Below are 72089 nucleotides of genomic sequence, written 5' to 3' on the forward strand. Positions count from 1 at the left end.
CTGGCCATGGCCATCTTCCTGGACACTTGAAGAGTCTGACCAGAGAAGAAAGCAGCCATATGGAGACGAGTAAACATGAAACATGGACAAATAGAAAACTGTTTTGCCGGGTTCCAGTCCCTGTTCTTGATTCTGAAATTTTAGTTCTGCAGCTCTTCTTTTGATTTTTAAAAAGATTTTTTTTTAATTTATCTGACAGAGATCACAAGTAGGCAGAGAGGCAAGCTGAGAGAGAGGAGGAAGCAGGCTCCCTGCAGAGCAGAGAGCCCGATGTGGGGGTCGATCCCAGGACCCTGGGATCATGACCTGAGCCGAAGGCAGAGGCTTAACCCACTGAGCCACCCAGGTGCCCCATCTTCTTTTGGATTTTTATGAACTTCTGTGGTATCCATCCCTACAGGAACCTGGACATTCCTTTGTTTTTTGATTGTTTGCTTGCTTTTCCCTTTTTGTTCCTCCAGTTTTCTTTGGATTGCTGCCACTTGCAAGCAAAGGGTCTTGTAAAAATACCACACCAAGGAAATTCACACGTCCTTAGGAGCTATTGAGTAAGTTCCTATAGGGGAAGGACACAGTGAGATGCACATTTTAGAGTGATCATCTTAGAATAAGTTTAGAGGATGAATTGGTGTGAGGAGGGGAGGGAAAGGGGCATATTCCTGAAGATGAGATGACAGGTTGGAAGGCCGTTATGGTCATTGTGGCAAAGTATTGTGAGTGCCTGAAACAGAAGAGAAAAGGGGGCCGAGGAAAGATTAAACTTACACAAGGTGAGAAGACTAATGAGACTTTATGAAATCTGAGTTTGTGAAATCGGATATTGCTAGGCTTTTAGCACACTTACTTTGGGATCTAATCTTCAAAAATATTTAAATATCTCTGGTGGTGACAACACCATCGTCTTTCCAGTGATTAAGAACTCTGAAATCTTAATCTGGCCTGGGCTGTAGAATGTCAGCTGCGGCTTAATCACAACGAAAAGCCGTTGAAGGGTTTTACACTGGTGGGTGGAGGGTGGTCATGGGATTCCTTTTGCATTTTTAAAATGTCATTTTTGGCTGCTGTGTAAAGAATGGATAGAGAAAAGGCAAAAATAGTAACAAATCATTCTCCAATATTTACGGAACATCTACTATGTGTCAGGTACTGTTCTAAACCCTAAAGACAGAATAGTTAACAAGAGACAAAATAAATTTGATGTCCTCTTGGAGTTTTCATTTTAGTTGTTGAGTGAGAAATGAAGCAAATAAATATACATACATATCAGGGCCGTTTGTTCTGGCGGGCCTTGCCTCAGCACTCTGGAAAGTCCCAGGTCCACTCTATTCCTCATTTGTCTTTTCTTTTGACAGACCGGGTGATCACAGACAATAGACATCCTGGTATGTGTTGCCATCTGGCTATGGGGACAATCAAGCCTTCAGCAAGGGGAGAGGGGGTGCTGTGGGGACATCAGGTTATTTAAACAAGCCTTTAGCAAGGGGGGAGGGGTCTTTCATTCCCCCCTTTTTCTTTATCATGGATAGAATCCTATATCCATTCAATTTGTTTATGAAGTAAGTCAGTTTGAGAGCCGGTTTGTTTAATTAGTTGATATTGCTGTGTCAGTACCATTGTCTGGATTACTGACAAGCGATCTTTTACTGTACGAGTTTATTTAAGATACAAGGGCCGATTGAAAATTGGGCTATTGATAAGGTAACTTCTTTGTTGTAATCTCAAGGACATTTGCAAACCAAGGGAGGCTCCTATCTTGCAGGATTGTGATCTTAGCAAGTCAACTATTTATCATTTTATGGCAGTCAGGGGTGCCTGAGGAATGCTACACATATGGAGGGGAGCGGGTGAAGGGGGGATGCAAGGCGCCAGCTTTTAAAGACCCTTAAATTTTTAAGGTGGTTGAAGGTGGAAGGTCTCATCTTCTATAACTTCTTCGTGCTGAATAGGGGCGTAGAGCTGTCCCTACCTACTGGGGTTAATATTGATCAGGGTAGGAATGTATAAGGGAGTTTCGAAAGGTGGAGGCAGCTGAATCCAGCGCTGACAGTGAAGAGGTGTCCTTGCACGCGACAAGGATCGTCTGTCGTGGTGTAGTCATTGTAGCAATGGAGTCTCGACACCAAGTAGAGAAACATGGAACAAAGCAACATATTAAGGTTAATAAGGTGATAAGAATGAGAAGCCCGAAAAGGAGATTCGGTCATAGTCCTCCTTCAAACCAGGAACTTAACCATTCACTGAGAGAGAGAGCAGGATCTTGTAGGCCTTAATTTGGGTATTCATATCTTTTATTAGTCCTGTGACATTTTTGTGATAGTCTGGGATATACACACAACATTCTGTCTTGATAATTGCACATGTGCTACCTTGGGCTACTGTCAGGACATCTAAGGCCATCCTATTTTGTAGGACTGCCTTGCGTATCTGTGACACTTCGGTATTAAGCTGGGAGATGCTATTTAGTGAATCATTGAGTGCCTTTGTAGTATATTTATTAAAGGCTTCTTCATGCCACATGATATCCCCTAGTCCCGCAGATGGAACAAAAATGGATGCTAAGTGATCATACCATTTAAAAACAGATCGCGTCCATCTTTGTCTCAAGTAGGGGAGATTAGCTGGAGTTGTAATGGTTTTAGTAATGCGCCCATGATTCCAGGAAAATACCCTTTTCTTCCAAATAGCTCCATGGGCATGTGGTACCAGGAAGGCATATTTGGAGTCAGTATACATGTTAATTCTTAGGCTTTGGCAATTGCAAAGTGCTAGTGAGCACTATGGCACACCTAACTTTTCTTCTTCTTTCTATGAAAACTATTTTCATCAAAAAACCAACTTTCATTTGTAATTTTAACAGGGGCATCTTAAACCTGGCCATATAGAATAAGCTAGATTAATAATCTCTGAACATTTTTGCTCTATAGAGAAAGAAGTACAGTGGTCAGGTTCAGGCATACAGGTAACTAGGTTTAAAGTTTGACAAATTTTAAGTTTTATTTCTGGCATCTCTGTTAATGTAGCCCAGTATTTAATAAGTTGGCCTCCATCATCCATTGGTGGCCTTTGGCTACTAAGACAAATCTGGACCTGATGTGACATTATTACAGTTAGGGACTGTCCCATAGTGAGCTTTGAGGCTCTTTTATGAGGGCTGTTTTAGGTTTTGCTAAAGCATCTGTTTGCAATTGCACCTCAATGGAGGTGGCCTCTAGATAAATATGACTAAGGGATGAAACCAATAAGAAGACCTTTGAGTGGTCCAGCCTTAACAATATCCTAATGACAGAGGATCATTGTCAAGTGGGAGAAGAGTACGGTATGCTGGCTTTTAGGCAATTTCATTATTCCAGTCGTTTAATCATGTGCCGTGGGGTCTGCTAATATCCCCACAAAATAATAAGATTGAATAAAGAAGCTATTTTACAAGTTCTCTGAAGTTTACCTCAAATTGTTTAGCTTAGGTAAACAAACATTGAAAGACAATCAAATCTAGAATTTAACATCCATAAAGGTGTTTTACTAAAATAGAATTTTTTTCTCTAAAATAACCCTCATTTACAGAGATAGCCAAATCAGGACTAATTCACTTGTGAAACAAGTTTAGTTTTGACAAACTTGGCCTATTATTTACATAAGCTCAGCAAGAACAATAAGTTTGATCAATAGATCTTTTAGCATCTGCTTTGCTGGAACTTTTAATAAGGAATCTCTAGGTTGAACTTTTAGTAGCCTCTCTGGGCCAGAAGCCAAGCCCTGTACTGGCCATCAGGCATGCCTGCAATACCTGTCGATTTGGGCGAATCTCTCATTGGGGAATTCCTCTTCTGAGACCGCACCTACCAAGGAGTGACATTCTTTACTCACCTGGTGAGGCTGCTGGGAACTCTGTAAGCAAGGTATCAGGCCAACAGTCCCAAGGGGCTTTATGGCTCTAGGTTTTATAAAGTCAACCTTAGTTCCTTTAAACTGTCTGGTTATATCCGAGTCTTTTTAAATATGACATTCCAGCCAACGCCTTGATAAAATAAACCGTGTTTCCAATTCTTTCCTGTTACAAGGAGAACAGATTCTTATTGGACTTATGCAAATGACTGATTGTCATGGAAGAATGTTTACTTACTGAGACCTTTTGGTTTCAGAGGGTTCAGATAGAGAGAAAAGCTTGAATGCTTTGAGCTCTTTTATAAATGAGCACTTTTACATCTCTATAAGTTACAGATAACTAGGAGGAAGTATCCCTAGTCTGGAAAAGTAAGTAAGTTTAAAGTAAGACAAAACATTAAGAGATATAACATTATAATTTTTTAGTTCATTTAGTCCCGTGTTACCAAATCTAGTGAATGCGGCTTTAGTCAGTTTTGGAAATTTTTACCCATTTCAGTTTTAGGATTTTCAAGTATATCAAATATCTGTATTTGTCCTGAAAGTCCTTTATAGGAATCTCCTTGAAAATAAAACTCATTTTATAAGAGAATTAAAACAATTATAAATGACAAAAACTCAGAATGGATATGGTTAAAGCTAAGGAGACACGGGAGTTTACAATTTAGCTGCAAGGAAATCAGGTTATTTTTGTGATACATAACATTTCCATAATTACAGTATCAAGCGATGATCTCTCAAAACATTAAAACTTTAGGAAGTGCGTAGAATCTCTAGAATAGTTATAGTATTTTCCCAAATGTAATCCAAGGTTTATCATCGGTTCAGTAGTATTTCATGAGCAACTTCATATATTAAGGAAAAGCCTGAGTTAAAGAGATTTTACAATTTAAATCTTGTCAACATTTGCTAAGATCTCAGAAAGTTTTGAAGCACATGCCTAAATATAATTAGGGATGTTAAACACCTGATAAAACAAAACATAGAAACTGGTTTTTCTGGGCAGGCAAAGAGAAAATCACTTACATTCTCGTAACAGGAGATCAATTAATCTAAGAAAACTTTGTCCTTTGAACAGAAAATTTTAGTCTTGTACTAATGTAATATACTTTTAAAACCCATTTATTTAGTCTATTTTAGTCCGTCCTGACCATAGCTAAAATTCCTTTTCTGAAGATTTCCCTTTATAAATCTTTTATAACTTTCCTTTGCACTCAGGTCTTGTCCTAAGCCATTTCTTACTAAGCAACCATCTCATTTAGGATAAAATTACCTTCCCTTACCTTCAACAAAATGTATTCCCATTCCTTAAATTTTTTTACTTATCATCTACTTTCCTACAGAGTTTCCCTTATTTCCATCAGTCTTAGTTACACTAAGCAGAATTTGATACTCTTAGAAACCCCTTAATCTCTAGTGAAGACTAAGTATTAACCAATTGTGAACTGTTACAACAGAATTCTTCAGGTGGCAAATTTATGAATCAGTTAAGTGGCAAACAAGTTTACCAACAGATTTAAATACTCTTAGTTTCTTTGCAGTAAGAAGTCAAAAGCACAAACCTATATCCAGTAATTAATGACCTAGCATTTTATCCTGCTTGGTTAAGACCTAGATGTTTATAATTCAATTTTATTTGTCATCCAAGCAAAACTTTAAAGCTTTCAGATTATCAAAGACTTTGAAAACGACTTCAGCAATTACCCATTAGAACTTTGAGACAGACAATTAACCACCAGTTTAGTTATTTCTTTGCTAACAAATTTTAATAAATAACATGAGCTTATTTGACCTTCAGTAAACTTCGAAGTTTTACATTTACTGCTGATAACTTAAAAGACAGGTCTTATTTTAATTAAACCAACAAACTTAACTTAGTTCCAACACTGATTTACGTTCCATCTGGACCTGAGACATGGTTGGGAAGATCTGGAGTGAGGGGGTGTTAGGTCCAGGGGGTGCTCTTCTTGCTCCTTGACAGTGAAGAGAGAAGGAGCTGTGGTGCATGATCTAGAGGCGAGTCATGAGGGCTGCACACACGTTGGTATAGAAATAGGAGAAGAGGGAAACAGAAGAAAGAAAGTGCTGCCAGGAGGCAGAGAAAGGATTCCCAGTTTTGGAGCTCCTAAGCCCCAACAGAGGAGCAGATGCCATGCTTTTTCATTAACCAGGGGGGAGGGGTTAGGCAGTCCAAGTCAGGCCAGAGAACACAGGGAAATCTCCCCGAAACAAAGAGTTTCGGCAGCTGCTTGGGAATATTCCCTATAGTCTCTGTCCCGAGTCAGACCAACCCCATTTGGCTTCAGTTATAGCCATCAACATAGGAAGTGAGTGAGGGAGAAGCTCCCACATCTATTAGGAGAAACAGAGAGAAATAAAGCCAGAGTCCCCTTTGCTAGGGATGGCCCAGCAACCTGGGTTTACTAGAAGAAGGCTTATTTACATAATTATTATCCAATATGTCAGGAGGAAATTTACTAGCTGACTCATTGAATCTGGTTTTAGTTCTTAATACCTATCTTTTATATTTCCTTCCGATATGTATGATGTTGCAGACAAGGGGAGGGGGACCTTTCAGGTGCTGTCCTGCTCACGTCCCTCGTGGGAACTTAGGAGCATCTTAGCTAAGGTCTATCCACATAAACACCGGACCAGGCTACTCCATGGAGTAGATGACCGTTATGCCGTATGACGCTCCGCGAGACTCAGGGTGCAGCCCACTCAGACTCCATAGCTAAAGGCAGTGGAGCCACATAAACATTCATACAGTCAGGCATTCCTCAGATTCAAACGGATCAGACATTTTTTCCTAAACAGAATGTTACCTTCATAACTGAAACAAAGAACATATAGACACTTAGGACGTCGACAGGACAGCCTGGACACAAGAGACAAAAATAGAAATTGCTGTGCGGGTTCGGTCCAGAAATCGAGACTACGGGTTATGGTCAGGAGGAACGCAAGATCCTCTCTGACCGACAGGTGGCCCAAGATAATGGCCCTCTTCGGAAACCCCAAGGCATACCCTGGAGTAAACTGAAACCCCCGAGGCGTCCCTCGGTTGCAGCAGGGGAGAAGTCTGAGTTCGTCAACTCCTTCTCAGCCTGCCCAAAAATACGGAGCAACAACGTTGTTGTACGGAACAGAAAAACAGACAAACAGAGAGACAGAGACACGAATGACAGAGACACGGATACTGGCCAGCTTACCTCCTGGTGGGGACCGGCTAGAGTCTTGCGTGGGACTTCAAGAGATCTCGGTGGGACCTCCAAATGAAAGACCCTGGAGCCGCACCCAAGAATCAAACAGCACACCTCCACTGGATGCAAACTGCAAGAGGTTTATTGGTTACACAGGCGCCTGCGGACACATCAGACTTTGTGGGCTGAGCGCGCCGGGCTAAGTTGGGGAGCAGATTATATAGGGCAGGGTTGGGGTGGCGGGAAGAAAGCTTACAGAAGCAGATGCATGGTTACAGGGATCTGATTGGTTAATTAGTCAGGCGTTGGGTTTAAGGCAAGGACACAGTCATTTGTTCTGGCGGGCCTTGCCTCAGCACTCTGGAAAGTCCCAGGTACACTCTATTCCTCATTTCTCTTTTCTTTTGACAGACCGGGTGATCACAGACAATAGACATCCTGGTATGTGTTGCCATCCGGCTATGGGGACAATCAAGCCTTCAGCAAGGGGAGAGGGGGTGCTGTGGGGACATCAGGTGACTTAAACAAGCCTTTAGCAGGGGAGAGGGGTCTTTCAGTAGGAGGTAGGTAAGGAAGGTAGTGGGGTCAGATCACATAAAGTATTCAAGGCCATTGTAAAGATTTGCCTTTAACTTTGTGACAGATGAGAAGAGCTTGGATGGTTTTGAAGAGGCTTGACTTGATTTAGATTAGAAAAGGATCGGGGTGCCTGGGTGGCTCAGTGGGTTAAGCCTCTGCCTTCAGCTCAGGTCATGGTCTCGGGGTCCTGGCATCGAGCCCCACATTGGGCTCTCTGCTCATCAGGGAGCCTTATTCTCCCTTTCCCACTGCCTGCCTCTCTGCCTACATGGATCTCTCTCTCGCTCTGTCAAATAAATAAATAAAATCTTAAAGAGAAAAGAAAAGAATCACTCAGGCTGCTGTGTGCAGAACGGACTTGCGGGGTTGTGGGGTGGGGATGCTACTTGCATTAATGTAGACTGAGATTTCTATACTGTTGACATTTGGGGCCACATTAATTTTTGTTATGGGGAGCTGTCCTGTGCACTGACCACTAGATCGCAGGAGTGCCCTTTCCCACTCTCAACTTGTGACAACGAAAAGTGTGTCCAGACCCTGTCAAAATCCCCTGTGGGGGAGCAGGTACACAAAACTCTCCTGGTTGAGGACCACTTATTTGGGTGAGAAGGGGTATTGGCCCAGACCAGAGCAGTAGATGCAGGGGTGGGGAGAAGGGGGGAGATTTTGGGTGTATATTGAAGACAAAACATGCAGGATTTGTAAATATATTAAGTGTGGAGTGTTCGGAAAAGACAAGAGTTGGGATGATTTTACAATTTTGGGGGCCCGAGGCCCTGGAACAGTGACGTTACCACTTGCTAAGATGGGAAAGATGACGGGAGAAGCAAGTTTGATGGGCAACAGGTGTTTGTTTCTGGAGATGGTGGCTGAATCCACATGGGGATGCCCAACCAGCAGCTGAACACAGGAGTCTGGCATTCATGGGTGAGGTCCAGGCTGGAGGCACAAATATGAGCACCGTTAGGACATAGGGTTCAAGCTCTGAGAAGAAGTGGGCTTACCTACGCAGTGAGTATGGACAGAGGTGTGTTTGGCAACATGATAAGGCAGCTTCATGATATCTGTCCCCTGGTATTTGTCCTGTGAGTATGGATGGGAGTGTGTATGGGACTTAGGACTTGCTTTTAACCAGTAGAATTTGGCAAGGTAAGAAGATGTCACTATTATGATCTCATTATATTAAATCAGACTGTTTTACTGATAGGAGTTAGAGGCTGTCCTGGACTTGAAGAAGCAAAGAGCCAAGTTCAGAATCACCTGTGGAGAGAGTTATATGGCAGGAAACCGCAAGCAGCCTCTGGGGGCTGAGGATGGTTTCCAGTTAACAGCCTGGAGAATCTCCCTGGCCCACCCCAGCATGGGCTGCCCCCCAAATCACAAAGCTACAAGGAAATGAGTTCTTCCAACAACCCGAGTGAGTTTGGAAGCAGAGCCATCCCTAGTGGAACCTTCAGGTGAGAACACAGCTTGGTGGGTGCCTTCTCTCCTCCTTTGAGTGAGACCCAGAGCCAAGGACCCTGGTTAAGCTGTTTCTGGCCTCCTGACAGCTAGAGATGGTAGGATAGTAAACTGAGCTGTTTAAAGTTACTAAACTTGTTATTATTTGTTATGAAGTAACTATTAAAAACAAAACAAGAGGCCCAAAATGGAGTTGCTTATGCTAAGCCCCATGTCCCCCAAACCAGACTTAATTATGATTTCAGCTGTCCCAGAAATGGAATCTGAGCCCAGGCAAGCAGACACCACCTGATCCCCACTCCCTCAGACCCCTGCCATCCCCAGAAGCCAAGTCACCTGGCCATAACCAACCTGCCTTGTTTGCCTGACGTGACTTCCTTGCTCCTCCTCTCTTCTGCCTATAAACGTCTTTCATTTTGTACTGCTCCTCCGAGCTCCTTTCAGTCTGCAAGCAGGATGCTGCCCATTTCGTGAATCATTGAATAAAGCCAATAGGTTCTTTAAAATGTACTCAGCTGAATTTTTTTTTTAACACAACAGAAAACTCAAGCAGAAGGTCCGAGTCCCAGAGCACAGGACTGATGTCTAAAGTTCAGGAAGCTCAACAAAACCCAGCCAGGAAAGGAGCCATCATCACTGACCAGTGTGGAAGAGGAAGGGAGAGCCAACATCACGATGAAAAAGGTAGAATATTTCCAGAGAAGTGGAGGGAGTTCCTTGTCTATAGGACTGACAGGTTGAGTCATTTGGATCTGAAAGTTAATCATTGGATTTGGCAACTTGGCAGTGATTAGCTATCTTGTAAAATATCTGTGTAGGTGTAGTCGTGGGACCAATGACTGTTAGCAGTGTCTGAAGTGCAAAAAAAAATTCAGGGTTTGGATTGAAATGGGAGCAGTGGATATAAAGAGCAGTGAGCAAGTCTGACTTCTGTTTTGGAGGTCAAATCAGTTGGTTTTGCTGATGGATTAGATACGAGAAAAGGGAAAGGGGGAATTTATCCCACGGGCTGAGGCTTTAGCCAGTAGGAGGTGGGGATGCTGTTTACTAAAATGGGGAGACTGGGACAGGAGCAGGTTGAGGAGGGAGCAGGATAGAAATCATGGTGAAAATAAGACTCCTGTTACATATTCATGGAGAAATATGCTGCAGGCAGTTGGCCATGTGAATCTCAGCTCCAAGGGCGGGTTAGGATTAAAGACATTAACTTCAGAGCCTTCAGCTTCTACAAAGAACTGAAATCAATGATGCTGAATGGAATCGGCCAAAGCAGTGGTTTTAAAACTGGGGCTGGGAGGCAAGGAGTTTTGCTCCCAGGGCCGATTGAACAATATCTGGCGACATTTTTGGTGGTCACCACTTGGGGGGGTGGGTGCTGCTGGCATCTAGTGGCTAGAGACCAGAGATGCTGCTAACTGTCCTGCAGGGCACAGGACAGCCCCACAGCAGAGAATCACCCACTAGGTATCAATAGTGCTAGGTTGCGAAAGCCTGATGGAGGGAGAGAGAGAGAGAGAGCGAACGCATAGCTACAGAAGACCCAGAATCAAGCTCTTCAAAGGGGCAGAGATGAAATAGAGAAGCAAATTGAGAATACAGGTCCAGGATGGTAGGAAGAGAAACCATGTGATTAAGAGGGCACTAAGGAAGCTGGAACCTAGAGACACCGAGTACATCCACGTTTGCTAGTGATAGGCGTGTATGGTGCATGGACCGCCTAAGAGAATTCACACACCTTGCACATTTTTAAGTGGACATCTGAAACTTTTTAATCATAAACTTTTCATCACAATATATGTATATTTTATTAACTAGGTGTTGAAAATATTAAACATTTAAAAAATGAGGTAGAGGGCACCTGGGTGGCTCAGTCACTAAGCAGCTGCCTTTGGCTCAGGTAATGATCCCAGGGGCCTGGGATGAAGGCCCACATTCCTGATCAGCAGGAAGCCTGCTTCTCCCTCCCCGGCTCTCCCTACTTGTGTTCTCTCTCTCTCTCTCTCTCTGTGTGTGTGTGTGTGTGTGTGTGTGTCTCTACCAAATAAATAAATAAATCTTTAAAAAGAAAATGAGATAGGAAAAAATTGACGTCATTGGAATAACATTTGCCTGCTACAAGTTGATTTTTTTTTAAAGCAGAACAGTCTCATTTTCTGTTATTTTATTCCCCAAACCACACTGGAATGGAATGAAACCATTAAAATCCTTACTTGTGCTTTTTCCTATTATGTCCCTAAAAATATGTAGTTTAATTTAAATATTAAGGATTGAGTGTCACTAACCAAAACTGATTGTTATTCTGATGTCAGAGCACTTCCAACATCTGCCCTAATCCCCTTTCCGATGTTAACCTTTACCCTTAATAAGGAGAGGAAGCTCTAAAGGCGGAGCCTCAGGACTGCCCACAGAAGGGCATTATTTGAAACAAAATTGGTATTTCAACTTTGGTATCAGCCCAAGTCCTACACTCTAATAAGATCTGAGAGGAGTGTCTTGATCTTCTAGGAAGGAGAGGAGTATCCTGATATCAGACCCAATAATGGGTATATCACCTATCCTACAAAGCACACATGGAGTTTGGATCTGGAAATGGACTCCCTTAAAATGATCTGCACATAAGGATTCTTTATAGAGATTTTTCAACTACCCTTGGGGACATGGTACCCTACACCCACAGGTGTAGACAAATATTTTACAAGCTATGCTGGGAATGAGGTGGGGAGAGAAATATGGAGGTTGTTATAGGAAGGTAGAAGGTTAAAGGAAGTCTTTGTTTTGGGTTTTTTCCTTTTGTTTTTAAGAAAAAGGTCATTTGTCTTCTGACTGGAAGGATCCATTGGAACAAGAACTTGATATTGACTCTGGGAGTGGAGTCCTGGAGAGGGCTGGAGGGAACAAATCCCAGGCACAAGGAAGAACAAACCCCAGCTGGGGATGTCTGCTCTTTTCAATAAACCTGCTCTGTCTTCAACTCTTTCTGTGTTTCTTGTACATTTCTCCAATTACCATGTAAATTCCATGATGCCAGGGACTTTTCTGTGTCGTTCGCCACAGATTTACAAACACTCAGGGCAGTGTGTAGCACACAGTAGGTACTGACTAAATATTTGTTGAGTAAATGTCTAAAAACAAATTAAAAATGGATACAAATGTAGGTATAGATTTGATTGGGTGGTGGTAAGATAAGGAAATTCCTGCACAAGGGGCTTTTATTTTCTTGAAGTGTGACACTAGTGATGAAGTTTTGGAACACAGGTGAGGTTTGGTGGGGTGAGGTTCAGAGCCGATGACCAAGAAAGGATTCTTGAGACGTCTTAGGTGCAAATGGTGGTTTTATTAGAACACAGGGACAGGACCCAGGGGAAGAAAGAGCTGCTCAGACAGAGGCATGGTTGACTGGGAGCTGAGGAAGGTGAGGACAAATGGGGTGTCCAGATGGACTGTCATATGCTAAAGAAGAATTTCAGGATAAGGGAGACCTGGTTATTGTCAAGTCAAGGCTGTTTTTGCCTCTAATGAGGGAAAGCATGAAGACAGCTGGGAGTTTCCTGGAGATATGTTACATTCCTCCTATCACACATCCTTGTCAGTGGGCTTTGGGCTTAGAAAAAATTCAGTTTTATTACACTTCCCTCCCCCTTAGCCTCCCTCAATTTTATGGAGGGGAGAATGATGTTAGGACTTCCGGAAACTGAGGTATGGGTGTCTGGAAGTCAGGCTATTGATGAGAAAGCTTCTTCCTTCCTTGTAAGTCGCTAGGACATTCGTAGATGGAGGGAGACTCCTGTCCTGCAGGACTGGGATCTCTATCAGTTAAGCATCGTTTTTCCTTTAGGGCAGCCGGGAGTGCATGAGGAATGTTACACATATGGCATGGGGAGAGGGTGTAGGGCGCCAGCTTCTGCTTTGTCCTCAGCTTGCCTTCTGCTCCCTCATCCCTAGGACAGGAGCTGGGAGTGAGGTGACATAGTTCAGTAGAGGTGGGGGTAGGGATTGTTGAGGCAATTCTTGAAGGTGTGAAACGGTCATCCATTAGAGGGAAAGCAAACTCACCGGAGAGACAAGGGAGTTTGAAGCCAGAGTTGAGTATCCACTGGAGAATTGTGGTCAAGTGTTTTAAAGTACATCAGGTTGGCTCAGCTGTATGATTCCTTCCTGGTTTCTGGTGCATGCCAATGGCATTGGTAGAATCATTTCTAAAGAAACAAAACAAAAGAGGATAAGCCGTTCTTTCAGAAACGATGATGAATCAAGTTTTGAACATGCTGGGTTTTGAGGCACAGGTGGGACATCAGTGAAATAGCATGAGTAGGTAGTCAGTTACACGGGCCTGGTGGGTAGGAAAGAAACAGATGGTCATGTATCAGTGGGAGAGATGTTGGCTAGGGAATAGGAGCTGAAACCAAGGGCACAGTTGATATCACTACAAGAGAGGGTAGCTTGGAAGAGAAAGGTTAACTGAACCCCCGGGGAAACCCTGATGGGAAAGTCACATGCATTTCTCAGGCATGCCAATGTTGACACATATTATTGTAACTTCTGGAGGCCAGAAGCCATGGCTTTGAGACTCATTCATTCTCTGCCTCTGGCATAGCATGGGCCACATTGAAGGTAATTCTAAAATTCATTCTGATTTGATTTCATTGCACTTTTCATTTACAAGAATCTTGTCATGGTTTGCTAGTGTATCATTTTCTCAAAAAGATTAAATAAGGACCATTTTACAAATATGAGATGAATGCCTGAAGGGATTTTGTTTAATTCATTCATTAGCTCGGGAACCACTAAGATGTTACCACCATTTCAAGCAAAAATCTCCAGGCAGACACATATACAATCAGTAATACTTAAACGAATTTGCTTTGATAGATGCAAATAGATATGCAAATAGAATGCAAATGGATGCAAAACTGCCTTCTACCAAAGGAAAGGGGGTCAACTGTACTTCCAGTGGACAAAATTCATTTAAATATAGCTAGACAAGATCATCTGCATCCAAATCAATTATGTACAATCTATAGAGTTGAAAATAGCTCAAAGACAAGAAAGGCACAGAATGTCCCATAGAATTGGTCAGCCCAGAAGGGTACATGAGACAACACCTGTTTTCCCTTGGAAGACAGTATAATCTTTTAGGTTCATTTCAATGTCTTTCGTGATTTTGCCTATGCTTTAAAAAAAAAAAGTTACCCTTATTCTTATTAGTTTGAAAAAAAAACTAATAAAATACTAGTCTGTTATAAAATACACATGGAAGAATGTTCTGGCACTATCATACCCAATTTGGGGTACTAACTGATTAGGAAGATGAGGCAGAATTTGGGAGCCCCTAGAATGAGTCTGTTTCCGGTTGGAATGGGAAATATTTAAGAATCAAATTAAATGATCTCAAATCCACTCTGGAATGAAACAGGTTATAAGGAAAATACAGAAGATGTTGAAATGGACCTGTTGGCTCATTGTGAGCTTTCCTGGTCGAATGGAGACCTCTACCATGATGCTTGTACTCCATGTCCCACCCATCCCATACCTGCTATCCTGGCACCAAAGGGCCACCAGACTTTAGGCTCAGTCTGCAGTTCCAAATGGAAACCCTCTGGTCCCACAGTAGTGGACAGGATGACTCTGGTTGCTGGTGGAAGCGTCAGCTGCTTTAGTCCAACAGTTCAAGAGAGGATCAGAAGAGCATAAGGACGATATTGGAAAAAAAATGCTCGGGCGAATTTCCAGAACACAATATTTCTCTTTGCAATTTTTGAGTGTTCTGTAGCCAACCTGCCAAAAAAAATGTGAAAACTATAAATAGAGAGGAGTGGGAAGGAGAAATGAGGACCTGTCACAGTGCCAGCAAAAATAGGGAACTGAGAATCTTCCAGAGATTCAGAGTCAAAGGGGGTTAATATTTACTTAGAAAAGAAGTCGTGGGCACAAGTTCTAGGATGAAATGAAGGCAAGAGAGGGAAGTTAGGGAATCGAGAGAGAGAGACTTGAAGATAAAAAAAAAAGTCAACTTAAAGTCTCATTCCTCATTAAGGAAAGTACATATCAGAGAAGAGGGGAGAGACTGGGATATAGTTGATCACTGATTGTGTCTGGCTCTGATTAGAAGCTTTGTATCCACTTTTTAATTTAATCTTCCAGCCTGTTTCCTGGATTCCAGCTTCTATTTCCTATGAAATAGGTACCATCACCAAAGACGAGAGTCAAACATGTAACAGTAGTCAAATCTTTAACAGCGCGGACAACTAACTAACCAAAAGCTGGCCCGGGGACCCCTGCAGAGTCAAGTGTTACATGCCCAGTGCCTGGACCGTGAGGCCATGGTAGGGATCTTGGGAAGGGTTCAGGGTAGGGAGACACACCGCAGGTTCTGGCCAGAGGCTAGTCACCAAACTTTGTGTGGCTGAAGGGGTGTGTACCAGCTGAATGTCAGCTCCCAGATGAAACTGAGGGAAATGTCCTTTGGGAAGGTTTCCGCTGACTCTGCCTTTCCTTCGTCCTCCCCAGGGTGTTCCATTAGCATTTGGGGTCTGGGGTCTTGCCTGTTGCTCCTGGCTTTGGTGGGCCACGCCACTGCCACAGCCAGGGCTCCAAGTGGCAGTGAACTGTATGGGCTCTTGACTGTTCCCTCCTTACTCTTGGAAGGAGAACAGGCAGCAGGGATTTTCATTCTTTGTTGGCACCTACTCTCTTCAGCAACCCCAAGATCAGAACCCCAGGCTGCACAAGCTCAGGTTCATGTCTTTACCAAAGGCCGGCAATAATTTCAGAAAGGAATGACAATGAAGGCAAAAAACAGTTCAACTACTCGCTCATCTGGACTTCTAGGGCAGGTGGGGTTCCCAGACAACTTTGTTTCGTCGGTCTGGCACTCTTGGCCCCCCCCCTCGGTGCCTTGGTGATGAGTGTGGGCCTTGCTGTTTGCGCTGCCTGAATTTGCCCTTGTCGCTTATTAGCACTGTGGTCCTAAAAGTCTGAGAGGCTAAAAGTCATGCCTCTCAGAGCCAATCGGAATAGCTTATTAGACCTATTGATTCTGGCATAGTGGGCCTGTGCGGAAATCTCTCTTCTTCATCCCTCCTCCTTCTCAGTCTTCCCCTCCTCCACCTCTTCCTCCTCCTTCTTTGATGTGTAAACCAAGGTATTTGGGGAGCAGGGAATGATGTGATGTTTGGGATTTACTTTAAAATATATTCCAAACCTCCCCCCTCCCCAAAAGCAAAAATACAGCCACTTTGGGGGAAGTAGAAGGAGGAGGGCCTTTGAAACAGTTGGGGAAGCAGAGTGATAAGTACTCAGAAGGGCCGGGATCCTTCTGCTCTACACATTTTGGTGTGTGCTTGAGAATTTTCATAATAAGAGTAAACAAACAAAGACCAAATAATGAGGCTTTCATTCCCTATATACAAATGACCACAACAGGGCATAGAATGCACTTTCATAGTTGTTCCCCTGGCAATTTATTCTGATTCTCCAAATAAGATTCCAGCTCTCATCCTACCAGTCATAGTCTCTGGATATTGACTGGGAACGTTTTCCTCAACAAGGCCTTGCCAGGCCCACGCTAGGGAATGTATTGTTTTAGATTCTGTACTCAGGTTTTAAAGATTATTTATTTATTTATTTATCAGAGGAGGGGGAGAGCGAGCACAGGCAGACAGAATGGCAGGCAGAGGCAGAGGGAGAAGCAGGCTCCCTGCAGAGCAAGGAGCCCTTGTGGGACTCTATCCGAGGACGCTGGGATCATGACCTGAGCCGAAGGCAGCTGCTTAACAGGCTTCCCTGTACTCACGTTTTAAAAAAAGTGACCAGTTTCCCGTTTGGAGTGACTCGAATGCAAGACTCACTGTAAGCCATTGTCTTGCTGTGTCCCATCCCTTTCTAAGGACTGCTTGTGCTATCTCTGGGAGATCACAGCATTGGGAGGGGCAGCCCAGGCCTGGGCTACTACAGCAAAGCTGCAGCCTGAAGGGCTCACATGAGATCTGTGGTTTGAGCTGTCAGAGCCTCACGGAGAAAAAAAAAAGAGAAATGAATCATCATTTGACCATGACATTCCCACTAAAGGTGAGGACAGTGGGAGAAAGAGCAAGGGAAGAGAAAAGAAAAATCTCAAAATAAATGTGGGGTGGATGGCAGGAGGAGGAGGGGGTCTCGGAAATTGGGGGCAGGTGTGGCGATCGAACCAACGCTAGCCACAAACACAGGATTCCGCCCATTCTAGAGCGGACTGGACATAAACATGCTCCCACATCTACTTGTCGGCTGCGTTTTGTCAGCCGGTAGCAAGGTGACTCTTTAAGAGCTCTGAGAACCCAAACTTGTGGCCTCCCCGCAGCTGAGCCAAAGTGGAGCTGGGAGCTGCCCTGACGACCCGAGGCTGCCAGCTGACCACCTTCCTCCCTACTGATCGCTGGAGCCAAGCTCGGCGGGGGAGAAGCCACGCTCGCAGGTGGGTGCCGGGGCTAAGGGCAGAAGCCGGGTTCCCACAGAGGCCTCCTCGCCCAGGCGGCTGCAGGGGCGGCGCACGGGGACCGGAGGCCTGACACCGGGACGCGCCCCCCACTCTGGACAATCGGCCGCAGAAGTAAAGGGCCAGCATCTGGCCACGGCTGTGCTTCCCGCGGGACAATCTCGGGAGAAGGTCCTGGAAGAGGCTCGCAGGCCGATTTTCCGAGGGAAAGGGCGAGGTGGGGAGGGAGCGCCCCTGACCCTCCCCGCCCCCCCTCTCCCGCTCACCCAGCATCACCAGCGTCCCGGCTGCTCCGCAGAAACTTACGCGAGGTTGTAGTGTCGCCCTCTGCCGCATGGGGGCAGCATCACCTGCTGGCTCAGCGGCAGCGGTCTGCACCCCTCTCTTGGCGGAGGCAGGCGCAGGCGGGCCTGCGGCATCCTCTTTCATTGGCCGAGGCGCGGACGCTGCCATGTTGGAGGAAGCAGTGCCTTCTGTGCGGTGGAAACGCCGTGGCTTCACCGGTAGCGTCGGGGAGCGCAGCCTCCTACCTTTTCTCCTCGCTCGAGTGTCGGTGCTGAGAGGCGGCGGCCGGCGGGATGGAGAGAAGTAGGATGAACCTGCCCAAGGGGCTGGACACGCTCTGCTTCGACAAGGACGAGTTCATGAAGGTGCGCACCTGGGCTCTGCTCCCCGGAGCCGGGCCGTGGGTGGCCTGCCCTCCTTGGCCCTCCGGGGCCTCTCCTCGGGCTTCTCCTGCGGGCTTCCTGGGCCGTCCCTGCCCCGGACGGGTCCTCGGCGGGGACCTCACTGCACTTCACAGTGAGTCTCTTGGCCTCGGGTGGGCTAGGTGCAGCCTGGAGAAAGCACTCCTGTGAAATCGTGCACATTGAATGAAAAGGCCTGAAAGTTCAAGGCAAGTGGTTTTGAGCTAAACGTAAAAGCCCCGGACGCGTAGGACCCGCCTCTGGTACCGTGCGGCACAGTCAGACCGCCGCTCCCCCGGCCTGACAGAAGCCTCCCAGTGCCTTGTGCCTAGAAGCTGAGCGACTGTGCGTTGAACACATCTCTGAATACACGTACTTACCAGGAATCGGGTCAAAAAGGCACTTAACCTAACGTTTATGCCTGACTTTCGTCTTAAGCTCCCGGAATGAGAAATCTGAAAGACTGTACTGTCGTTACTGGTTCTGGTCCAGTACTACAAAGCATACCAAGCTCCTTTTCTAAAGTTGCCCTACTTCTCTTGGTGAGGTCAGCCTGAAGCTGGCAGCAGATAACTGTAGGACATAAACTTACAGAATAGAAATTTAAACTGAAAAGACTTTACTGACAGGAAAGGTTCATCAGACATAGCCTTGAAAATGTCCCAAGGTTTGAATCAGAGCCAGGAGGAGCTTTATCTGTTTTCTGTATCCCTCTGGGTCTGTACTTAAACTATCAAAACGTATATGTTTAATTTCTAAGGATTGGGATTTAGTAGCTGGTTTCAGTGTTAAAAAGTTTTGGCTCTGTAGGTACCTAAAATTCTGAAAAGAGTTTGAATTTCTTACTTTTTTATGGCTTCAAGTCATAATATGTTTTTTTCTTTTTTGGGTTAACCAGCTAGTTCCTTTTTGATACTTGCATTCAGATCACATCTCCCAAACTCTGGCTTTAAAAGTGCTTATGTCTGGGGGCGCCTGGGTGGCTCAGTGGGTTAAATCCTCTGCTTTCGGCTCAGGTCATGATCCCAGGGTCCTGGGATCGAGCCCCACATCGGGCTCTCTGCTCAGCAGGGAGCCTGCTTCCACTTCTCTCTCTGCCTGCCTCTCTGCCTACTTGTGATCTCTGTCTGTCAAATAAATAAATAAAATATTTTTTTAAAAAAAGTGCTTATGTCTGGATCCTCTGCAGTGTGGCCATATCATTTTTAATATGTAGGGATGCCTAGACGAAGGTATATTGTACTCTTGTTCTTGTATGGTGATGTTAAGCCACTGTAATAAAAGGTGTAAATTGAATGGAGTGTCTGAAGGAGAGCACAGAGTGAATTCTCGGATCCAGAAACCTTTTGTTAATGAACGACACGTGATGAGGAGAGAGGTCATTGGAAGAAGAAAAGGCACACACACAGACTTAAAGAATCTCAAAGCACGGAAGTCTCTTTAGCTTGTCTGTCTTTGGACTTCGTCAGGCTTTCTTTGAGCCTAACACTAGCATTTTCTCGCACTTCCTTGCCCCGCCATCTTTCTCACTCTGAGCTGACAGAATGCCTTTGGTCAAAGCAGCTTCGGAAAATAGAAATCTCAAAATAGCAGTTCTAAAGTAGGACTTAGAGGTAGGAAGAGAGCAAACTGGGAAAGTGGCTAGAATGCCAGCAATTCCATATTCTTTCAAGGCTCTGACATTTCTGAATATAATGTACAATTTGTAGTGTTAATGAACGTGACCCCTTCATACATAGAAGGAAAATACATAGAACAGCTGTTCTGTGTAAAGTGGTATTGATCTTCTATGTGGCTGCTGGAGATAAAGGTTATATGCAATTTGTGTTTCCGTCAGAGAGATGTTTTGTTAAGTTACAGTTCCGAGGCAGAAATGAGTTCTGGAAAACAGCATGGAGGTTCCTCAAAATGTTGAAAATAGAACTGCCCTATGACCCAGCAATTGCACTATTGGGTATTTACCCTAAAGATACAAATGTAGTGATCCAAAGGGGCACATGCACCCGAATATTTATAGCAGCAATGTCCACAATAGCCAAACTATGGAAAGAACCTAGATGTCCATCAACAGATGAATGGATCAAGAAGATGTGGTATATATACACAATGGAATACTATGCAGCCATCAAAAGAAATGAAATCTTGCCATTTGCAACAACATGGATGGAACTAGAGCGTATCATGCTTAGCGAAATAAGTCAAGCAGAGAAAGACAACTATCATATGATCTCCCTGATATGAGGATGTGGTGATGCAACATGGAGGCTTAAGTGGGTAGAAGAAGAATAAATGAAACAAGATGGGATTGGGAGGGAGACAAACCATAAGTGACTCTTAATCTCACGAAACAAACTGAGGGTTGCCGGGGGGAGGGGGTTTGAGAGAAGGGGGTGGGATTATGGACATTGGGGAGGGTATGTGATTTGGTGAGTGCTGTGAAGTGTGTAAACCTGGTGATTCACAGACCTGTACCCCTGGGGATAAAAATATATGTTTATAAAAAATTAAAAATTAAAAAAAAAAAAAAAAAAAAAGAAATGAGTGGAGAGCTTGCTGGCAGGGTTGTATTTCTACATAGGTGTCTTGTTTGGCACATTTTGGAATGAGACTGGGATGGTAAAGGGAGATGGGGTGGGGCTGTGGGTTGCACCTTGGACACTGCATACATTGAGGGGTCCACGTTGATGCAGTCTTCATGGTAGAGCTGCAGTCAGGTTTACAGCAGGATGTTGCATGGTCATATCTGTTGAGTTCGAGCTGACTGGTGGCAGGAGACTACTTAAAAAGTCATGTTTATGAGATCTAATGAGAAATAGAAGGGGAAAGGTATGCAAAAGAGGTAGGTGATCAAAGTGCAGGAATGGCAGATGGGGAAGGGTCACCTGGGGCAAAGGCACTGGCAACATCATACTTTGTCGGCTTAGAAATACGAAAATCCTTTGGGTTGACAGCCAACTAAGAGATAAGCAGGACATAACGTATTGGTAGTAGGGGGAGAAAGTGTCATAACAGATAAATTAGACCATTTACATGGGTGTGCTATTGACATCACATGTAGCCTTCCTCTTCCATCTCAACATATGACTTCATCTCCAGTCGTACAGAAAAATTAGCAGCCACCCCACGGGACCTCCTCCATCGTGCTGATCATGATCCCATTCTTGTATTTGTCCCCTTCTCCTCCTCACCTGGTACAGGGAGGGGCTCTCCTTCCTCCTCGGGTTCAGTCTTCACTCTGGCTTGGAGTCCATGCCCTCCTGCCCTTCCAGGAGCCTGCGAGGATCCTCTCCCCTGCACTCCTTCCCATCATGCGCTCCTGTTTGATCCTCTCCCACTTGACTGCCCCACCTCTAGGTATTGCCCTGTCACTGTCGCGCATCACAGCCAGTGCTCAGGGGTTGACTTGACTTTCCCACCTTCCACCCTTCAGGCCCTGTCGTTCCACTAAAGAGTTCTTACCAAAACTGTTTCTAAGTCAGCGCACCTGACCTTTCTCTGTCTCCTTACTCGACATCACAGTAGACCAAATGCTCTGCATTGCTTCCTGTCTTTCTTCTACCTCTCTGATGTGTCTCCTGTGCAAAGTCATGCTCCTGGTAGCCACTGAATGCTGATTATGGGTTCAGCCCTGTGTTCCTTTCTTTCCCTAGATGACCTTTTGTGCAGCTTCATGACCACCTATCAGCAGGTCAGGCAGATTCCTGTCTCTGGCTCACACGCCTCCTGAGCACCAGTTCTGTGTATCGGACTTGCTGACCTTTCTTCTCGGATGTGTCTGTGGCCCCTCAGACTCATCAGGTTCAAGACGGAATTCATGAGCACCTCCTCCACTGAAAACCACCTTTCTTATTCTATTGCCTCTCTCGGTAAACACTTCATCCATTTAGCCTGGAGTCGGAAAACCAGAAGTCAACTCCTACTCTGTCACCTTTCCAAACTCTAGTCTGTCACACCAAGTCCTGTGGATTTCGCTTCCTAAACCTCTTGAGTCCATATACTTCTTTCCATCTCTTCTCGTACCTTTGCAGCGCGCCCTTGCCATCACACCGTAGAAGCTTCTCACCCAGTCTCCATGCGCCTTCCTTGTCTTTCTGGCCCCTGGTCTACACTGCAGGCAAGCCACTCTTGTCAGAATGCGGATGTGATCTTGTATGTACCAGGTGACTGGTCAGTCCACCAGCTCTTGAAAAACCATTTTCCCATGCACTCGAACGTATTTCAAAGAGAATCAGTCCCCCATGGGGTAGTTTTCCTTGGTAGACAGTTTCTTTCTGCGCTGAGCCAGTCTGCCTCCTTCGAACTTCTCTGTGTCAGTTCCTCTCTGGAACCTGTGGCTTCGTTGGCACCCCGGGTAGGCACATGATGACCTTTTCCATGAGAAGTGAAGGCAGGAGCCCTCTGGACGGTGAATGTATGTACCCTCATGTTCCATAGGTAAAAGAACCGTGTGTGTGGGTGAGGGGGTAAGTCGTTGAGGCTCCTCCCTGTTCTAATTGGGTGAACTGGGAATTTTGAGACAGGAAGCAGGTCCTGTGTGTCCTTGTTTGCAGGGAGCATGCATTCTGATGGACAAAACGGAAAAGGGGAAGAATGAGCAGCTGCTCAGATCTGTTTGTACTGTGCTGGCTGATTAGCTGTGACCTGCAGATGTGGGTCCCATCCTCGGCTCTGCTCTCTGCCTGCTTATGTCTGACTTGGGGCAAATCTCTCGCCTCCGGCCTTCTGTTTGCTTGTTAGTATAATGAGGTGGTGCTTATCTATGTGATCTTTGCCGGCTCCTCTGAAAAGACTCTAGTCCATCCTGGCTTGCAGATAAGGAAACTGAGGCCTGAGGTGTGATGACTTCCTTTAAAGCCACACAGCTAGTTGGGGCCAATCACAGGCCAGATCTCCTGACCCCCATGCATCAGTCCTTGGAAATCCTACTGTAATATGTTCCTTTCCAGAGGCCACAGGTGGGAACTGAGGGAAGTGGGACAATCAGAACATTAAGAATAGCGCAGAAGATGGCACAATGTCCGCATGCCTTGGCACCTGCATTTCACCAATAGGGCCACCTCTTACCTTAGAAGAAGTTCCCACAGGGCTGGTGATCTGGGTGCCTGGCCTGGAGCTTAGCTACGGTAAATGGGACCGGAGGGAAGTGATGGCTGTTTGAGGTGGACTTTGTTGACGGTGGCTGGAGATAGCAGCTGACAGAGGAGGAAGAGGGAAGAGTGACAGATGGTAGATAGCCGCAGGCCCGCAGGTCAGCCACTGTTGCCCAGGGTGGCCCATCCCCAGGAGCTGTCTTCGTATCACAGGAGCTGAGTGCTTACCCTGTGGGTTCTTAGTTCGATGTCACATCTTGATGACAAGATTCCATTCTCTTCCGCATCAGTTTGAGACAGACATCGTAATGAAATTCTAATTAGCCAAATATGGAATGTAAGCCTGGAACTCATTTTATAGAGAAATTTTCTTATGTGAACTACTTTCCCTGATGGTAGAGGAGTTGTGACGATGTAACATCAGATAAAGTTTATCTGATTGGCACTTGTAAGAAGGTTTCCCGGCAAAAAAGAACTGTTTTTTTGTTGTTTTTGTCCTCCCTTTTGATCTTTCCTTTCCATTCCTTTTTTTTTTTTTTTTTTTTTTTTTTTTTTGGTCTTGTGAGCGGTCATCTGATTTATAAAAAGATGCAACAAAAAGTAAAATGGTACAAGATAATCAGTTTCAAAAAATAAAAAAGTGAGTGTCTTTAGCCATAGCTCAGAACAGAGGAACTGGGTAAGGAAAATTGCTTGTATGAACTGGCAACAGGAAAAGTTGGTAAAGGAGAGCTGAGGAACTCTATTAAGACATAGGAGTGAGGGGCTCCATCATCATCTGGCATTTGCTCAGTGTCATCTATATGGTTAGAGATGTCCATGATGGGAACTCCAGCAATCTTCTGGGTCTGGGTCTGGGTCAGCTGATGCCACAGTATAACACTCTGAATTACTTCTGTACTGAGCAGTCATCTGCATAGTTTGTCTTGTGTGTACGTGGTAATCATTTGAATCTTGGCTCTTTCGCAATCCTTAGAGCCTCTTGATATTTTCACCCCGGTTTCTCAGTTTCAGCCATTACACAGTCAGTTGTACAACTGGTACACTTGGCACACAGCCCGTCCATCATTGACCGGTCAAGTTTGGCCTAAATAGAAAAGTTGATAAAGTCGGTACCAACCAGGATGTGGTAAGTCGGCCCAGCTGTGTGTTTATATTGGAAAAAGCAGGAGGGATGTTGGGGGACTTCTCTTTCCTTGAGTGCATGGGATCCTTCTTTTCTTTCTTTTTAGGTTTTAATCTGTCCTTCTCTCAGAGAAGGATCTCAGAGCTAAGCATTCGCTTCCCGGTCACATACTTTCTTGCTTTCTCTTGCTTCCCCATGTTCACATCATGCCCATTTCTCCTTGCTTTTGATTTTCTAATTCACTCTTTGTAGTACCATAAAACTTATTTAAATAAAATGTTGGTCTACTAAGTTATTGATTATTAGTAAGTTCTTTGTTCAAAATTTGAGAGCAAGAAGTATTATGTAAATATATCTTTTTGTTATTTAACTAGTCTTACAACATTTAGCATCAAATTTCTTGAAACATTTAAACAAATTAATCACAAACTGGGACTTGGGCTCTTTCTTTCTTTTTTTTTTTTTTTTAAGTAATCTCTATACCCAACATGGGACTTGAACTCACAACCCTGAGATCAAGACCTGCACACTCCAGTGACTGAATGAGCCAGGTGCCCTTTGGGCTTTTTGTTTTTAAGTTCCTCAGGTGAGGGGGTGCCTTAGTGGCTCAGAGGGTTAAGCTTCTGCCTTCAGCTCAGGTCATGGTCTCAGGGTCCTGGGATCGAGCTCTGCATGGGACACTCTGCTCAGCATGGAGCATGATTCCCTCCCTCTCTGCCTACTTGTGATCTCTCTCTCTGTGTCAAATAAATAAAATCTTAAAAAAAAAAGTTCCTTAAGTGATTCTAATGTGTGACCAGTGTTGAGAACTCTAGCACTGGATAATTCCTTTAAATAGCTCAAGAAATTAATTATGAAAAGCGAACTAAAAGCCTACATAGATTATGATTGGTGTTAAATTGAGGGGAAAAAAAGAGATAAAGAGAAGAAACCAGCTGGAACAGAGTGTATTTAGGTACTCAAATATTTGTTAGATGGATAAATACATTTACGGAATGTAGGTTTTTTTTTTTTTTTTTGTCTCTTCATAAATATGTCAAATGGGTATATAAATTCAACAAAGGAGTTTGATATAAAATTGATGAAAATGTTAGAACAGAAGTTTTTTAGAATTTCAGTGTTACTATTTCATGATGCTTTTAAGATGATTTCTCTGTAGGGGCGCCTGGGTGGCTCAGTGGGTTAAGCCGCTGCCTTCGGCTCAGGTCATGATCTCAGGGTCCTGGGATCGAGTCCCGCGTCGGGCTCTCTGCTCAGCAGGGAGCCTGCTTCCCTCTCTCTCTCTCTGCCTGCCTCTCTGCCTACTTGTGATTTCTCTCTGTCAAATAAATTAAAAAAAAAAAATAAATGAAATCTTTAAAGATGATTTCTCTGTAGATGGTGGGAAGATCTTGTTAGCATATGTTTTTAATTTCTCAAGCTTGAATAATTTAGTCACCGAACAAAGATTTAGAATGAGTTTTGGGAGACACAAGTCCTAGATTATGTCCCCACCTAGCTGGGTCAGAGATTTGAGAGCAGGCGCTGGAGGGAAGAGCTCCAAGGACATTTTTGTATACATACTGATACCTTGGGCGGGAACACTCTTCCCACATTTCCTGTGGCTAGCCCCTTTGTGTCATTTGGATCTCAACTCATTGTTCTATATTTCCTGGTTCATCCAAGTTAAAATACATCCCATTTGTCACTCAGACCTTTACTCTGTCCTGTTTTCTTTTTAGCTGTGATCACTATTCATTAATCACTATTTGATCACTGTTCATTAATATAATGTTTGTTTACATATTTATTTTCTCATTTCTTCATTAGAATATCTGCTTCTTAAAAGCAGAGACCTTGTCTTTTCTTTTCATGACTGTGTCCCCAGGTCTTAGAGCAGAGCTGGAGTTGCATGATAAATATTTGAGGAATATTTATGGGATATACAGGGACATTTATTCATCTCTGTTGTCCATTGTTTTCAAGAATGGTTGGAAACACACACATACGTGAGCTCACACAAACTTTCTATGTCTTTCAACCCCTATGTAGTGTGCAGATTAGTGCTTAACTATTTTGGTTTTTTGTCTCGATGAAATGGGACATGTTTCAGGGCAGAGCTCATAAATTTCATATGCCCTCTTAGTACTTCTCATCTTTACAGAGTGATGGTTCTGGGGATTCTGCTTCTCGTGGAGATAGTATATAGTGATTTTATAAGTCCATGTATCTGGGAAGGAGTGTTTTACTTCTTGGCAGTTTAGAGAACTTCAATCTTTCCAAATTCCATGTAATTTTCATAGCATTAAAGCTACTAATTTCAGATTATTGGTAAGTTTTAAATGATTAATTCCCAGGTTACTTTGAATTAGTCTTTGTTTGCCATCCCTGATTGCAGCTAGTTAGTAAAGTAGCTAAACTTTTAAACTCTACTTGGTTTTAATTTTGAGTGATGTCACTGCTCCTCTGATGGTTAATGGTTCTTAATTACCTGCAGCTTGTCTGGTTTGCTCATTTATTTTCCTGTGTTCCAACACCTCTTGTGATCTACCAACTTCTGGCCTTTTGGGGGATTTGTACTTTAACTGGGTTCAGATAGGAAATACCCCTGAGTACAAAGAGAAGATATTTTTCTTCTAACTTCACTATCTCCTATTATTAATGTATTACATTGTTGTGGTACATGTGTTACAACTGATGAACCAGCATTGATACAGTATTAATTAATAATCCATGGTTTACATTAGGGTTCACTCCTCTTTCTAAAGTTCTGTGGGTTTTGACAAATGTATAATGTTATTTACCTACTGTTGGTATCTTACAGCCTAGTTTCATTGCCTTGAAAAACCCTGTACCTCATCTATTTGTTTCTTCTCCTCTCTCTGCACCCTCCTCGCTCACCCCTCAGCCCGGGATGTTTTTACTGTCTAGAGTTTTACCTTTTCAGAGGCACCTGGATCGCTTAGTTGCTAGGGCATCTGACTCTTGATCTCGGGGTTGTGAGTTCTATCCACCACATTGGGTATAGAGATGACCTAAAAAATAAATTAAAATAAATAATGTTGGTTAATTTTTACCTTTTCCAGAATGCCATAGAGTTGGAATCCTATAGTATTTAGCCTTTGAAACTGGTCTTTCACTTAGCAATATGCATTTAAGGTTCTTCGAAGTCTTGTGGCTTAATAATTCATCTTTTAATTGTCGAATAATCCGTTGTGTGGGTGTGGCACAGTGTACCTGTTCACCTATTGAAGGAGATTGGATTGCTTCCAAGTTTTGGCGCTTCAGAGAATAAAGCTGCTGTAAATATCCGTGTGCAGGTTTTTGTGTGGACACTAGTTTTAAGCTCTTTTGGGTAAATACAAAGGAGCACAATTACTGATCTTATAGTGAGAATGTGTTTAGTTCTGTGAGAAACTGCCAAGCTGTCTCACACAGTGCCTCCCATTTTGCATTCTGACCAAACAGTGAATGAGTGTTCGGTTGTCCCACATCCTTGCTAGCATTTGGTATTACTAGTGCTTTGGATTTTTTATATTCTACGTGATATGTAATAGTACCTAGTTTAAATTTGCAATTTCTTAATGACATACAAAGTTGAGCATCTTTTCAGATCCTTTTTTTTTTCTGTTTTAAAGATTCTATTTATTTATTAACACCACAAGCACACGGAGAGGTAGCAGCAGGCAGCAGGAGAGGGAAAAAAAGCAGGCTCCTCGCTGAGCCGGGGGCCCAGTGTGGGGTTCAGTCCCAGGACCTGAGCTAAAGGCAGATGCTTAACTGACTGGGTTTCCCAGCCACCGCTCTTTTCACATTTTTAAATTAGGTTTGATTTCTTGTTGCTACTAAGACATCTTTATATTATATTTCTTATTTTAAGTCCTTTACCATGGATGTGTTTTGCAGATATTTTCTCTACTCTGTGACTGGTCTTTTCATTCTCTCTCTTTTTTTTTTTTATTTTTAAGATTTTATTTATTTATTTGTCAGAGAGAGAGCGAGCGAGAGTGAGCACAGTCAGACAGAGTGGAAGGCAGAGTCAGAGGGTGAAGTAGGCTCCCTGCGGAGCAAGGATCCGGATGCAGGACTCCATCCTAGGACGCTGGGATCATGACCTGAGCCGAAGGCAGCTGCTTAACCAACTGAGCCACCCAGGCATCCCATCTTTTCATTCTCTTAACAGTGTCTTTTACAGAGAAGTTTAATTTTAACAAAGTCCCTCTCATCAATTTTTTTCTTTTGTAGATCATGCTTTTGGTTTTATATCTGAAAAGTCATTGCCAAATCCAAGGATCCCTACATTTTTTCTTATGTCATCTTTAAGAAGTTTTGCATTTTACGTTTAGGTTTTGTGAAAGGTGTGAAAAGTTTGTTTTTATTCTTTTCATTTCTTTGTTTTTTCTTATCAATGTCCCATTGTTCGGTTCCATTTGTTGAAGACTGTCCTTGCCATTGAGTTGCCTTTGCCTGTGTGTGTGGATGTTTTTCTGAGCTCTCCACTCTGTTCCAAGGACCTGTCTCTTTTGCCAGGCACCTTCTGTCTTAATCACTATAGCTTTAATAGTAAGTCTTGAGATTGGGTGGTGGCAATCCTCAATTTCCTTTTTTTCCCCGCTCTTTAATATTTTGTTGACTACTCTGGGACTCTTGGTTTTCCAGTTTTCCATCCAAATTTTAGAGTCAACATGTTGGTATCCACAGAATAACTTCCTGGCATTTTGATTGGGATTGCATTGAGTCTGTCGATCAGTTTGGGAAGAACTGACCTCTTAACAGTATTGAGTGTTCTTACCCAAGATTATGGACTTTCCACTTCACATCTTACCTTGCTTGTTATCTTTCATCAGAATTTTATACTTTTTCTCATATAGATCTTGTGCATATTTCGTTAGATTTGCACCTAAGTATTAATTTTTTTTGGTATGCTAATGTAAATGGTCTTGTGTCTTTAACTTCAAATTCCACTTGTACATTGCTGGTATATACGAAAGCAATTGACTTTTTAAATTTTTTAATTAAAATTCAATCTCATTAACATATAGTGTACTTTTAGTTTCATGGTTAGAATTTCGTGATTCATTGGTTGCATACAACACCCAGAGCTCATCCCAACAAGTGCCCTCCTTAATACCCCTCACCCAGTTACCCCAACTTTCCCCTCTCCAGTAACCCTCAGTTTGTTTCCTGTAGTTAATTCTCTTGTGATTTGCCTCCCTGTCTGTTTCTATTTTTTCTTCCCTTCTCCTAAATTCATCTGTTGTTTCTTAAGTTCCACATGTGACTGAAACTATATGGTATTTGTCTTCCTCTAGTTCCATCCATGTCCTTGCAAATGGCAAGATTTTGTTCTTTTTGATGGCTGAGTAATGTGTGTGTGTGTGTGTATGTATACCACATCTTCTTTATCCATTCATCTTGATGGACATCTGGGCTCTTTCAATAGTTTGACTATAAACATTGGGGTGCTTTTGCCCCTTTTGTGTACTTTGGATAAACATCTAATAGGGCAATTGCTAAGTCGTTGGGTTGTTACATTTTTAACTTTTTGAGGAGCCTCCATACTGTTTTCCAGAGTTGCATTCCCACCAACAGTGTAGGAGGATTCCCCTTTCTCCACATCCTCGCCAACATCTGTTGTTTCCTGACTTGTTAATTTTAGCCATTTTGACTGATGTAAGGTGGTGTCTCATTGTGGTTTTGATTTGTATTTCCCTGATGCTGAGTGATGTGGAGCCCTTTTTAATGTGTCTGTTAGCCATTTGGATGTCTTCTTTGGTCTGTTCATGTCTTCTGTCCATTTCTTGACTGGATTTTTTTGTTTTTTGGATGTTGAGTTTGATAAATTCTTTATAAATTTTGAATACTGGCCCTTTGTCTGATACATCATTGGAAAGCAATTGACTTCTGTATTTTAACTGTGTATTGTGCAGACTTGCTATAATCACTTGACTAGTTTCAGGAGGGTGTGGGGTGTGAAGTCTTTGTATTTTCTGTAGACAGTCATGTCATCTGTGAACAAAGTTTTATTCTTTCCCAGGTTGTATACCTTTTGTTTCCTTTTCTTACCTTATTTCATTAGTTTGGCCTTCCAGTATAGTATTGAATAGTAGTAGTAGGAGGGATATCATTGCCTTGATTCCCTGTCTTCGATTTTCTCAGTATTAATATCATGTTAGCTGTGGATTTCTGGAGACATTCTTTATCAAGTTGAGGAAGTCCTCCTATTCCTAGTTTCCTGAGGGTTAATAATGAAGAGGTGTGGATTTTGTTAAATGTTTTTTTTCCTCCCTTCATTGATATGATCATGTGATTTTTTTTCTGTTGATATGATGGATCACATTGATTTTCTAATGTTGAACATTTTCTAATGTTGCATACCTGGAATAAATCCTACATGACCCTGGTGTATAATTTTTTAATATAGTGTTTGCTTTTATTTGCTAATTTTTGTTGAAGATTTTTGTGTCTGTGTTCATGAGAGATACTAGTTTGTAGTTTCTTTTCTTGTAGTATTGGTTTTGGTGTCAGGGTAATAATGATCTCCTAGAATGATTTAGGAAGTATTCCTTCTAGTTTTACTTTCTGGAAGAGATTTTAGAGAATTGTGTAGTATTCCATAAATGTTTGGGTGAATTTACAGTGATTGGGGTTGTTAGCAGTAGCCCTCCCTTCTTTCATCTGATATTAGTAATTTATGTCTTCTAACTTTTTTTCTTTGTTTGCCTGACTAAGGGTGTATCTGTTTTATTGATGTTTTCAAAGAAACAGACTTGGGGTTTATTGATTTAAAAAAAAAAATCCTGGTTTTAATTACATTGATTTCTGCTCTAATTTTTATTTTTTTCTACTTCCTTTAGGGTATTTTTTAATGATTTTATTTGACACAGAGAGAGTCAGTGAGAGAGGGAATACAGGCAGGAGGAATGGGAGATGGAGAAGCAGCCTCCCTGAGCAGGAAGCTCTGATGCAGGGCTCTGTCCCAGGACCCTAGGACCATGTCCTGAGCCAAAGGCAGATGATTAACCAACTGAACCACCCAGGAGCCCCTCCTTACTTTAGATTTGATTTTGTTGTTGTTGCCTAAAATGGAAGCTTAGATTATTGACTTTAATCTTTTTTTTCCTAATATTTGCATTCAGTACTGTATTTTCCCTTTAAGCAGCATTCCACACATTTTGCTACATTGTATTTTGTTGAGACTGGTCTCCTGTAATTTAGAAGTGTGTCATTTAATCTCCATGTATTTTGGACTTCTTCAGCTATCTTCTGTTACTGATTTTTAAAGATTTTTTTTTTAATTTATTTTAATTCCATTGCGGTCTGAGAACATACTTGGTATAATTTTTATTTTTAAAAATTTGTTCTGTTTTGTGGTCCAGAATTATTCTGTCTTGATGAGTGTTCCATATGAGCTTAAGAAGAATGTGTGTTGCACTATTACTGGGTGAAATTGTCTGTGTACATCTGTTGTACGGTAATTGATGGTGGTGTTAAGTGTGCCATGTCTGGACTGAATGTGCACATCTGTCAAATCCTTGTTGCCCTGCTGCTGGATCGGCCCATTAATGATGGAGAAGTGTTGAAGTCACCAGCTGTGATAATGGAATTGTTTATTTCTCCCTGCAGTTCTGTTAGGTTATGTCTCACCTGTGTTGATCAGGTACACATACATTAAGGATAATTGTGTCTTCTTGGTCAGTCGATTTCTTTATCATGTAATGCTGCTCTTTATGCCTGATAATTTTCCTTCTCTGAAATCTGCTTTGTCTGAAATTCATGTAGCTACTCCATTGTTCCTGTGATTAGTGTTACTTTGGATATTTTTAATGTATCCTAGCATTTAACTTGTTGATATTTAAGTTGTTTCATTTTTCATCAAAATATAATTCACAAAGCATAATAGTTGCCATTTTAAAGTGTACTCTTCTCTGGTTTTTAGTATATTTACTGTGTATATGGTACATACATCACTTCTGTCTAATTCCAGAATGCTTCCATCACCCGAAAAATAAACCTCTTAGTTCCAATTCTCCCCTCCCCTTATTCCCTGGCAATCATGAATCTACTTTCTGTTTTTATGGATTTGCCTTTTCTGGAACATCTCATATCTGTGGAATTGTATAACACGTGACCTTTTGTGTCTGGCTTCCTTTAACCTGAGAGTAGAATGTTTTCAGACTTCACTCGTGTTGTAGCATGTAACAGTTTATTCCTTTTTATGGTTGTGTAAGAGGCTCTTCCACATTTTACGTATCCATTCATCAGTTGATGGACGTTGGGTATATACTCTTTTGGCTGTTACGAGCAGCGCTGCTGTGCACATTCATGTACAGGTTGTGGCAGGAACATCTGTTGTCAGTTCTGTCGGTGTCATACCCCTAGACGTAGAACTGCTGGGTAATTGTACGTGTGTAACTTCTTGAGGAGCTACCGAGCTGTTTGCTGCCTTAGCCACACTATTTTACATTCTCACCGAGAATACAGGAGGGTTCCAGCTTCTCCGCCTTCTTGCCAGCACTTTTCTTCTTCTTTTTTTCTTTTTCTTTTTCTTATTTTACCATAGTTGTCCTAGTGGGTGTGACGTGGCATCTGCATGTGCTTTTGATTCGCATTTCCCCAATGACTAAGGATGTCGAACATCCCGACATGTGCTCTTGACCGTCTGTGTATCATCTTTGGAGAAATGTCTATTCAAAAGTCTTTGGCTTGTTTTTAAATTAGGTTATTTGTCTTTTTGTTGTTGAGTTCTAAGAGTATATTTGCATATTCTGGTTATTAGGTCCTTGTCAGACAAATGATTTGCAGATACTCTCTCCCATTCTGTAGGTTGTCATTTCAAGTTCTCCGTAGTGTCCTTTGATACATGAAAGTTTTTATTTTGATCAAGTTCAGCTTATCTAATATTTCTTATTGCTTTGTGTATCATGTCTAAGAAAGCTTTTCCCGATCCAAAGTCATACAGATTTTCACCTGTTTTCTCTGAGTGTTACAGTTTTTACCCTTACATTTAAATCTTTGATCCATTTTGAGTTATATTTTTGTGTATGTGTGACGTTGCTGTTCCAAGTTCATTCTTTTGCATGTAGATATTCACTTGTCCCAGTAGTAGGCACTCGAAAAGACTGTTTTTCCCCCCATTAAATGGTCTTGGCATCCTTGTGAAAAATCAGTTGACCGTAAATGTATGGGTTGTAAATACTTTCTTTTTGAATACTTGGGAAATCTACACTATAAAGTAAAACCATTCCTAAAGTAGTAAAACCATTCTTGGTTAAGTGAAATGGGTCTCTATTATGGCACTGTGAGTTTGGGTTTGCTTTTCACAGCAAACGCTGCCTAACCCAGTATTCACAGATGTTCCGAGTTATTTAGTCATGTGTTATGCAACTTTTGTTTATCTGAGAACAAATGCATAAATGGTAAATTGAGTACTAATATTACCTAATAGCATTTGTTCACTGAGGCTAAGTTATATGATTTATTTATTTATTTATTTAAGATTTTATTTGAGAGTGAGAGAGTGCAGGAGCAGGAGGAAGGGACAGAGGGAGAAGCAGGCTCCTTGCTCAGCAGAGCGCCTGATGTGGAACTCAAACCCAAGAGACTGGGATCATGACCTGAGCCAAAGGCAGATGCTTAACCACATAGGCACCCCAGTTATACAATTTAGAATGCCATCATGAAGTTCAAGAACTTTCAACAATGTGTAACTGAGGCAGGGAAAGTGATCGACCTAAAGGTATACAGTTGGTGAGTAGGATGGCCAGGATTATGAACCGAGACCCCCTCCCGTGATGTACTACATAACTATGATGTAAGGTCTGAGATGGTCTCAGGAGAGAAAGGTCCAGGCTAATTTGGTCACCAGTGTAAGGAGCAGGTGGCTCTCTGTAGATGACTGTGAAATTACGGTTTGGTATGAAGTCCTTCTCTCTGACACTAGCAGGATCAGTCTTTGGTTGTAACTAAAAAAGTCAGTTTAAACAAGTATTCTTAGGGAATAGTACATACAGTTCTTAGCATTTAATTGGAAAAAATATATGTACATTTATTCTTCATTGAAACAGAGTGCCAGGTCTTTTCTCTGGAAACTGGCCTGCAGATTAGATTTCTGAGTTATCACAGCACTTGGGTCGCTCAATAGGTTAGGCATCTACCTTCGGTTCAGGTCATGACCCTGGGGTCCTGGGATGGAGTCCCGCATTGGGCTCCCTGTTCAGCAGGGAATTTCCTCCCATTGCCCCTTTCCCTGCTCATACTGTCTGTCTGTGTCTCAAATAAATAAAAAGAATCTTTAAAAAAAGCTTTCTATGTTGTCTTTTTTTGCATTCAGTTTCAGTTTCTTTAACTGAATTGAGTGAGAATCCTGTGATCACTCCCTCCCTGCCTGGTACTTGGTCATCTCACCCATACCTAACTTAGCAAAAATTTTCTTATTGATTTCTTTGTATCAAATCTTTCCAAAGTAGCTGTGTTAGTTTTCAAAAGAACAGTGATTTTTTTTTTGCAGTCATATTTTGTTGGTTTACATAGTGTTTAATGAAAAGTAAGTGTAGGTGTCCTTAACTAGTTTGGGAATCATCACATTTGATTCTTGCTGACTAAACAGGTCATGGAGTAGCAGAGTCACAGGGGAATTAGATAGTAATTTATTGCCTCTAAGCATATAAGCCTACCAGGGTATCACAGTATTGTAAAGGGGAAACACAGGATAGCTAATCCTGTGAGACCAATACTTGGAAATAGGTTATGAAAGATTTGGAACATATGTTCAATGGGACACTCAGCATGCACGTAAAATATTAATAGAAATGTATGTGTTTTATGTAAAGACATTCAAGTTATATTTTTAGATGGGAATTTTTTTTTAAAAGAATGGGTTTTTATTTTTTATTTTTTTATTCTTTTTTTAAGATTTTATTTATTTATTTGACAGAGAGAGAGAGAGGTCACAAGGAGGCAGAGAGACAGGAAGAGAGAGGGGGGAAAGTAGGCTCCCAGCTGAGCAGAGAGCCTGATGTGAGGCTTGATCTCAGGACCCTGAGATATGACCTGAGCTGAAGGCAGAGGCTTAACCCACTGAGCCACCCAGGTGCCCCTAGATGGGAAATAGTTTAGAAGAGCATGAATATTTGTGTGTGTGTGTGTGTACACATATGTGTGTGTACACACATACATAGAGAAGGTCTGGGGTTTCCATTCAAGATGGAAAAAACCCTACAACTAGCTGAGTGACTCCTACACATTAGGTGAGTAAGGAAAAAAACCTATGTTGAAGTAAGAATCAGTCTTGCCACAAACCCCACCCCTGGTACAGCGACCTGGGATTGGGAGGGTACTCAAAACCCCAGGCTTCTCCCTGAGGAGCAAAGGGTTTGAGCCCCACTTCTGGCACCCCAACTTCCAAGACGTACATCTAAGAGACAAGACCCCAAAACATCCAGCTTTGAAAGCCATCAGAGCTTGCACCCATGAGACCCACAAGGCTAGAGCAAACTGAGAAACAGTTCTTAAAGCAGTCGCCCGCGAATAGACTGACCCACCCTGGAACTCAGCACAGAAGCAGCAGACTGAAATGGGTTCAGATTTCTGTGAAAGAGGCTCATTTGCTTATCTTAAAGCCCTGAGGGGCAGGCATCTAATTTAACCTGGATCTGGGAGCCTAGTAAGGTATTCTCCAAAGATGGAGCTGATGGGTACCATCTTTGCGCTGTCCCTCTACCTCGCTTCTGCTTTCTGGTATCTCCTGGAAAGGAGCTTGAATGCTCGTATGATGCCCCGAGGTTTGCAGTTGCTACCCAGGGTATAACTCTAGATCACCTGGCTCTAGCGGCCAACAAGACTCACACTCACGGTAGTGAGTATCACAGTATTTACAACAACCAAGACTTGGAAATAACTAAAGTGTCCACCAACGGGGTGAATGGATAAAGAAAATGTGTGTGTATACGATGGAATATTACTCAACCATAAAAAGAAGGAAGTCTTGCCATTTGCAACAACATGGATGGACCTTGAGGATATTGTGCTGAGTGAAATAAGTCAGACAGAGAAAGAGAAATACTGTATGATCTCCCTCACATGTGGAATCTAAAAAACAAAACAAAATGAAGTCATAGAGAACAGATTGGTGGTTGCCAGAGGCGAGGTTGTGGAGGAAATAGATGAAGGGGTCCAGTGGTATAAACTTCCAGTTAATAAGATAAGCCTTGGGGATGTAATGTACATCATAGTGACTGTAGTAAATAATACTGTGTATTATTGTATATTAATTTTATTATTTTTTATTAGAAATATGTATTATTAGCCCCAGGGTTACAGGTCTGTGAATTGTCAGGCTTACACACTTCCCAGCACTCACTGTAGTACATACCTTCCCCAATGTCCACAACCCCACCACCCTCTCCCTACACCCCTCCCCCCAGCAACCCTCAGTTTGTTTTGTGAGATTAAGAGTCTCTTATGGTTTGTCTCCCTCCCAATCCAATCTTTTTTTTTTTAAGATTTTATTTATTTATTGGACAGACAGAAATCACAAGTAGGCAGAGAGGCAGGCAGAGAGAGAGGAGAAAGCAGGATCCCCGTTGAGCAGAGAGCCCGATGTGGGGCTCAATTCCAGGACCGTGTGATCATGACCTGAGCCGAAGGCAGAGGCTTTAACCCACTGAGCCACCCAGGTGCCCCCCTCCGAATCCAATCTTGTTTCATTTTTCCTTCCCTACCCCCACACCCCCCACTTTGCCTCTCAAATTCCTCATATCAGGGAGATTGTATGATAATTGTCTTTCTCTGATTATTTCACTCAGCATACCCTCTAGTTCCATCCAGGTCATTGCACATGGCAAGATTTCATTTCTTTTGATGGCTGCATAGTATATTATATATATATATATTTTTTTTAAGATTTTATTTATTTATTTGACATAGATCACAAGTAGGAAGAGAGGCAGGCAGAGAGAGAGGAGGAAACAGGCTCCCTGCTGAGGAGAGAGCCTGATGTGGGGCTCGATTCCAGGACCCTGGAATCATGACCTGAGCCGAAGGCAGAGGCCTTAACTCACTGAGCTACCCAGTGCCGTATATTATTATATATTTAAAGTTGCTAAAGCTTAAGAGTTCTTAGCACAAGAAAAAAATGTGTATGTTTGGTGATGGATGTTAACTAGTCTTAGGGTGATCATTTCACAACAGATAAAAATATGGAATTTTTATGTTGTACGCCTGAAACTAACATGTGTCCATTATATGTCAGTTTCTTTAAAAAGTAATTGATATTTTATTTTTTAAAAAATTATTTATTTATTAGACAGAGATCACAAGTAGGCAGAGAGGCAGGCAGAGAGAGAGACAGGGAAGCAGGCTCTCTGCTGAGCAGAAAGCCCAATGCGGGGCTTGAACCTATAACCCTGGGATCATGACCTGAGCTAACGACAGAGGCCTTAACCCACTGAACCAGCCAGGCACCCCAAAAGTAATTTATATTTTAAAGAGAAAGACTAGGGCACCTGGGTGTCTCAGTCAGTTAAGCATCTGCCTTCGGTTGAGATCTTGATTTCAGGGTCTTGGAATGAACCCTGGCATCAGGCTCCCAGCTCAGCAGAGAGCCGGCTTCTCCCTCTGCCCCTCCTCCCACTTGTTCTCTCCATCTCTCTCTCTCAAATAAATAAAATTAAAAAAAAAAAAAAAGTAAAGAGAAAGACCAAAGCAAAGTCTGGAAGGATGTTAATCGCTGTGTTAAATAGTGAAGAAAAATAAATATTAACAGTGCTTAACTGCAGAGCATTAGAGAGTGGGTGATTTTTTTTTCTCTCTCTTACATAAGTATTTCTTGGTTGGTTGAAAGTTTGACAGTGAACATTTGTTACTTTTAAAATTAAGAAGAAGGGGCGCCTGGGTGGCTCAGGGGGTTAAGCCTCTGCCTTCGGCTCAGGTCGTGATCTCAGGGTCCTGGGATCGAGCCCCACGCATCAGGCTCTCTGCTCAGCGAGGAGCCTGCTTCCCACTTCTCTCTCTCTGCCTGCCTCTCTCCCTACTTGCGGTCTCTCTCTCTGTGTCCAATAAATAAATAAAAACTTTAAAAAAAATAAAATTAAATTAAGAAGAAAAAGCTGTTTCTATTTTGAGAAGAGCCTCTTTGAAATGTATAATTAAAAGAAATAAAATGCCTGTAGAGTTAGGCAACTGGAGAGAATGGTCTTGGTGAGGGGCTCCCTTTCCCATAATCTTAGGAAGTGAGCAGACCCCCTGATGTCCCTGTGTGTGTTCCCCTGCAGTAATACAGCCTCTTATTCTTTCTCTGATCTTAATTTTTCTATGTAAAATGTGGTATCAGTGCAATCATTTTTTCTCTCTGGTTTGATTTTCAGGAAGATTTCGATGTTGATCACGTTGTGTCTGACTGTAGGAAGCGTGTCCAGCTGGAGGAACTAAGAGGAGATCTGGAACTCTACTATAAACTTTTAAAACAGCCATGGTTGAGCTCATCAACAAGGATTATGCAGATTTTGTCAACCTTTCCACAAACTTGGTAAACCTGAAATTCACAAGTCCTATACACACACACACACACACACACACACATTTTCTCTCTCCTTCATATTTATTAAAAGGGCAGAGTTTTTAGAAACCTTTCAGTTGATTACCCCACCAACCCCACCAGAAACTTGAAGAAATTACCAATTTCATTAATAAAAGAACTAAACTTTTTGGAATACATTTTTTTGTTTGTTTTAGTTTTTATTCATTTAAGGTTGCTCTAGTTTGATTATGTTTCAAATTCATTAGTCAACAGTGAAAAGTAAAGGATAATAATACCCAAGGGGTTGTTTTATTAGTTGCTAAGTCCTGAAGTCTTCCTTGATTTAGACTAATTTGTAGGAGCAAATGTCCACCACTCTTACAATGTTTAATTTACTCCCAGGTATATCTGTTAGCCAGAGCTAGGTTGAGGGAACATTGGCCAATATTGATATTTTAAAAGTTTGGTTTTATAAAAATATAAGAATGATTTGCAGTGAGCTTATCAATTGTTTGTAAAAGCTGTTTAGAAATGTTGAATTTTGGGGCGCCTGGGTGGCTCAGTGGGTTAAGCCGCTGCCTTCGGCTCAGGTCATGATCTCAGGGTCCTGGGATCGAGTCCCACATCGGGCTCTCTGCTCAGCAGGGAGCCTGCTTCCTCCTCTCTCTCTGCCTGCCTCTCTGCCTACTTGTGATCTCTGTCTGTCAAATAAATAAATAAAATCTTAAAAAAAAAAAAAAGAAATGTTGAATTTTGTTACTTGGCAGAAAAGTCTCCTTGTTGATGCTTCATTTTGTTTTAAATCTGTTTGTCCAGAGAAGCACAGAAAGTTGCAGCTTCGTGGGAATTTCAAGAAGCATTAAAATTAATGATGCACATTTGCTTTTGGGAAATATACCACTAAGATAAATATCCCAATAGGATTTAAAACCTAGAAAATTTTACTTCTGTTTAATTTCTATTTTTCTCAAGGCTTATAATAATGTTTAAGAGAGACGTAGCCCGTGCTCGCTTCGGCAGCACATATACTAAGAGAGACGTAGCCCGTCAGACTTTCACATCAGCTGGCTGAGTATCATCAATTACAGACAGAGAACTGTTTACCTTCTGTGAAAATTTTTCACATTCATTTAAAATGTCATCTAAAGGCAAATTGTTCTTAAGGAAACTTTCGTTTCTCATGACTTCCCTTATTTTTATAGTTCCATGTATTTCAACAGATTTTTTTCATATTCTATGAACAACATTAATGGCCAAATAACACTTCTGTTGTTTAGCTAGTTATGTAGCAAAATACGGTTGTGCCAAAAAAATAACTTAAATCTGGTACTGCTTTGATCGTTAAATAGATACGTCACTATTACTTCTTATCGTGATGTGTTTGTGCCAACCTGGTTTTGCCTTTAGGTTGGCATGGACAAAGCCCTCAATGAACTTTCTGTGCCTTTGGGACAGTTATGAGAAGTTCTGGTAAGTCCCCAATTAATGAAAACAGTCTGCTGTGACGCCTGTTGTCCTCGTCGGCTTTTCTCTAAGAATTCTTTTCATCTGTTAGTTTGGTGGTACTGGTGGTTGTATTTTAACGGTTCATGATTATAATATTCACCTTCAGAAGAGTTGTAAATGATTTTGTTTTTGCATATGCTAAAAACCTAAAAAAAATGTTCGATTTGAAGAAGACATATTCTCAGAGTAGACAACCTTAAAATGTCAGGGGAGAGGAAGCATATTTCCAAATTCAACTTATTAATGCCACTTTGGTCATATGTAAGTGGTTTCTAACTTACGAATGACTTGTATTTTAACAGTTTGTAATCTTGTAAATATCCCCCCCCACCCCACGTAATCTACATGTGGTTAGGTTCCTGGGCTGATCTACAAAAACTGTGTAATCCCTAATGGAACTGAAGGATAATATAAATAAAATGTAATACTTAATAAATGTTACATTTGCATGTTCTCTCAGAAAAATCTCTGTTGTGGGAATGGGACTCCCCACCTCTAAGCCATTGGGAATAGGAACTCCACCTGGGTGAACAGTGGAGGGGCAGTTGTGGCATCACTTCTAACAGAAAACTGTGCTGCCCTGTCTCCCCCCCCCACCCCCCCCGTCTGTGTCTGGTGCCCTGACTTACGGCCTCTGTCCGTTCTGATGCCCTGTCGTAAATTTGTCATAAACTGCACCATCCTTCCTTGTCTGTCTCCTCTAGCTTGAGTGGCCTCGTGCATCCCTCCGCTAAGACAGTGCCTGCATCCTAGAGAGAATATAAAGAGAACATAATTTAAGGGAAGACACAGTACATGGTTAGAACCAAGAAAAATGCGGAGTAATGGAAATATCAGTGCTGAGAAGCCTAGGGGAGGGGCAGGCAGGAAAGAGTTCGTGAAACAGGTAAAAATCTTGAGTTGTGCCTTGAGGTAGCCAATACTTTCCATGGTTTATGTCTCATTTGAATTTTACAAAATCTTGTTAAAGGTACTTTTCCTTGGAATGGAAGGGAATTTCGTGGTCCGCTGTTGGATTCCACACCAGCCGCTGTGGGGCTCTCCCACTGCCTCCTTGGTGTGCCTCTTCCTCCCGGGGCCTCATAGTGGTGTTGTTTCCCAAGCCTAGCCTTCCTTTGGCCTCCCACTCTTCTCTCCCTGGAGGCAGATTTGCTCTACTCACACAGCTCCTGTCCCACCTCACCCCCTGCCATCACTGTATCCCCTCCCTTTTCCATGGGCTGTTTTTATGGCCACTGTGGTCCTGCTCAGCCATAGGCCTGACCTGCCTTTCTGGTCCAAACTCTGAAGCTGTTCTGTGAGATTCTCAGACCTCTGAGGGATACGACTATATCTGTCTTTATTGTATCCCTGTGGGCTGCCACCATACTGACGTCCAGGAGGTGTTTCATAATGTTGATGGAGTGAATTAATTCACCTTCCTGTGGAATTTTTGTGATATGCCTACTTCATTCTAGTTGTTTCTGTTAACCTTTGTTTTGGCCCTAATTCCTAATTATCTCTTTATTCATTAGCTTCTGGACATGTTTCTCTACCTCTGTGCTCTGCCTTTTTCTGGTCTTCTGTTCTTCATTCTTGATTCCTGGTATTTCCATACCCACATTTCATCATCATGCATCAGTGCTTTGACATTCTCTCATTCTCCAAAATATGCAGAATCTAAAGACCTCATCTCAGTGAAGTTGGCCCTCCATTCCTATTTCTGCTTCTCTCCAGAAGGAAGCCTGCAGTGCACATGGCTGTATGCCTGTCTGACCCTGCCCCTGAGTGTGTGTGCACTTACATCTGCTCCCCATCCCCTCCCCACCTCGGCAGCTGTGTACACATGGCTTTCAGAGTCCGATTTGAGCCCCGTCGCATGTCCAGACTCTCCTGTACTTTGCTTCATATTATCTGTTCTCCATTCTAAGCCCCCTCATCCCCATAACTTTCACTGTATATATGTCATTCTTCTTCTGGCCATGCGACCCTGCCTTCGTGTCATTATGCCCCCAGATCATGAGTCCCCTCAACAGTAACTATGTCTGGTATATCATTTTTTTTTTTGTCAATATCTGCATAGTACTGGAGCACAGGTATTAAGTTCTGTGGAATTGAATGAGATGTAGGAACTTGATGATGTGACAAAACAATGTCTGTAATACGTTTTATTTTTTATTCTTTTAAAGAGTCTCAGGTCATCAGTCAGTGAAGGAATTCGGGCAGTAGATGAACTAATGTGTAAACAACAGGACATAAGGAAGAAAAAGGTACCCTCCAGTAGATTTCTTATGCTGCATGCCAGTTGAAGCCCTCTCCCCTTTTCTCCACGAACTTGTCAGCACTATTCAGCTTTTTTTCAAAGCTCTCACGCATGTGCATTTTATGCATTACGTCATGTTATCTACCTGAAATAATAAGACAGAATTTCAGAGGTACCCACACAATCTCAAGATCACCCACTTTTTCCAGAACAAGAAACCGTGATAAATGTTGTCGGTGCAGCGCCTGACAGTTAACGACTGTATAAATTGTCAGCGGCCCTGTAAAGAAAATAGTCCTATATTAGAGACTAGGGGAGAAGTGGGCTTTCCAAAGCAAACTCAGGATTCTGCCGTAGGTTTGTTGTTATTTTCTGATCCTGTGTTCTTTATGTTCTGGTGTTAACTTTAATTTTTTCAATTCCCAGTAGTTAGCATGTGATGTTGGCTTAGTTTCAGGTGTGTGAGACAGGCAACGGCTCTGTACATCTGAGGGCTCACCCCGGGAGTGTGCCCCTTAGTGCTATCTCCAGTTTCAAGTGTCCCCGATGTCATTCATGATCATAACGATGTAGGGGCACAGTGGGCATTGGGAGTCTGGGCTTCTGACTCTCGCCTGCTGCTCTGTACTATGTTTTCTATGTGTATTATTAGCATATTTGTTAAAATCTCAGTGGGGAGAAAGCCTGTTTGAGGGACCTTCTGTTTAATTCGCCTCTGGATCTCCTCACAGCTTTTGTCCAAAGAATGCTTGTCATGCGCTTCCAGACAAAACAGTAAGCTTTATGAGAGCAGGGTGTATTTCTTGCTTTATTTTCTCGTGCCCCCCCCACCCCCACCCCCTGTCGGAATGAATGTCGAGCTCCCAGGGGTGTTCAGGAACTATTTATTGAATGGATGACTTTGTATTTTTTTGTTCTTTAAGGATGAGAGTTTTCATAATGTCCCTCAACCTCTTTGATAATATTTGTAGTGTAAAAGGTCTTTAGTGATTTGGTGCTTGGCCATATAGGTATATGCACATGTAAACTGAGAGGATCAGTACGATCGGAAGCCAAAGTTAAAACATGAATAAAGGGCCATAAGAAAACAAATGGAGGGGAGCCTGGTGGCTCAGTTGGTTAAACGTCCGACTCTTGATTTTGGCTCAGGTCATGATCTCAGGGTCATGAGATTGAGCCCCACATTGAGCTCTATGCTCAGCAGGATGTGTACTCGAGATTCTCTCTCTCCCTCTGCCCCTCCCCTGCACGTGCACATGCAGTCTCTCTCTCTCTCAAATAAACAAATCTTTTTAAAAAAATAGGAAAGAAATGCCAATAGAAAGATTCAGGTTGGGGAAAAGAAGAAATAAGAGTATAGAATATGAGAAAGCAAAGTCTAGGGTTTTTTTTTTTTTTTCTATATAAACTTGCAATAGAATATGGAAGTATGCTTATTCTAGAACTAAGATTTGCATTCTTGAGAATTCTTTGTTTCATAGAAATATTCAAAATATAGCATGCCCTATATATTTGAAGTTAACTTTTGGTCTTATATTTTCCTGCATTTGGCATGGGAAATAAAGATGATTAAGAGTAAAGATGGTGACGTTTTTTCTTTGCTTAATTTTTATTTTTATAGATGTGTGTGTTGATGCTTATACAAGTTATTTGATCAGTTGAAAAGATTGAAAAAATCTTAAATTCACAAAGTTCTAAAGAAACCTCTGCACTAGAAGCAAGCAGGTAAGCATTTTTTTTTTTAACTAAGTAGCACATAAATTAATACTTCACATCCAGTCTAATTAGGCGGGGACGGCTTAGTTAGAATTCATTTCTAAACAAGAAGAAAATCCAGGTTTGTGGCTAGAATGTAGCTCCAGGAGAGTGGAGAGCATGAAATGGTGAAATCTATAACACGTTCCTATAAACCCTTTGGTTATAGATCACAGTTCCAACACGTCATTATGCTTGCAGTGGAAAAGTATATTTGGAACCACCTTCCCTGAGGACTAGCAAAGTCCTGTTGATCTTTAAGGCATACCTACCATTCATCTTGGTTTTTCTCCATCTCATTTTTTTTCCTAGACATGCCCAGAGTATTACCATTGATGTATTTTGCACCAGCATTATATTATTATGAAACAGTATAGGGCACATCCAGTTGAAATTTACAAACAGGAAAGAAAAAGCTTATGAAATAGGAAAAAGATGATGGCTCTCTTTGTTATACTGTGATTGTCTTGTTCCCTTCCTGGTGTGAATTTTCAATCAGCCAGGGTAGATGAGTGACTCAGAAAATGAGTAGTTAGGTCCTGTCAGCACCGTGAGACACACAGTGGTGCAGTGGGAGTAGCCCGGGCTGGTTCTGCACATACCAGCTGGGCTGCCTGCGTCAAGGTCGCATGGTGCCCTGCGTGCCCTGCGTGCTCTGTTATGTGAGGCTAACAGTCCCTCCCCCTGCAGGCGGAGTTAGGTTTCTAAATTTTAGGAATTAAGGTTTTAGATTTGGAAGGAACTTGAGAGACCATATGCTCCACATGTCTCATGATGGAGATTAAGAACGGACACATCCCAAAGGAAGCGATTCTCTGGTCCTAGGTCTCTGCCCCCTTTCACATCAAGGTATTCAACTAAGTGGTCAGCCTCCACTGTGCTTGTGTCTCTAGCCCGTTGCACTCGTGCTTCTGCCCCGTTCGTCCACACTTAGCAGACAGTCTGTACGCGGCCCTTCTGCAGCCCATGTGTCTCCAGCGGCTCTGCTTTGCTGCAGCCCTTGGCAGCACCTGCAGCCCCTCCGGCCATGTCCACGTTCGGCCCCTGGGGAGCTGGCCTTCCAGTGTTCTTCCCGTCTTTGCTGTTGCTGCTGTGCTCCTCGGATAGAAACACCTCAGTGAGCTCTGTGTCTACAATCCTGTCCCTTTGCAGCACTGTCCTTGATAAACAGATATTGTGCACTTTCTTGCTCAGAATTACCTTGGAGGACTTTTTTCTCCAGAAGAGTAGCTCTGAGCTCTGGAGTCAGGAAAGCCAGAGCAGAGTCAGCGCACGGTAAATCCATCATGCTCTTCTAGGCCCAGAAATGCCGAGATAAGGATAAATAGGAAATGCGCATGGGATCAGTCAGTAGAGGTTGGGATTAGGCTTCTTCATTGGTCATGCCCAGCGCCTGCCTTCCCTCCACACCAGTTCTGATGCTCTGGGACGGAGCACACCGTGGCAGGTCTCCAGACATTTTTGGGTTTCCTTACAGTGTGTTTCCTCACTACCTGACTGCCCATCCTCAGATGTGGGATGCCTCATAGAGCCCAGCAGGGGCTTTGGGGTCTTTGTTGTGTTTTTTTTTTTTTCTTTCACTGTTCGGCTTCCTTTTGAATGGGGTTGACACTTTCTAATGTGGGGGGCAAGAGGGAAGTGTATCCAGTCCACTTGATGGCAGATGCACTGTGAGTGATTTCTCACCAGCTCCAGGAGCACCGAGCTTGCTCTTTCTGCCGTTGGGTAAATGTAAACTTGGAGTCCGCTGCTCTGAGCGATTTCCCAGGTTGCTGCTAGGCGGTCAGTTTTAGCTGATTGAGGAGACAGCAGTAGTTGGTACTGGGGAGGTACTTGGGAGGGAGAATGAGGCAGGCAGAGAAGAGGGGGATTCGCGTATGAACGGTAGGACAGGGCAAGAGAGAGGAGGGGGTTAGAGAATGGGAGAAGAAGGGAGAAGAAGGGCACGAATGGGAGAGCCCGAGGAACGTGGTGGAAACATGCAGTTGTACCCACACTGACCTAAAATAGCTCCATCCCCTTGCATGGGCCCTGTGGCCCGGGCCAGGCTGCATCGGTGGCTTCTATGACCTCCCCGCTCCTCACCCCTCGCACCTGGGGCCTGCTGCACAGACAGTTTGTCCTGAAAATTGATGGCGTGCAGGTGCAGGTGCCTGAGCGCTGTAAGGCATGGGGGGCGGTGGGGGTGGCAGGTTTTAACTTTGGGAATTACACTTCTCTAATTGTCTCTACTAGCCCTCTCTGGACTAGAGATTTTGGAGAGAATTGCCACAGAATTTAACCAGTTACAGTTTCATGCTGTTCAGAGCAAAGGCATGCCTCTTCTGGACAAAGTAAGACCAGTAAGTGTTGGTTTCGATTTTCAATTTGCTGTTTGCGAATTTCCTGGATGATTTTGATTTGACCTAGCATTGCCCCCTGATAATTGCTACTTTACAGGATTTTGAAGCTAGCTTTGAATTTTTTTTTTTCAGTATCTCCTGCTTGGGACCCTTCTTCCATTATGTCACACTAGATAGATTTTGTGTAAAGACACAAGCGTAGTCTCCAAACTATGCAAGTAAAATTAATTCTGAATTTCATGTAACTTGACACATCATATGATGTAGTCGGAGTTCATTTATCCAAAGCCCTTGACTGGGTTTAAATGCACGTTTGTCAGATTTACTCCGTAGCTTAAGAGGCAAATAACTTTTTGTCATTCCGTAATTGTCTAAACTTCACTTTGATGAAGCCGACTTACTTTCAAAGAAATCATACGGAGGGGACGCCTCAGTGGCTCGGTCAGTTAAGCCACTGCCTCTGGCTTAGGTCATGATCCCAGGGTCCTGGGATCAAGTCCCACCTTGGGCTCCTTGTTTGGCAGGAAGCCTGCTTCTCTTTCTGCCTATGCCTCCTTATGTGCTTGTGCTCTCTCTCGACAAATAAATAAATAAAAACCTTTAAAAAAGAAAGAAAGAAAGAAAGCAATCATGGGGAGAAGAGATTCATTGTTATTCTCTAGGAAATGTTGGGATTTTAATCTTACATATATTCTGGTAGAATTAGAGGCTCGATTTATATATATAACACATATGTATATAAATTATACACATATATTGGAGCTTTTAGAAACTGTTGTGCCTGGACCTTCTTTCCTGGTCTCTCTGTTCTTGCAGCGTATAGCCCACATTACGGCCATGCTGCAGCAGTCCCTGGGAGGCCTGTTGCTAGAAGGGCTTCAGACTTCCAATGTGGACATCATACGGCACTGCCTCCGGACTTAAGCTACATTTGACAAGACACGGGATGCAGAGGCGTTCGTTGGTCAAGTACTGGTGAAACTGTACATGGATGAGGTTTGTGCTCCCATGCACCTCATTCCACAAACACAGAGCATCTAATCTGGCTTCGTTTCTTGACTGGGTGCGAGAGAGCTCAGGGCTCTTCCTTGAAGATGCTCTTAGTTCCTGCTCTTCTGGATGTAAGAAAAGGTTGGTCCCGCTTGGAGCCCATCAGCATGGCAGGAATCAGGCATGCGCTCTTTTCTCTTCCAGTGATGCCATAACTCAGGGATCATCTTAATTTAGTAGGGGTGAGGGACTTGCCTCGGAAGAAGGTACGGATCAGAACATTTTCAGGCCAATTTCCATTTCCATAAGTTATACGTTAATGAAGTTGCTGAAAAGCGTGACCCCACCAAGGCGCCCGTGCCCACTGGAGGAGCTGGAAGACAGCTCTGTGCGCAGGGAAAGTCTGTGAGGGGAGGCGTCTTCGCAGAATTGATGTGGCTTAAGTCTTGAAGACCATGGGGGAGTTTGCCAGGCTAGGAAGGTGGGAGGGAGGGAATATTCAAAGATAAAGGGCTTTGAAGGGCGAGTTAGCGGGGTAGTACCTTAAGTCCGGAACTTGGTTACCCAGTGTTCTTGACCTATAAGGATACAGTTAAATATAGGGAGTCAGTGTATCCTGCCTCTGAGCAGCCGGAGTATGGGCTGCACCATGTGAGACCACCAGCAATCAGCAGCTTCCAACGTAGAGAGCATTGGTTTCATCTAGTTCAGGCTGACAGAAGTTATGAAGCCAGTCTCAGCGTTTGAGGGCTTTCTTCCAGTCACCTGCCAGTGCGAGTGTTCTTTCTGTCCGGTAAGTATAAAGCTACCCACCATGACTTCAGGATGAAAGGCTTCCAGTTTTAAAACGAGACAGTATCCCAGTGATAGAAGTGAAATTGAAGGATTAATTTCAGTAATCTTCTCAGCTTCATTAAGACTACTAAAAGTAAATGATCTGTCAGTTCTTTGTATGTATCCTATTATAGTTCATAGCTCTCTCTGTGGGGGTGAAAAAGATTACATTATTCTTTGTCACTAAGTGAAAATATTTTAGTTGTTTAATTTATGCCCTTTTCATTGAACTGAATCTAATATGCTAAATTAGGGAAGTACTTTACGTTTCCGTGTCGTTAAGTGAACTGTGGCCACGTTTGTATTTTAAGTTTGTATGCTTGTCATTCACCTCCTCCAACTCAGCCTCACCAAAAAAATAAAATACTAAAGCAAAATAAGATGTGTTTTCTTCCATCACTTTCCATCTCAGCCCTTCCCTGTTCTGGAGACGGTAGAGGATAAGGCCAGGGTGAAGATGGTACAGAGCTGTTGTCTGCAGATACAGTATTTTGCTTTTAAGCTCAGAAGGGAAGCAAATGAGTGTGTGTGATGTTTTAGCTTCAGGCCAGTCTCTGTCCCTCAGCCTCTGTGTCCCCCAGGGTTGGAGCAGTATTCCCAAATCCCGGGACCTAGATTTTCATGCCATTGTTACTTACCTCCTGTTTAGAAAGCATACTGAGTGGGGAGGAGGAAGAACGAAGTGCATTTATAAGGTTTACTCGATTCTTTTCTCTGTAGTGTATAGTTCATACTTCTCTTTTAGGTGCTTTAAAAACAAACAAAAACACAAACAAACAAACAAACAAATAAAATAAAACGCTCTTCCTTCTGCTAGGTGATTGTAGTCTCATCTGGACGGCCTGAAGATCATGTATGCTAATAAGCTCCTGGAGTTCGTTCCTCACCACTGCCGCCTTCTTCGAGAGGTCACAGGAGGAGCCATCTCAAGGTGACGTAAAATGCTGTGTATGCACCTGAGCTCAGTTTAGTGACCACCTGTCACCTCCTCATGTGCCGCTGATCCCTGGCTGTCCTGTCTGACCCGGGAACGTGGGAACGTGTGCTCTTCCCTATTTGTTACCAGTGCTGTGAGGCAGGTGTCGCTTGCCTGGGTTTACAGGGAAGGGAATGAAGAGTGTGGACGAATCTCAACGGTGACATTTGTGTGACTCCAGAGCCTCTGCTTTTCTCTTGTCTATACTTTCTCCTTAACCAGGTTCAAAATCAGAATTGGTTTCCTTCCATTATTGTGATGTCATCATCGGTCTAGAAATACCAATTCATTTTAATTCAACACGTTTTATACTGATGGCAATTAAAGTCATGTTCGGTTTTCCCTCCCTCTCTTATTTCATTTCCATGGCTTTCCATTTCTGTTTCATGAATATCCCATTACCTTCCACCATCTCCGTCATCCCAGTCCAGACCTTTGTCGCCTTTTGTTCGAGGGTAGCGGGCTCTCCCCACCTGGTCTCCCAGCTCCACCTGTCCCTCTTCATTGCAGCCTTCAGCTGTCCCACCTGCCCAGAGCTCTGCAGCCTTCCTGAGTCGCTCGTGGCTTCTCATCGCCCACAGAGGAGCATCCAGTCTTCCTGCGCAACCTGTGACCCTTGGTGCTGGAGTCCTAGTGGTTCTCCGCTGTAGAACTTTTTACTGTGGAACTTTCCCCCATACCACTATGGGTCTTGGCCAGACAGGAGCGCTTGACCTTCCCTAACACACCTGGTACAGAAGATCCCTGACTTCACCTTGGTTCAGTTTATGGTTTTTTGACTTTTTATAATAGTGCAGAAGTGATATGCATTTAGTTTGGATCTTTTCCCAGGCTGGCGATCTACAGTAGGGTCCTCTTTTGTAATGCTGGGCAGGGGCAGCGAGCACAGCCCCCAGGCAAACCACGTGATCACGAGGGTCAGCAACCAACACACTTGAACCGTCCTGTTCTGGCTTTCAGTGCACTGTTCAGTAAGTTACATGAGATACCAGACATTTTATTGTGAAATAGGCTTTGTGTTAGAGGATTTTGCCCAATTGTGCAATACTGTAAGTTTCTCAACACATTTAAGTTAGGCGGGGCTAAGCTCTGATGTTCAGTCGCTTAGGTGTTTTCCATGCATTTTCAACTAAAGAGATTTCCAGCTGAACAATGGGTTTATTAGAAGCCGAGGCCGTCATAAGCTGAGGAACATCTGTCTATACTGTGCGCCTCTGTGTTTTCCTTCATTGCTTCCTGTCTCATATCCCTTTGTCTTTCTGTTGATCTGTCACTCCACATGAAGCTCCAGTCAAATACAACTTCTTTTGTTTTTAGGTTATTTATTTATTTACTTATTAGAGAAAGCATAAGCAGAGGGGGAGGCAAGGAGTATAGCAAGCTCCCCACTGAGCAGGGAGCCCAATGTGGGACTCGATCCCAGGACCCTGAGATCATGAACTGAGCCACCCAAGCGCCCCCAGGCTATGGTTATTTCAAGAAAAAGTCCTATTTGTGAATTCTTCATCTAGTGAAGATGAATTAAAATCAGAAAGTCAACTCTGCCACCTTTAAAAACCCAGGAACAAAAAAAAATTCCACGACCAGGTATAACCCTATACAATTTTTAAATTGGAGAACGACTTTGACCAATAAACCAGGGCTTAGTTCATGAGACTATGTCAATGAGCTTATACCATCCCATGTCCTCGTCAAACCCTCATGTCTGGGAGATGGAGGGACATCTTCATCTTCAGAGCTACTATTAGTGAAAAAGGTGGAGACAATACTGACTGAGTCCCTCCTTCAGCAGGAGAGCCAAAAACACCTTGCCCCTCCATAATCCCAAATGAAAATAAACATCTCAGGGCACCTGGGTGGGTTAAGCTTCTGCCTTTGGCTGGGATCGAGCCCCACGTCGGGCTCTTTGCTCAGCGGGGAGCCCACTTCCCTCCTTCTCTCTCTGCCTGCCTCTCTGCCTACTTGTGATCTCTGTCTGTCAAATAAATAAAATAAATAAAATCTTTAAAAAAGAAAAGAAAAGAAACATCTCATTTTACTAGTGTGCAGCAGTGACTATGCAGGAGAAATTATTATTATATTATTATTATTATTAAATGATATTATTATTATTATTATTGTACCATATTGTTAACCTTTTGAATTCGGACACCTAAAATTTTTAATAAAATATGAAGGCCTTTTTTTTTTTAAGATTTTATTTATTTGAAAGACAGAGATCACAAGTAGGCAGAGAGGCAAGCAGAGAGAGGACGAAGCAGGCTCCCCACTGAACAGAGAATCCGATGCGGGGCTTGATCCCAGGACCCTGGGATCATGACCTGGGCTGAATGCAAGAGGCTTTAGCCCACTGAGCCACAAAGGCGCCCCATGAAGGCTTTTTTTTGTTTTTTTAAAGATTTTACCTATTAATTTGACAGAGAGATCACAAGTAGGCAGAGAGGCAGGCAGAGAGAGAGAGAGGAGGAAGCAGGCTCCCCGCTGAGCAGAGAGCCCGACGTGGGACTCGATCCCAGGACCCTGGGATCATGACCTGGGCTGAAGGCAAGAGGCTTTAGCCCACTGAGCCACCCAGGTGCCCCATGAAGGTTTTTTTTTAAAGAAAAAAAACTTCAGACTATATCTTTATCCTAGAAGTTCCCCCTACAACTGGCTTCTGTCTTGGCCAACATTTAGCCATTCAGATAAAGTCCGTATTTAGTGCTTCGTGTGTATGCATGTGTAAAATAAGAGGACAGTCATAAATCTTTAAGATTGTGTATAATAACCGTGAAATAAGGATTCTTGATACACAAGGTCTCGCCTGGGGAAAACAGTTGGAGAACAGTATGCAGTTTTCAAATGACGGAGAGGAAATACGCATTCGGTTATGAGAAAGGGAAGGAGAACAAGACCAAATATTAATAAAAGGGAAAAAAGCATTTTCTGCCATCTTTCCGTGCCATAGTAACAGTGTGAACAAATGTCCCACAGATCTCCTAAAGAACATTAACACTGCTGAAAGGGGGGGCGAAGGCCAGGTTCTTAGGAGGCCCTGCACCAAAGTCATCGTCCCGTTTCCTCACTGTGATGACGAAGCATGAGTACATTGGCAAATTTGAAATTATTGATGACCACAGAGCTGGGAAAACTGCTGTGAACCTCACGGGCAAGTTAAACAAGTGTGGCATGACCAGCCCTAGACTTGTATAACTGAAAGATCTAGAAAAGTGGCAGAATATTTCCATCCCCTCAGTTTGGTTTCACTGCATGGAAAAATTCTTCTGGCATCATGCACCATGAAGAAGGAAGAATCCAGGCAGGAGGGAAAATCCTGGGATTCCTTTTTCCTAGAAATATAATATACATGGCACGTGAAAAAAAAAGGAAAATAAATTACAGTCAACTAATGTTGACAAGGGTGCCAAACAATTCAATGGGGGTAAGAACAGTATTTTACTCCCAAGCAGCCACATGCAAATAATGAAACAGGAGTCCTGCCTCACACCATACAGAGAAAATAACCCAAAATGCATCAAAGACATAAATGTAAGCATTAAAATGATAAAGTTCGAGATGCCTGGGTAGCTCAGTTGGTTGGACGGCTGCCTTCTCCTCAGGTAATGATCCCGGAGTTCCCGGATCGAGTCCTGCATCAGGCTCCAAGCTCCACGGGGAGTCTGCTTCTCCCTCTGACCTTCTCCTCACTCATGCTCTCTCTCATTGTCTCATTCTCAAATAAATAAAATCTTTTAAAAAATAAAAATAAAGTAAAATGATAAAGTTTTCAGAAGAAAACACAAAGGTAAATGTTAGTGGTCTTGAATCTAACAACGGCTCCTCAGCCAAACACCAAAGTCAAGCAACTTAAAAAAAAAAAAAACAAATAAATGGGACTCAACCAAAATATCCCAGTTTTGTGCTTCCAAGGACCCCATTGACAAAGTCAAAAGACAAGCCACAAATGGAAGAAAATATTTGCAGGTCATATATAAGGAACATGCCTTCAGACTGTGTGAAGAATTCTTACAACTCAAATAAAAAGACAACCAAGTTAAGAAATGAGCAAAGAGGGGCGCCTGGGTGGCTCAGCGGGTTAAGCTGCTGCCTTCGGCTCAGGTCATGAACTCGGAGTCCTGGGATCGATCCCCGCGTCAGGCTCTCTGCTCAGCAGGGAGCCTGCTTCTTTCTCTCTGCCTGCCTCTCTGCCTGCTTGTGATCTCTCTCAAATAAATAAATAAAATCTTTAAAAAAAAACGAGCAAAGAACTTGAATATACATTTCTCCAATATTCAAATGTATACATTAATATATAAATGTATATATAAATATATTTTACATTATCATATATTTATATAAACATTTATGTAAATATATTTACATTCTTAAATATGTATTTAAATATAAATAAAATATGAAATATATATATTTAAAGATACATATAAGGTATATATAAAATATATGGGACAATAAGCACGTGAAAATATGCTCAACATCACTAATCATTCGGGAAATGCAAATCAAAACCATGGTGAGATACCACCTCCCACCCTCATGGATGGCTACTATCAAAAAACCCAAAAGCAGGTATTGGAAGGATGTGAAGAGCTGGAACCTGTAAATTGCTGGTGGGCTTGGAAAATAGCGCAGCCACATTAGAAATGGTTTAGTAGCTCCTCAAAATGCAGAACACAGAGTTGCCATATGACACACCAATATCACTCCTGTGTATAGAGCCAAGAAAAAAACTATGCTCACACCAAAACTTGTGCATGAAGGTTTAGGGTTTATTCGTAATAGTGAAAAGGTGAGAACAACCCAGATGTTCATCAACTGATGAACAGATAAATAAAATGTGATCCACCCAGCCAGTGGAATATTATTCAGCTTTGAAAAGGAATAGAATTTTGATATGTGCCACGACACAGAGGAGCCTTGAAAACATTCTGCTGATTGAGAGAAGTCAGTCACAGAAGACCACATACTGCATAATTTGATTTATATGGAATTTCCAGAATAGCTAAATCTACAGAGACCGAAAGTAGATTAGCGGTTGCCTAAGACTGGTGGTGATGGCTAAAGTTTTCTTTTGAGGATGATGAAAATGTGTAGGTAGTTCAGTATAGTATAGTTAACTATAGTGAAAGCCATTAAATTGTCCACATTAGATGGTGAGTGGTATGGCCTGTGAATTATATCTCAATTAAGCTGTCATCGAAAAATGCAAAGAACTTCTATATTTATCAAGTAGAAAAAGAATGAACTTGATTAAAAACATCAAAAATGGGGAAAATAAAAACAAACAAAATAAGATGGAAGGAATAAAATCATGACTGTTTATCATTAATTTAAATGTGTACAGACTGACTTTTTCTATTAAAGCACCTATCAGGGGGTTAAAGATCCACGCTGTTCAAGAAACATACTTAAAATGCAAAAGGGATTGAGAATGTATCAGGTGAGGAGATACCATGCAAAAGAGAAAGCCGGAATGGCAAAATTCATCGCAGACAAGTTGGGTCTAAAGTTATAGGTACTAAGATGAAGAGGGACATTTTTAAAGGCAGAGTTTGGAAAGAAGATGTAAAAGGTATAAGCAGGTATACATCTAACAACATAATACCTAAAGACTCTAAAAATGCAATAACAAGGTAAAATTTTAGCTTTTCAAATGGGAGTATCTACTAGAAGGAGGGAAAAACAAGGACACAACAGAAAATAGACATCCTGGGGCGCCTGGATGGCTCCGTGGGTTAAAGCCTCTGCCTTCGGCTCAGGTCATGATCCCAGGGTCCTAGGATCGAGCCCCACATCGGGCTCTCTGCTCCGCGGGGAGCCTGCTTCCTCCTCTCTCTCACTCTCTGCCTGCCTCTCTGCCTACTTGTGATCTCTGTCTGTCAAATAAATAAATAGAATCTTTAAAAAAAAAAAAAAAGAAAATAGACATCCTTATTTCCCTCGGAAAACATTTCTTTCTTACACCTAAGGAAAGCCATATTTGTAAAGATTAATTGCATACTAGGCAACAAAGGAAACCTTTACAAGCCTTCCAAATTAAAGATTTAAAGAACAGTTCTTTGATCACAATCCAGTAGAATCAGAATTAGATAACCTGGTAAAAAAAATTGAAACTACATACAAGTGAAGAAATACAGTCTTCAGTCAAAGAAGAAATCATAAGACGACTGAAGAAAATCTTGAAAGCAATGGAAAGGAGATTATTTCATAACAAAACTTACAGAAGACACCAGAAGTTATACTCTAAGGAGACTTTAGTGTCAAATGTCATCAATTTCAAACATTTTTTTGAATAAAAGAAACTACTCATTACCCATCAGAAAAGGGCAGCTCAATCAAAAGAAAGGAAGTAATTATAATAAAGATAAATTTTTTAACTAATAAAAAATATGAGGGACAAATAAACTCAAAGTTGTTTTTATGAAAGACTAATGAAATAATAAAAAAAAAACTTCACATGCCCTATTTAGGATAAGAGAGGGGGAAGATGGGGTGTGGGAGGAGGTGGGGAGAGAGGGAAGGGGAATGGGGAAAGGGGGGTTTCAGGGAGGAGGGGACAGAGAGAGGGAGAGAGTTGCAAAACAGATAAGGGTTGGGAACAGAGATATAAAAGCAATTGCATAATATAAAAGAATCACTAAACTGCAAGGCACTTTATACTAATCAATTTGATAACCTAGAAGAAACGATGATTTCCTAGGAAAACAAAATCATCCAAATGATTCAAGAATGGAAAATTCAGATGAGTTCCAAGATCAGACAGGTTTGCAGCTGGATAACTGTCATTCTACTGTTAAATGGCAACAGGCAATTAAACAATAATAAGTCAATTCACTTGATGACGCTGAGCACAATTTTAATACCCAAACCTGAGAGGGAGGAACGGGGAAGCTATTAACAAATCTGGCTTAGGACAGATTAGTTAACAGAAACTGAACTAATGTTAGCAAATAACAGAAGTCAGGCATCTATCAAAGGACTATATCCTGAGACCAACTTGGATTCATTCCAGGAAAATAAAGGGAGCTCAAGACCAGAAAATCAATAAGATTTACCTCATCACTAAATTAACTGTGAAAAAACTCTTAAGACCATAGCAATAAATGCATTTGATAAAAAATAAAGGCACCTGATAAAAGGTGAGCAGCCATTCTTTATAAAAATGAAGATATAAACAGAAGGACGTTATGCAGGAGGGATTCTTAACCGGGAAGCACTAGATCAAGAGGTAGATAAAATGAGCCCATATTTGTCAAACAGTGACAGAGCCCCATGCGTGTGTGGATAGAGTCGAATGAGCTCATGGATGAGCACCAGGCTGTCAACAGGTATTATAGGGACAAAGGCAGCGGTGAGGAGAGGAGAGTCTTAACAACAGGGAAGAAGGTAAAAGGAGGATTGCAGTTAAAAATGGTGCATGATACAAACACATGCAAATAAGACCGGATATTTTCCCGTATATAGTTTTTTAAAACCCTGCACACATTACTGGAACTACCAACTCTTTCAGCTCCGCAGCCCTCGCGTGCTTTTCCAGTACCAGGATGCAGGGGTAGATCCTCCGTTGGTGAAATCCTATGTCATTGTACTCCTAAAGGGACAGGTGAAACAGCGCAGGGGCTGGAGGTCGGAAATCAGGCATCGCTGCGCCCACCCCAGCTCCCTGCTCGCCCAGCCCCCACTCTGAAGCAGCGGGCACTTGGAGCTGTTAAGAAGCAGGGATCTGAGCAGTTCTCTGGTTTCCCCTGGAGCCATCTGCATCCATCATATTTCCCACAGCTCTCCCTGAGTGTTGGTGCTGGCTCCCCCCGAGTGTTCCCTTAACTCCTAGCACACCCTTCTTATGAGAGCACCTAGTACTCCCCGTCACAGTGCTCTGTCTGTCACATGCATCCATTGATCCACTTTGTGCTGGTTGAGGGCTGGAGCCCCCTCCTGTTAACTCCTCAAGTCCGTTTCTAATGCAGCAGCACCTGGCACTTAAGCACCCTGTCAGTACCTGCCAAATGAATGAAATGTACTCAAAACATAGTATGAAGTCTGCGTTTTGAAACTCCTTTTTGGAGCCATTTGCTATCATTTTCCCAGGCAATTTAAAAAATTTCCAGCCTTGCTGCCAATAACCTGAAGGGGTAAAGGAATGCCGGCGTGCCCCATGGGACATGTCACTCTGGATGGTCCTTCGGCAGCAGGGACTTTGATCGCGCTCTTCCAAACCCAGCAGGATGGTGGAATGGGTACGTGGCTGAGTGCCTCCAGGGTCTGACCCTGTGTGACAACACCCGGTGCCTGCAGCTGCCCTCTGGAAGGTGTTGCTTTTGCGGCAGAGCCGGAGGGCACCAAGCGTGTGTCTGTCTCCAAAGTCCTGGGCACCACATCACAATGCCTTCCTGAGAAGCAGAATCAAGGACAGTTGCTGATCTTCATTCCTTCCCACCAAAGGTATCTCATACACCATCTTTGGAAGTTGGAGCCAGGGGGCGCCTAGGTGGCTCAGTCGGTTAAGTGTCTGCCTTCAGCTTAGGTCATGATCCCAGGGTCCTGGGATCGAGTCCCACACATTTGCCTCCCTGCTCAGCGGAAAGCCTGCTTCTCCTTCTCCCTCTGCCATTCCCCCCACTTGTGCTTTCTGGCTCTCTGTGTGTCAAATAAGTGAATAAAATCTTTTTAAAAAGCTTGGGCCATACTCTTTAGCCATTCTACTTTCCCTGGGGTAATTTGCCACCTCCCTGAATTTACCTGCATCTTTCCCAAAATCTACTTATCTTCCAGCCTTCGTGACCATAATGAGTCTATAAATTTTCAATAGACAGTGTGAACTTACACTTGCTAATCTTTGCATAACATGCACCTCTTTCGATCTCAAAGAAAAGCTTCTCACCGCAATGGTCTCTAATCTACAATTAGGTTCTGTTCTGGGATCCCACTGGAATTCTACACGCCTGTCCCCTAAGATGCCATAAATTGTGGTCCAGTTTCCCAGCCAGCCAAGGAAAGCACATGGAAAATCTTGCTGAAGTATGAGTAAGAGCCAACGAAAGGGAACATATTTATCTGCCTCGAATGCTGGGACCTGAGGAAAGCAAGTTTTATTACAGACAAATCAGGAAGAAGGTGCAGATTGCTTTTTATGTCACTCTGGAGTGGAGGTCTGCCATTGATCATTAAGGCCATTTCCTGCAACGCACTCACCAAAGTGATACTCACTTCGGAGTGGACAAAACTTAGGAAATGGCCAAGGGGAGCTCTGCTTACACTTTACACTCTCAGCATTTATTTGTATTAATTTCTTTATAGGGCAGTATAGAAACATGAGACCACATTGAAAAAGCAAAGCTTGTCATCCTGTGGCCTTGGGTCAAGAATAGAGATAGTGCTGCTCATGTCAGTTTCAACCTCCAGTGGCCAAGGGTTTGATCTGATGCTCTTTCAAGTTTTCCCCATAGCCTTTCTCAAGCTCAATGGCCAATGATCCCACAGGAGGAGATTTTAGGGCCCTCTCAAACTTCTGTTTCGCTATCTCTCCCCAGCCTGCTTCCTCTGCAAAAGTCACCACTTTGCCTGTGCATCTACCACCTCTTAGAGCTTTTGGAATCAGCCACGAATTGCAGTGCTGATTCCTTCCATGACCACATATTGTTTACAGGAAAACTCTTCTTCGTTATGCCTTGCCAGTCAGAGTGACGGTTTCATCCGCAACCTGGACCAGGTTCGGGAATGTTCTACACATAAATGTGAGCAAATGTCTTCTGTATTGAGAGACATGTACATTCTGTAAATGGACTCTATTGAAAAACCAATACATAGGGTACACTTGTGTCCTGACCCAGCTGGAAGGAGGCACTTTATTTCCATCTTTCAGAAAATTGGTGTAACACATTGATTTTCATAACAAAGAAAGCAGTTTTGTGTCCTCTACCAAAAGACTGTCATAGTAAGCAATAAATTGCCTCTTTGGAGCGAACAAATTAATAAGATATTTTCTAAATTTCAAAATAACAAAGACAGAACGATGTCTGTAATGCTAAGTGCATCCCCTTAGTTGCAGGACATTGTGTCATGGGCCACCTGAGCAATGACACATGGCGGCCGGTAGTCTGATTCACCTGGCAACCTGTTAAAAGAAAGTCTTGCACATGACAAGGTTTCAATAAGTCACTGACAAGATGGCCAGGAAGCCAGCCTTAGCTGGCTTTTTCAGGTGTCCAGACATCTAGTCAACCTACCTCACCAACTCATCACCATGCTTACTGGAGTAAACCCAATCTCTTCCTTCCCCCCTGGAGATGGGAGAAGAGCCACTCACATGTTTGTATGGAATCCTCATTCCCCCTCGCTCTGTCCCCACAGAAATAAATAAACAAAGCTTTATGTCACCCAGAAGTTCCTGGGTCAAATTACACAACTTGGACAATTTTGGGTCACTACAGCCTTTTGTTTTTCTCTCCACCTTAAGCCTTCTGGGTGACCAACAGCTATCTAAAACTCATGTTGCTGCCATATGCTGTTGTTCTGCTTCATCTTCCCAGTAAAGTTCAGTATTTTTCCCTAAAGTTTGGTTTATCAGTATCTCCAGCGTCTATCTCCAGCTAGGTCATGATCCCAGGTCCTGGGAGCAAGTCCCACTCTAGACTTCCTGCTCTGCGGGAAGCCTGCTTCTGCCTCTGCCTCCCATCTCTTATGAATAAAAAAAGAAAATCTTTTAAAAAATTTAAAAAAACCATTTCTATCTTCCCACTTTTAAAGATTAATTCTAGGAATTATTGCTATAATTCCAAGTGTCCTATCTCTTTCTTAAAAAGTCTACTCCAGGGCACCTGGGTGTCTCAGTTGATTAAATGTCTGACTCAAAATTTTGGCTCAAGTCATGATCTCAGGGTCATGGGATTGAGCCCTAGTGAGGCCTCTGTGCTCAATGGGGAGTTTGCTTCTCTCCTTTTCCCTTTGCCCCACCCCCCTACTCACATGTGCACACACATGCTGTCTCTCTCTCTCAATAAATAAATAAACAAATATTTAAAAAGTCTTCTCCAAAGGGAGTTTGGGAAATAGTCCAGTAAGGGGCTGGAAGAAAATATTATAAGTTTTATTCATATTTCATGTCATCCATTTAACTGTTTAGCTTTTGCATATCATTTATAATGTGCATAATAATTTAGAGTAGTAGAGTCTATAATTTATCAAAAATTTGCTTAAATTGGTGGTATGTACGCAAATATTTTTGTATGTATGTATGTATGTATTTACGTATTTATTTATTTTTGTGAAAGAGAGGTGCACAGTAATAAAAGGAGATCACTGCTCCAGGGACCCAGATATTTCCCCAAGTCCTGTTTCCTTCCATTCCCTCTGGGCTTCATTAGAACCCCTTAACACCAATCTTGTCCCTAAAACACGCCCTCTGCAGCACCAAGTTCGAATGCTTAACTTGGGCCATCACTGCAGGCTGTACCGGGATGACCTTAGGGAAAAGGGTGGTGGGTCTCACGAGTTAGCTGTGTCACCTCTATGAACAGTCCTTTGTTCTGAACAGCTAGTGCAGCCCACGTTTGCAATCACAGGCTCTGGCACCAGAGTGGGCGTAGAGCCCAGCTGGCCCCTCAGTAGCAATATGGCATTGGGAAAGTTGTGTCATTTCTGGCCCAGACTTAAGGCTCATCCATAACGTGGAGGAGAAGACAGTGTGACCCTCAGTGGGCTGTTGGAAGGATCACGAGATGGTTCGACTCAGGTGCTCCGAGGTACCCAGCACACAGTAGGCCCACAGTAGAACAAAAAGTTGTTCTATTGATCTTATAGTTACTATTACTCATACTAACAAAACTGATCATTTGAGATGATTTTCAAGTGAAGTGTCTTCGCCTGGATTTCTAAGATTAACCTACTTCAAAATGAATTCTGCTCTACTGTGAAAAACGAGCTAGCCAGCAGGTTTCTTCTGCGTCTTTTCTGAACTTTTTAGGATCCTCTCTAGAGAAAGGTTCTAAAGGAAGACAAAGTGCAGAAATACTCGTGCTTCAAAGGATGTGTAGGAAATGATTAATTTTGCCAAAAAACAGTGCCTTGAACATAAAAGATGTTTGACGAAGCTCACTGTAGACAGTGTATCCCTCCAGGATTCTTAAGTTGAAAACTCAATGTCCAAAGGGACATAACTAGGAGATGGGGTCCTTGGGAGATGTTTAGGTCATGAGGGTGGAGTCCTCATGGGCGAGATTAGTGTCTCCATAAGAGAGACCCCACAGAGATCCCTCGCCTCCTCCACCTTGGAGGTTATAGGGAGAAGATGGTCATCTGTGACCCAGGAAGTGGACACTTGAACAGACACGGAATCTTCCAGGGTTTTGATCATAGACTTCCCAGCTTCCAGAACTGAGAGAAATAAGTATGTCTTTAAAGCACCTAGTTTATGGTGCTCTTGTTACATCAGCCCAAACTAAGATAAAAGCTTGCCTCTTATACTGAAAAATAACTCAAATGTTAACAACAATTAAAAAAAGGAACAATGTAGCCAATGACATGTAATGAACACCATCTCTCCTCTACAGAGCCAAGAGCTTAATTAGTTTCGGGCAACTCAGTAGAGTATGATTAAACCAAAGAGCAGCAAGATGTCTAAATGCTCAAGTCCTCTGCCTCCTACTTTTCTGTCAAAACAAAAGAAAAGCCCTAGGCTGGTTTTGGTTGCCACCAAGCACAAAACAGCCAAATTCCAAAATAGAAAGCTATGGGGTTTAATTGTGGATGTATGGAATTACATAGAAGCTCTCTTTGATCATTCCAAAGGATGTTTCCCTCAAAGGTTACAAATACATCTCAGCCTACCAACCATCTCAGGCCTACCAGAAAAATTATATATATATATATATATATATATATATATATATATATATATATACATACACTTTTAGCATTTTAAAATGTGTCTAAATTTCAGTTTCGGATCCAGTTTTGACTATTGTTATGGGCTTAGTTGGATGCCCCCAGATTCCTACATTGACGTCCTAACACCCAGCATCTCAGATTGTGGCAGTATTCAGAGAGAGGATTTTTAAAGAGGTGATAAAGGGAAAACGAGCTCACTGGGGGTGGGCATCAAGCCAACAGGACTGTTGTGCTTACAGGAAGAAGAGATTAGGACACAGACAGTACAGACTGAAGGACAATCGTTTGAAGACAGAGTGGAGAACACAGCTATCTGCAAGCCAAGGAGAGACGTTTGAAGAATCGAACCCTACTGCCACCTTGATCTTGGACTTCCAGCGCCCAGAACCATGAGAAAATAAATTGCATGTTGCCTAAGCCACCCGGCTGTTGATATTTTGTTTATGACAGCCCATGACTCAGAAATTTGAGGAGCTCCCCCTCAGACTTTATCCTGAAGTTCTGTTTCAGCTTCAGGGGCTTGTGTAATACTACTGTATCAAGGAGGGAGGCTCCTGCCATTCCCTGCACTGGGTCATTGAGACACTGCACAGCTGTCCCCAGGGCTGGCTACATAATTTACAAGCCCCATGCAAAATGAAGATATAGGGCCCTTTGGGCAAAAACAGGGAGGAAGTGTTTGTTAAAGGTACTAAAATAGAAAGCTCATTTCCTCCATGGTCTGTCTTCTGAAGGGGCATAGCTGCTGTTTTCTATTTGCATTTAATGTCATTCCAAGCAAATAAAAATTTTAAAATGTGATTATGGGCATGATTCTTGCCATTCATCTTCGCAGGGTGCAATGTCAGTGTTAAATAATTCACGCAGGGATTCCACAGCTGGGGCACACCCACGTGCCCTCTTCTTATCAGAACCGTGGAAATCCTGCACAAGACCAGCTCTGCCATCTTTACCTCACCTGGGGACTCACACATGTTCCACCGACCCTGCCTCCCTCGGCTTCCTGATGAGTAAGGAACTTGACAGGATCAGGAGCCGGGGGCTGCCTTTCTTTCCCTTCCCTCCTAAGTCACCACTTCCAAGGCTTGGCTAACACAGGGAGTTGACATGAGTGAGAAAGGACAAGACAGGGTTCTGGGCTGCTCACAAGAGGCCACCGCCTCCTGCCGGTGCTCAGAGCAAGCTCTGGTCTGTAGGGAAGGCGAGCTCCCGTTGACTCGGTCATAGACGTCACGTGGTCAGCGAGTCTCGTTGACCACCACTCACGAGGTGTCCATTTCCATGCTGTGCTCACTGGACAGGGCGAGCAGTACATGCAAATGAGGAGGCAAGGAATGGTGGATACCCACAGTGGGCTGTCCCCTCCGCTATGTACGTGCTCCACTATCCCACCTGTTATGCCCCAATAATGGGTCCATGATTAAAATAGCGAGACTGATACAAAGCGAAGGTCAAACAAAGCTTTATTTCGCACCAAGCATCAAGAATCAAACTGACCAGCCAGGGCCGCTTTTCTTACAGAGAAGTCAACCCCTCTCTCCTTTACGGACTAGCTTTTAAGGACATAGGCCATGTGGTTGGGCCTGGTCATGCATAGGTGGCCAATTAAATTGTAACACACAGAGAAAGCTGCACAGTGATGCTAGGTGACCAATTGAATTACAACTTACCTTTTAGTAGATATTTGACCTAGCCTATCACCTTGGTTAGGATTGGCGCCCAAAAGACTCACAAAGGGCGGGACCCATACTCCTTGGTAGCTAGGGAGACAGTATGCAACCCTCCACTGATCAGATGTCTTACCTGGCCTGACCCACCCTTGTATTTGGGCTTTGTTACCTGAGGTTGATTTCCGGGACTTGTTTTTAAGTAAGTCCCCTGGGAGAAGGGGAGCAGGGACAGCTTAAGCGTTAAACAACAAGGTTATTGTGTAACCTCAATGGAAGCCTCTGGCTAAAATATAAAAATATAAAATAGGTCCTTACACCACCCACTTCGCTCAAAAAACACAAAGTAAAAAATAAAACTGAGTAATTCCTAGACAGTGAGAGAGAAGCACACTGACTTCACCATAGAACCCTTCTGAGGGCGGTGCTTGGCGGGGTAGGGGGGTGTGAGGGTGTTGGGGGTGGATAATGGGACCTCTGAGGGTGTGGCCAAAGGGCAGGGCCCTTTGGGAAGGGGCTTTCTGGGGGAGGGGCCCTTCTGGGAGCAAAGCTCTGGGTGGGGGCATTCCCTCTGGGGGCAGGGCTGGGAGCAACCCCAGAAACCTGGCCCACAGAGAAGCTGGTCCTGTCTCTCCCTCTGCCCCCTTTCCCCAGGGACCCCTAGGCTTTGAAGACTAAAGTCAAAATTAAAGCCATATGTCTAAATAGTTCATACTGTGGTTGGGTAGTGTTTTTAACATATTAATTGACTGGTTTTTCTCAGTATTTGTCAAACCTTTCCCAACTCAAGGCTTTCTCTTAAGCAGCAGCGCAAGGCTGGCCCTTCAGTTGGGTCAAGCTGTTTGGTGATTCTCTGTAAAAACCCACCCTCTTGCGCTGCTCAGGAGGGCAGTGTTGCGTCCTAGGATAAACATAAATGTATATCAAATGTGTTTACAAATTATATTTATATGTATACATTCAATTCTATGTTTACATATATATGTATAAAATAAAAATAAAAATATTGTTTAAAAGGCTGTTTTCCGGGGTGCCTGGGTGGCTCGGTGGGTTAAAGCCTCTGCCTTCAGCTCAGGTCATGATCCCAGGGTTCCTGGGATGGAGCCCCGCATCGGGCTCCCTGCTCAGCGGGGAGCCTGCTTCTCCCTCTCTCTCTGCCTGCTTCTCTGCCTACTTGTGATCTCTGTCTGTCAAATTAATAAATAAAATCTTTTTAAAAAATGCTGTTTTGCAGGGAACCTGGGTGGCTCAGTGCTTAAAGCGTCTTTTTTCCACTCAGATCATGATCTTAGGGTCTTGGGATGGAGGCCCACATTGGGCTCCCTGCTCAGCAGGAAGCCTTCTTCTCCCTCTCCCACTCCCCCTGCTTGTATTCCTGCTCTGTCTCTCTGTCAAATAAATAATTTTTAAAAAAGAAATACTTTATTAAAAAAATATATGTAAAATGCTATTTTGCCCTCTATCCTGGTAAGATTGAACACATTCCTAACAAGAGATCTTCCTTGACTCCGTGATAAAAATTTAACATTGTCTTAATGAATCCTCACAACATCCGCCTCCCCAACCCTTCTCAGATGTTACAATTAAGGTTCAGTGAAGTCCAAACACTGGGCCTGAGGTAATATACCCAGTATGCGGCCTCTTGGCATAGTCTAGCTGCCCAAATTGGGGGCGAGGGTGTTTGAGTGTCGTTGGCCAGGATGAAAAAGCTGAAAGATGAAAAGAAGGGTAGTCTTGCTTTTTGGCCCAAAAAAAGAAAGAGACCTGTCGCCCAAAGGAGGAGGCTCCCCACTGATCCCGGCTGGGCAGGAGTCAGAGCAGAAGGGAAACTCCCATCACCAAGGAGAATGGGCTTCTCCTTCATACAAAAGCATAGGATCCCTCTCACCTGATATGTTTCTGTCCCATAGTCATCCCCCTGTGCCTGCCCCATAATAGCATTCACAGGAAATGGCTGAGAGATACATTCAACTTGCAGAATTATAGCAAATAAAGTAATCTTTGACCCATCCTGGGAGCTTCTGATTACTCGGAGGGGCCAAGCCATCCTAGGGCAAGTGCACTCATTTCAAGAACCAGTAAAATGACTCCAAGAGTATCCTAAGGGCTAGTGATCATGACTGGTCCAGAAATATTTCTGGGAGTCCCTTTTAGCATCCCTCCCATCATTTCTTCTCATCTCCAAGGGAATGGTACTTAGATATTCTGAAAGAAATATGCATGACTAGTAAACTGTGTGTGACCCCTGCCGCCTAATTCATCCCTCACCAGCAATTAACACTGATGGTTTGAAGGATGGCTACTCCCCTGGCAGGGCAAGAGCTGAAGCAGAATGTATGGGGCGAGGCGACTCTTCCCCCTGGATATAAATAATTAAACCCAGTAGCCACCCTTCCTGCCTGGCCACTGTCATTTAGGTATGGCTGATTATCCCTAAATGGGAATGAGATGGGGGCGGGGGTGGGGGAGGGAAGCAGGTGACAGTCAAAAAAACTACAGTAGCTGCCACTGAGGGTCCAACCTGGCATTAGACTGAGCTCAAGTCCTGATTCCATCATATACGAGCTGTATGAACTTGAAAAACTGAGTTCAACTCTCGAAGCATCTGCTTTGCTTCCCCTTGGAGTGAGAATAGTCAGTAGTATTGACTTCACAGGGCTTATTAGGAGGATGAAATTAGATACTGTTCATTTAGCACAGTTTCTGGCCTATAGAAGGCACACATAAAAGTTGATTATCGTTTTTATGGACCTCCAACTTTAAGCCTTCTATAAAGAACCAAATGATATCTCTGAAAAATACCAACTGCCTACAAGGTTGTAGGGAAAGTGGTATCTTTGTTGACCTGATTAGAAAAAAGTGGAAAATCTCTCTTGTTTAAGCCTTGTTGAAAATTTTCTAAACTCTGTCCGCTCTTCTGCTTTAGTAATTAGAACAAACGTTGGAGACTCGTGGTTTTCTGAGAACTGAGTTGCTCGTTGTAACGCAGGGCAATTCGACATTAGTGTTTATTTAAAAAATTACCGCAAATGAAGATAAATGGTGAGACGTGCACTAAATTTGATGAAACTCCTGATGTGAGTGTTTCTTCTTGGGATTCTCTCTCTCTCTCTTTTTTCTCCTATGATCTGAGAGCAGATTACATTCTACTTGGGTGATGGCTCAGGTCAAATGTGTGGTTTTGCAGGTGCCTAGCCTTTCACAGACAATCTTGGAAGAACCATCATTGTCTCTGTAAGAAAACGGAGGGAAAGATGTGATTTTAACACTCAGCCTACAACAGTTCAACAATCTACCAATGTGAATTTAGAAACGCTGAGCAGGTCCCCCTTCTAGTAAGGAATATCTCTCCCTTTTTCTTATAATACCTGAGTTTCTACAACTGAGCAATCTACTCTTTTGTGTAAAACAGCTTCCCAGGATTGTTTCTCCTTTAAACGCAAGTGAACTTTGGGGATGGCACTCAGATCCCTTTCTTTTACTGGACAACTGTGGAGCAGGGGTTGGGTGTGTTTCAAGAGGGAAAATATCCACAAGGGGACAGAAAAAGTACATAAATGTACAAAATCCCATTTTCCAAGAATATAAAAAGCTAACTTCCAGGGGAGCCTGGGTAGCTCAATTGCTAAGCATCTGCCCTTCGGCTCAGGTCATGATCCCAGGGGCCTGAGAATCCAGCCCCGTGTCGGGCTCCCTTCTCAGAGGAAAAACCTGCTTCTCCCTCTCTCACTCCCCCTGCTTGTATTTCCTATCTCATTGTGTCTCTGTCAAATAAATAAATAAAATCTTAAAAAAAAATGCGAACTTCCAATATTTATTTTTTTTCGTTTGCTCTAAATATCTCAATGTTCACTTGTTGAAAGCAATTGATTGAAGCCCTAGGAAGAAGTGGTAGATTGAAGCACTCATCAGAGTTCTTTGTGCTGCTTTGCAGGGGTCTGGCTGCACTAAATTATTTCAAGAAGTATTAACTATCTAAGTCACTCAGAAGAAGCCATTTACCTATTTGATTTTCTTTTTTTGAAGAGAATCTTTTTTTTTTAAGATTTTATTTATTTGTCAGAGAGAGAGAGGGAGCGAGAGCGAGCACAGGCAGACAGAGTGGCAGGCAGAGACTGAGGGAGAAGCAGGCTCCCTGCCGAGCAAGGAGCCCGATGTGGGACTTGATCCCAGGACGCTGGGATCATGGCCTGAGCCAAAGGCAGCTGCTTAACCAACTGAGCCACCCAGGCGTCCCCCTATTTCATTTTCTGTGGTTTTTGATCCTTCCCCCAAATTCTCACAGGCCTCCGCAGTTGGCACAGTGTCCGTTCCCATAACTATAATCCCTGTCCCATACTCTCACCTCCATCATACATCATACATACCTGATACAACCCCACCTTGGTAAAAACCCAACCCTCTGTCCACCTTACATCTGCCCCTGGCAGCTGAAGGTGGTTGGTGAGAAAAGCAACGATGCTGGAAGCTTTCACATTAAGTTTTTTTTTTTTTTTAAGATTTTATTTATTTATTTGACAGAGAGAGATCACAGTAGGAGAGAGGAAGGGAAGAGATCACAGAGAGAGGAAGGGAAGCAGGCCCCCTGCTGAGCAGAGAGCCCGATGTGGGACTTGATCCCAGGACCCTGAGATCATGACCTGAGCCTAAGGCAGCGGCTTAACCCACTGAGCCACCCAGGCGCCCCTTTCACATTAAATTCTCAGCCACAAATCCAAGTATGTTTCTCTGACTGACAGAATCTCCGCTCTTCTCATGAAATATTTTGACTATTTCACATCTTCTTTCCTCCAACCTTAAGCCAGGGCTTCTCAACACTGGCCACACTTTTGAATCACCTGGAAGACTTTAAAACACAGGAGTGCCCACCTCCAGAGGATCTGATCTAATTGGTGTAAAACCAATTAGATTAATATCCAATTAGGGTCTGGATATAAGTGTGCTTTTAAAATTCTCCCAGGGATTCTAATGTACAGCCATTTTGTTCAGAGTGAGAACTGAACACCTTCCATCAGATACAGCTGATGACCGACCATTCTGATGACTTCACTGAGAAAAGTAAATTGAGGGCACCTGTGTGGCTTCAGCTCAAATCATGGTCTCAGTGTCTCGGGCTCTCACATCAGGCTCTCTGCTCAGCAGGAAACCTGCTTCTCCCTCTCCCTCTGCCTGCCTCTCTTCCTACTTGTGATCTCTCTCTCTTTCTCTCTGTGTCAAATAAATAAATGAATTAAATATTTTTAAAAAAGAAAGAAAAACAAATTGGGTGGGTGTGTAGGTGGCTAAGTGGTTAAGCGTGTGAATCTTGGCTCAGGGTTATGAAATCGAGCCCCACGTCAGGCTCCATGCTCAACGGAGAATCTGATTGAGATTCTCTCCCTCTCCTTCTGTCTCTTCCCCCTGTATGTGTGTGCTCCTGCTCTCTCTCTCTCTCTTTCTCTCTCTCTGTCAAATAAATCTTGAATAGAAAAATCGGTAAGGAAAGAAGACCCACAGAATCCCACTAAGTTTACCTGGGTGGAATCCCTTCTGAGTGAGGACAAGCCCCTCCACTTGGGGTTTCTTCTCATTTCCCTGATCTCTGAGTATGAATGTGCTCCAGGACCCAACCTCAGACTTCTCCTCTGTCTACACTGAGTCCTTGGTGACTGTCCCTCTTCTACCATCTGTCTCCTGATGACTCCACATCTCCACCTCCAGTCCAGACCTGGATTTTGAGCTTTCTCCCACTGCCTGCTTTCCAGATCTACCTAGATGAGTTAAACCCAACATGTTCAAAACCAAGCTCTTATTCTTCTGGAGCTCTGCTGGTATTGCAATAGCTCAAACAGGAAACTGTAGAGTCATTCTTGATTCATCTCTTTCTTTCACTGCCCACGTTCAATTCTTTGGTAGAAGCTGTGGATTCTATCTTCAAAATATATTCTAAATCTGACCAGTTCTCCACACTTCAGTTACTCCCACTGTGGTCCAAAACACCGTCTTCTATAGCCTGAGTTATTGTAATAGTCTCCTATCTGGTCTTCTGGATTCCATTTTTGCTCTGTTCTAGTTTATTTTCCACTCAGCAGTTAAAGCAATCCGTTTAAGACAAAAGTCAGACCTTGTTATTTCTCTGCTCTAAGATCTCCAATGGCTCCCCACTTCACTCAATACAAAATTCAGTCTTACAAAATTTAACACTCAACTTCCTTCTCAACTCATCTCCCACCTCTTCACTCAGCTGTCTCTGCCTCCACTCACCAGCCTCCTTAGTGTCTAACAGAGTCCAGCAAGTGCGTGCCTCCCTTGGGGGGTTGCACTTGTTTCCTCTTCTTAAATGTACCCGTCTTGTTCTCTGAATCCACTCAAGGATCTGCCAATGTCTTCTTATCAGAGTAATCTCCCCTAACTGCACACACAGCCAGCACCAGCACCATCACAATCAACATAGTTTCTGTCCCTCTCTACTTTTGACTTCTTATCAACAGCTGACATATTATATATTTATTTATTTACTATCTGTTATCTCTCTTCTATTTGAATGCATGTGCTATAAAAATGGTATTTGTGGGGGCTTTTTTCCTGATTTATTCTGTGTTCAGAAGAGGATTTGATACAGAATACTCAGTACATAATTGTTGAACGAATGAATGAATCAATGGAAATATCAGGTTATCTCAATCATAAGAGAGATTTCTCTCAAGCATTTTCTATAGTATTGCCCTATTACATTCTCTGCACCTCTGGGTTGATTAGTAGATAAAATCATTATGTAAAATCAGTTTGAGCAAGGTTGGATCCTTAAGCTTCTATGTCACCTAGGACTCCAAATGTCACGGTGTACCATGCACATTTGCCTCCAGCCTTCTCCCCCATATTTTGGTCATGGTTCAGCAGCTGTGGCATCGTTCAGCTTTCTTTTCCCCTCCCCTGTCTCAGTTCCAGGAGGTCCTCCTTGGCTTTGGGCCCCCTCCTTGTGGGTGATGAAGGCAATGTAGGGAGAGGCAGCAGCTTCCCTGACTCACCCCTGCTTTCTCCATTCATACTGATCCAGTAACGCATAGCCTGTGCAGTACAGGGCTGGCCAGGTCAGTCTCTGCCACCTTAGGACCTCATTTTTGTTCCCTGCGGCAGCTTGGCCATTTGCAAAATCAGAAATTGTAAAAGTACAAACAGGAGACAATATGCCATATTTTATAGATTTTAAGATGCCCCTCCCCTCCCATTTTCTTTCACATCTCCAATGTCAGGAATTGTCTTATAGTTGGGGCTGAGCAGGTGGAAGTCCCTGTAAAGTTACCACAGCTTGACCCTGTTCCATGTGGTTACTGCTCCTAGGGCACAACTGATCATCTACATCCCTTGGCATGCCAAGCCACAGGCCTTTTGAGGACTATTTAAAGAAAGAAAATAAACTGGTTATTATATGAAAATCTCAGATAAGGAAAAAAAAAAAAGAAACCCCACCAGCATCAAACCAAGCAGAATGGAGGGGTGGCAATTTGGATGACCTCAGAATACTTTTATAAGAAGTGCAGCATGCAAAACAATCTGGAGAAAGGAGAACAAAGCTGGAGGTATCAGCTTCTTGGATTTCAAGATATACTACAAAGTTATAGTAATCAAAACAGTAGGGTACTGGGAGAAAATATACGCATAAATCAATGGAAACAAGATAGAGAGCCCAGAAATAAATCCACAATTATATGGTCAATTAATCTTTGACAAAGGAGGCAAGTATATGTAACAGAAGAAAGTCTCCTCAAAAACAGTGTTGGGAAAACTGGAGAGCCATATGCAAAAGAATGAAACTAGACCACATTCTTTTACCATACACGTAAAGAAACTCAAAATGGATCAAAGATTTAAATGTGAAGTGTGAGGTGTGCCTGTCTTGCTCAGCCTGTACAGGATGTGAC

At 43.0% G+C, this 72089-nt stretch overlaps 1 protein-coding gene across 6 annotated transcripts; it reads left to right on the forward strand.

The window, feature by feature from the left end:
• The first annotated feature begins 18042 nt into the window (after window positions 1-18042).
• Window positions 18043-48093, forward strand: LOC131810313 (conserved oligomeric Golgi complex subunit 2-like). Of its 6 annotated transcripts, XR_009345528.1 has the most exons (6): window positions 18043-18245; window positions 38843-39003; window positions 40402-40464; window positions 42669-42749; window positions 44364-44467; window positions 47656-48093. XR_009345528.1 is itself a non-coding variant. In XM_059138087.1 (4 exons), coding segments are annotated over exons 1-4 (297 nt in total). In that variant the 5' UTR covers window positions 18043-18173; the 3' UTR covers window positions 42670-42889. The 6 variants fall into 6 exon arrangements, 2 of the variants coding, with proteins under 2 accessions (XP_058994070.1, XP_058994068.1); XR_009345527.1 differs by lacking the exon at window positions 47656-48093 and having other exon boundaries at window positions 44364-44658; XR_009345530.1 differs by lacking the exons at window positions 40402-40464; window positions 47656-48093 and having other exon boundaries at window positions 44364-44658.
• Window positions 48094-72089: the final 23996 nt, after the last annotated feature.

This window comes from Mustela lutreola, chromosome 10 (assembly GCF_030435805.1).
Source record: "Mustela lutreola isolate mMusLut2 chromosome 10, mMusLut2.pri, whole genome shotgun sequence".
NCBI lineage: Eukaryota > Metazoa > Chordata > Mammalia > Carnivora > Mustelidae > Mustela > Mustela lutreola.

Coding starts and splice junctions, on each gene's coding strand:
- LOC131810313 (XM_059138085.1), top strand. CDS start 18,174: ATGGAGAGAAGTAGGATGAACCTGCCCAAGGGGCTGGACACGCTCTGC. Junction 18,246..38,842: donor ACAAGGACGAGTTCATGAAG/GTGCGCACCTGG, acceptor TTTGATTTTCAG/GAAGATTTCGATGTTGATCA. Junction 39,004..40,401: donor TCAACCTTTCCACAAACTTG/GTAAACCTGAAA, acceptor TTTTGCCTTTAG/GTTGGCATGGACAAAGCCCT.